At 43.9% G+C, this 72,089-nt stretch overlaps 2 protein-coding genes across 2 annotated transcripts; one reads left to right on the forward strand and one right to left on the reverse strand.

Annotated features, from left to right (window-relative positions):
• Positions 1-2,539: 2,539 nt before the first annotated feature.
• Positions 2,540-9,916, reverse strand: LOC124652040 (putative 1-phosphatidylinositol-3-phosphate 5-kinase FAB1C). Its single transcript, XM_047191063.1, has 11 exons — positions 9,651-9,916; positions 8,634-9,341; positions 8,396-8,549; positions 7,983-8,324; positions 7,095-7,787; positions 6,672-7,003; positions 6,465-6,591; positions 6,199-6,357; positions 4,603-6,099; positions 4,251-4,517; positions 2,540-3,130 (listed from the first exon to the last, which is right to left on the reverse strand). Exons 1-11 carry the CDS (start codon positions 9,914-9,916, stop codon positions 2,876-2,878), a joined length of 4,800 nt encoding a protein of 1,599 aa, XP_047047019.1. The 3' UTR covers positions 2,540-2,875.
• An 11,309-nt stretch (positions 9,917-21,225) lies between these two features.
• On the forward strand, positions 21,226-27,248 carry LOC124654678 (probable diaminopimelate decarboxylase, chloroplastic). Its single transcript, XM_047193672.1, has 8 exons — positions 21,226-21,754; positions 23,029-23,203; positions 23,574-23,723; positions 25,839-26,000; positions 26,099-26,284; positions 26,451-26,573; positions 26,662-26,751; positions 26,837-27,248. Exons 1-8 carry the CDS (start codon positions 21,258-21,260, stop codon positions 26,921-26,923), a joined length of 1,470 nt encoding a protein of 489 aa, XP_047049628.1. The 5' UTR covers positions 21,226-21,257; the 3' UTR covers positions 26,924-27,248.
• The last annotated feature ends 44,841 nt before the right edge of the window (positions 27,249-72,089 follow it).

Below are 72,089 nucleotides of genomic sequence, written 5' to 3' on the forward strand. Positions count from 1 at the left end.
GCACACTGGCTGTCCTAGCTTGATCCCTCCATACGCGTCATACGGTCTCTCTTATTCTCCGCTGAGAACGACAATCCTTTTAATAGACTGATTGCGTCGACAGACAAAGGCATGATTTGACAGAACATAACACAAAGTAAGACCACTCACATAGATAATTACATGATACGAGAACTAAGTTTTAGCTCAGTGGCAGGAGTTCTAGGTGCTGAACCCGCCCATCCTGAGCGCAAAGCGCGGACTCATTAGGGATGCTATTTGTGCTTTAAAAAAAAAGCATGGAGGTCTTTTTTTTATGGTCACATGGGGAGCTCTAATATCCAATCTAACAACGTATAATCAAGGAAGGGATCATTCCCCCGTTCGTAACGTATTTTTGTATAATTACATGCTACAAAGCTTAAACAGTCAACCTCAACTAGAGCAAGTGGGAAACACTCATCCTTCAGAATTCCTATGGAGCAAATGTCTTCCTTGTAAACTCTCATATCTTCCACACAACTTTATCGTCATAAGCTGAAATGTAACATCACATATCTGCAGAAAATTCAGGGTATTCATACTAGAAGACTCCATCCAAGAAGCAAATAAAGAAAGTTTTGGAGTATAAAGCTAAGGTTTTAAGGTAGACAACCTGCTTATCATCTGCTTAATTGGTAGTTGAATCTGTGATAATTCAATTGGTAGTTGAACCGTAGGAATAACTGACTTAAGATTCGTTCAAGTGTGGATGAATATTATCAGGTCTGACAAGCTCTCTGGTACGTGTAACAATGGTAGAAAAAGTTGCAAAATGCGCTGAACCTTGAATTGCTTGCAAGCCTACATACCCGGATTCATCTTACTATCTGCCTGCCATTTCGTGATAACGATGTGCTGGTCTCAAAATAGAGAATAATGTACTATTGTGTACTTGTTATTGCTACTTATAAGCATTGTGGTTCATGAGTGTTCTAGATTAAACAGTACGTGCCTCCGAACATTTATAGATTTTCAGTTTGTGATCTTCCTAACTTTCAGCTTTCTTTTTTTGAAATGGGGCAGCCCCAGCTTCTGCATCAATCGATGCACATACGGCTCTTTAATAAAACAAGTCGCGGTAGAGTATTACAAAGCAAATCATTATAACTACGCCATGACAGAGTTCTCTTGTATATAAGATGCTTTCGAAGTGTTGGACAAATAGTATCAGGTATGAGCTAATTTTGTAATCTAGTATTTGACTAAGTAATGTTTGGATGCCTTAGATAGCCTGATCACTTTTATTTTTATATATGTTTGTAGATTAACATTCTTCATTTGCTTTTAATGTTCTCATTTTCTCATTTTGTCAAGCCACATAGGCACACGGCATGCTGCTTCTTCAAGTCAGTTCGGCTTAACAATACTAGTAGTTAGAAGATAGCCACACATTTTGCTTTGTCTGAAAGACAACACTTATTCTTTCAATGCCATTTTGCTAGGTGGTCAGTCATTCAAATATGGTCTATCTTATATCCGGCACGTAGTGTTGCGAATATTTTCGGCAATTGGCTGAATAGGATGGACAATAGGTTTAAACTACTTATTAGGGTGGGAGCAATTGCCATTATTTAGTTGCTATGCCTATGTAAAAAATGATAAGGATTTTCACGATAAAAAATATTCTCTCTTGCAGGTTATCTATCGGTGCACCGCTTTGCTCCATTCTTGATCACATCTTCAGCGTGCGGAGAACCGGGACCTACTTATGGAGGTTGCTACAAGATTGGAGGATATGACAAGGGATATTTTTTTCCCAACATTGATGGCAGTGTAATCTACGGATTGGCCTTCCATCTTAGTAGGCGTTCATACATAATATGATCAATTTGTATTACACCTTCTATTTTATTTTTTGTAGAGGTTGTGTGCATCCTACTTATGCTGCACTTGGCCTTCCATCTTAGTAGGCGTTCATACATAATATGATCAATTTGTATTACACCTTCTATTTTATCTTTTGTAGAGGTTGTGTGCATCCTACTTATGCATAGTGCAGCGCTTAAACCTCTTAAGTAAAAAAAATGCCTTCATCTAAAAAGAAGATAGCCACACATAGGTGCTAAGATTAGGTTTCTGGAAAATATTTTACAGACTTGTATTGAAAAGCCAAGTTATTCTAGTTTGTATTATCAGCATAACTCATACTCCCTCCGGTCGGATTTAATCAACGCCGGAGGGGTACATGCCAGGTGAAAGTTGAAAGCAACGGTGCGTCAATTAAATCAGTCCCGAGGTAGTACATGTATGATAGCCTAGTAGTTCACATTTATCATGAAACTTTGTTATTTACTTAATGTAAATTAGGATTCAGTAAATCAGGTGGTTATATGATATATATGCATTTAGATTAGTCGGTTCCCTTTAACAATTTCAACCTGAACACTTTGAGCTATCACTTTCACCCCTGAACCCTAAAAAATCAGTCAGGATTTTTTTTCTGGATTTCTTTTGTAAATTTCAAATTGAGTTTTTGAATTTTCAAAATTTCAAAGCTTCACTGTCGCCCGAGCTAACATTAAAAAAAATCCTAACTGCTAAAATGAGCTTTTACATGTTAAATATGTCAATTTTCTCTTACAACTGTTGGTATAGAAGCCGGGGTTACATCAAAAGAAGGTGCATCTACGCGTTAAATACTCCGCGTCGATCACCGCGATTTACATGGACCAACCAATAAGAATCCCCTAAAGCTAAGTAAGCTGCAACAGTATTGCCATCTAGTAAACAAAAAAAGAATCAAACCAAAGAATGGCTATCCGCTTCGATTCCCCCCCGTCTAGGTGAAAAAAATTGCCAGGGAGGATGAACGATGCTGTTTTTGCTGACACGGTGACTGATTAAGGAACACTCTTTAAGAGGACCACTGGTCGGGGACGGCAACGAAGTACCTCGACATCGCTTTTCTGAACCTCTTCTTGTACTGGACAGGCGAAATAACAGTTGGCATCTCGTTCTTGGGACCGCCAAGGATGCCCGATGCCTTCACCCAGGTCTCCAGCTGCTTGTCCCAGGTGTACTGTCGCAGGAAGTCGATGATGCCGACCACAAGCTCATTTTTCTCCTCGTCAATGCCAACCAGAAGCGAGTAGTCCATGACATCCAAGGACTGCAAAAAATAAATCATATTGATTAACCACTGCATGTTCTCTAAAATGAGCAGGCAAGATGATGCAAGGTGATCTCAAAACTTATGTTTTAGGTTCGCAATAAGGTCTTACTCTAGTGCTACAATCACTCTGGTGTCAGAAACAACAAATGGGACCCATTTCATGGAGAAAACAAGTGCATTCTGAGAAAGACCAGGAATAACCAGCTGAAATGGTCAGTTCTATTTTTTCCGCTAGCTTGATCGCTCAGGTTTGTGCTCCGGTAAGGTTGAGTTCGAACCGTTGAACACCCTTACCAGGAAACAACACCTTTCCTATAGCTAATGGGAGACAGTGGCAAGAAATAGAATAAGGCTAAACCTACGTAAGTGCTTAATTCTGTTATAATGGATTTCTGTAGCAAAACCATTGTGCTATTATTGTATTTCTGGAATTGGCTGATGCTTTATCACCTCCTGGAGGTTGTACTATCTCTATTTCCAATATCTCCTGAGCTTGTTTTGTTCTACGCTTGACAACAGAGTATGGATGGTCATAGTTATGCACTCAAATTCTTAATCTATCTTTCAATCAATATAAAACAAATCAACTAGGGCTTGTTTGGCAGAGGTGGGAGGAAAGGAGAAATCCAATTTTGCTTGAAATCTCAGCATTATCTGTTACTCTCAGTTGCTGGTTTAAATTACAATTTTTCTGTTCCAATATATAAGGGCATAGATTTAGTCAGAAGTCAAACCTTACTAAGTTTGACCAAATATATATACAAGAAAATATCATGTTTACAACATTGAATAAATACACTTTGAAGATACATTTTATGATTGATCCATTGATATCGGTTTGGTATGGTAGAGTTTCATATTTTTATCTATGTACTTGATCAAACTTATGAAACGTTGACTTTTGACTAAATTTATATTGCTTGTATTTTGGAACGGAGGGAGTTATGAATTCAAAAGGTGCTTCCTCTTGCTTCACTTTTGTGATACACATGATGGTTCTCATATCATGGAAACAAACTTGTGATCAGCTGCTAATAAAATATGGCATTTCAAGAGCTCATACGGATTTCTAAAATTTGGCAGTAAAAGAACAAGATGAATTAGGAGAGTTGCATACCGCAAGAACTGATGTATCATTCCAAACAGCTCTCTCCAACCTTTGCTTAGCCTTACTCCCAACAAATATGGGTTTTGTATGTTGTTCCTCTATGAGATTAGAATCCAATAGTACTTTGTTGTGGCTAGATTTATCTGAATTATACCGTGAACGCACTGAACCTTTCAGATCATAGACCCTCGATATTGTTCTCTGGAAGAAAATGTTCTCCATAACCATTAGGTCCATTTTTACCTCCCGCCCTCCTTTTGTGCCCTTGATGCTAACCTGGATGAAAGCAACACAACAAGTTACAAAAAGCTTGATTCAGAAACAGTGTTGTGGATGAATGTAAAAATTGCAAATGGCGAACCTGATAAAGTCCTAATATTTTGGCCAGGCAAGTTGGGCTTCCAGAAGCCAATGATTGTGTCAAGTGCCGGAAGTAGTGAGGAGCAAACTCAACAAACGAGTCTAGCTCTGTCTTGGTGACTTGTTTAATTATGAATCTATCGTCCATTGTCTTTGCAAAGTAAACATTGCTTTTTCCACCATCAGCACTCCATCTCTTACCGCGACTTAGTGAACGTATGTAATCAATATCACTTGGACAGCATTTCTTTCTAAGTAAGGCAAAGTGCCTTGCAAAATAACAGGTTACTGAAAACTTTGTATTATCAGCAGAAAATGCCTCATCGTCAAACGAAAACTTGAAGTGGGTTCCTTTGAAATCTGAAGGGGCTTCTCGTGACGGCAAAGATTTCTCAAGCCCATTATTGCTGAATGCAGCATAATTTGACATATGTTGAAAGCTACATTTTGTATCCAGTTTATCCATAACTTGCTCAACATATTCTTGTGATGTCATGGCATATGCTACAATACTTGTTGGCTCATCATCGTAGACAGCAACAACAAGGGCACCTTCAGAGCCAATATGAGGCAGCAGCAATCTTGCCCCATCACTCACCATATGGGAAGCAGACTTGAGATATGTAGGTGCACGAGTAAGAATAACATTTAAGTTTCCTCTTGATCTGGGAGATAATTGAGAAAAAGCCCTACGCATGTTTGTCATCGGATCCTTTACAAGGCTTGTGAAATCTCTAAAGGATTGGACTGATTTCATTTTCAAGGACAGATGTAATGAAGCAGGCAATAATCCAGTTTGTTCCTGCTCATGCAATCTGAATATAGAATCAAATGAATGGACTCGAGCTGGTGAGATTGCCTTCTTGTAACTTGGATTGTTCACCAAACTATGAGATCCATTTCCACCAGTGGTCAAATCTTGTGCGATGCTGCAGTGTAATTCACTAGATCCGCTCCATGCCATATCTATTTTGTCAGACAAAATAGATGCAAGTGAGGGTAACCTCTCAACCGGTACCTTGATAGAATCCATGGATAGACACTGTCCATTCTCACATACATCGAATTTGCTAAAGACCACGTCAAGATCTCCTGCACCACTCACCAAACCATCCTCCAGCCCAATCGGTAAATCCGTGTCAACCAAGATAGTCCCATCATCTATCGAGTGGCCCTCTCTAGATAGTAGAGATTTTCTTCGTCCTACTGAGGACCACCATGGACCTGTGGCAGGTTCGTCATGTGTTTCTCCATGCTGTGAAACAGTCTGCAGCAATTCAGATTTATCTTCTACATGGGTAGCTTGGGGATTTTCTGGATTGGAAGTTTCAGTTCTGGAAATATTGACATTTGATTTAAGCGAATCTATGTTGCACAACCTGCAGTCCCAAATGTATGCATCTAGGAGGAGACCACGTCTCACACGGTTGAGCTCCAGAGTATCAAAAGTTGATTTCGTGGAATGACCACTCCCCTCCATAACTGGTAGAAGCAAACCCTGCGAAGCAAAATAACAATGATTAGAAAATAGTACATAAAAAACACTGAAGCCTGAGAGGCTGAGACAAATGAAACAAAACAAAATTAGAGGGCACACCTCATATTCGTTTCTTTCCCTGTTAAGCAAATCCCTCATCTCTATAATCTGACTCTGTATACCTGCTTTTCCTGGTTCATCCAAGGAGACAGAACTCTTTTCAATATTATTAAGGAAACCATATATCTCCGTGTGTAAGGATTCCATTTCATCAAATGCCTACACAGAAATTGTTGCATCATTACATTATCCCTGTTATAAGAATGAGAATGTAGAGTATGGAAATGAATCATTGATCTCTTTAATACGAATATTTAACAGCATACCATGACTGCCTCTCCTTTCACCCAGTCTTGCATACCGTGGCAATCAAAATTCAGCACTGAGGGTGGGAGGTTAACAGATACAGTAGCCATGAGACTATAATGGAAGGCTGCTACCATATTTCCATACCTGCAATGTTTTGTAAAAAGATTAAAACTCCATGATGGGATTGGTTATGAGAGACGAAAACATATAAATGAGCTACATACCCATAGAAACGAAGGCAGTCCCTTTGTAAAGAATGCCCACAGCTCGCAATTCGGTTGGCAGTTGCATGATTCGAAAAGCTGAGCTCTAGAAACTTCCCAAATGATAGACCCCAGGCAGCATCAGACATGGTCACTCTATGTGTTGAAGGTGGCATTCCATCTTTAAACTTGCATTTCATACATCTGTGCCACATCCATATCCTCCCATCATGTTCACCTGGCAACTTTTGGGACAAGAGACGCCTAACACTTATTGTTAGGCTTCCATTCTGGTGCATGTAGCATCTTGCATGTGATTCTGAAGGCTCCTTACACGATGGGCAGCAATATGCCTGAAAAGAAATGCAACAACAGGTTGCAATTTTGGCAAATGGCAAAGGGAAATCTGGTAAAATAGATTGCATAGGTCCATATCAGATATACCTGGTCAAATAAGTTCTCGCGAAGGTATCTCCCAAGTGGCTTATCAAAACTGCCATAAAACTTGATGCGTAAGAGGCGAGAACGCTCACATGCTAAGTGTTTGGGGATGCAGATGTTTGAGAGGGAAACTAAGATGCTCTGATGATTGTCAGTAGCAGGTAAGTAGCTACATGAAAGCTTGTTCTGTTCATCCAGGTCTCCTGCTCGAATGTTATCAAGTGATAGATTGTTCCCAGTGTTTTCCAAATAACATAACTCCATGGATATCTTGTCCAAGACAGCTTTTTGGCAGACATCACCTGCGACTGAAGAATTGACACGATTAACAGGAGATTCCGGTTCCATATATTCAGGTACACTTCCCAGGCTATTCCCATCCAACTGTGATAAAGGTGGTGATATAGAAATTCCATCAAATATCTGGGTGATGGTTGCATTGTGTGAATAGTTTTCTACTGCAGCTCTAAGATTATCAGCAGTATCATGATCATCAGATATAGCAGAAATGTGATCTGTACTGGTTAATGCTTCTCGTGCACCTATAGCAGACATTGAAAGAACTCGTGGAACGGTTGCCCCTTCATCAGCAAGGAATGATGTCTCAAGGGACAGATGATAAGCAGCAAATACTGCCAGTTGCATTGCACGTTTAATCTTCTTCAATTCTTCCAGAGAAGTTCCCCTCAGCAGAATCTACATAGAAAGTGTTGCACGTTTAGCTGGCACAGTAAGAGAAATTTGCAAAATGGTTTCAGTAAGAAATTCACGTATGGATTCAGTACGGCAAGTAATAAGATCGACAGTGAAGCACACCACGTGATTGCAAACATGAAACTAAATGCCAAAAGGAGACAATTTTAACATTGTATCTTCATAAAGTGATATTACCGTGCATCCCAGGCGCTTCAAACAGCCTTCAAAGAACATCAGTGTCTTTGTTGATGGTCTCTTCTCTGGATGTTCTGACCGTGGTGATTCCAGAACCTTTTCCACCTTGAACATGTCACACTGCCCTAGCCTTGCTGAAGCGATATTGTCAATCGAGGAGGCAATCTGACCACCTGTGCATCTTGATATTCTCTCCAAAAGTGGCCTCTTCACATTCAGGACTAACGAGACATCTTTCGCTAAGAGCTCCTGGGCGTAAGATGAGACGCTTTTCTCAACTATCAGCACATTAGGTCTCCTAGACTCAACCTTTTCAACAATACTTCGTAAAAATTCCTTTTCCTACAGAAAGAACATTTGTCAGCAAGATCACCAACAAGATATTTAGATTTCCAGAATGAACAGACACAAACCTGTTCAAGTATAGTTCCAATTGATTCTAATTTATCAGAAGCTTTCTGGTACTCAAGCGCACCTCCTAAAATGAGCAACTTAGCATTCCTGTGCTCGGAGACCATGCGCTTGTGTTTTACATTCTTGGAGCAAACAATTCCTCTTACAAAATTGCTGCACACAAATGCTACATATCAGTACCATACTGGGATCAGTACAAGCATGCAATGTGCAGGAACAAGACAAGTAAGCGCATACCTATCTGTTGGATTCCCTGATGCTATGCACTTGATCTTCACATAATCACTAGGATCCATGCTGCCGCCTGTCTTGGTGTCAGGTTTCACAAAGTAAGCAGCTTGCCATGCCAACGAGGCCACAATCTCAAGCCAACTATCTGAATCCTTGTCACTAGCCAACGAAACACCTTCCCCCTCCAGTAACTGTGAAACTAGAGCTTGAAAATGCCTGAATAAATCATTCTGGACACTCTCCTGATAGGATCCCTCGATGACACCATCAACACCCGCCACTTTATTGCAACTGAAGCAACTAGGTGCAAAAGTATTGCTCTTGTCACCAACGTCGTCCTCCTCGTCATCAAATCCAAATAACCTTGATTCGACATCATCAATCTCATCTTCAGGTGGTGGCGGGCACCAAATATCATCACCAAAATCAAAGATACAAGATGGTCCATGGCTCTCTTGGCTGTTCTCGGCGATGCTAGCATCGACTAGATCCCGAGCATCATCCGAGTCAGCCGTTGCTATAGCACCATGATCGGAAGCATCATTCTGCCTCAGCGCACAAGTAGGACTCTCGGTGGGGCTTGGGGTCACCGATCTGTACATTGAGTTGCTAACACTAACACTAGAGTCTGTATCTGAAAAGTCATGTAAGATTGAAGTCCCTGGGGCTAAAAACTGGGCCCTGGATTCATGAGCGTCCTCGTCATCCGCTTGCCTGCATCCACAACCACAAACAAATTCAACAGTTACTCAGAACTCATCATCATTAGCCAGAGCTAGACGAGCCTACATCTACTCAAGCCATCGGCCTCCCTGGACCATCCAATTGACTACACTTCTGAAGAAACGGGGTCGAGATTTAAAGGTAATTGACCCGACGAGATTTGAAGCCACTCATAGGTAAGAAGAGTAATTAATAACTGCCTGTCTACTACTCGCCAATTCAGTTGCGTACAGTTTATCCCTAGTTTATCGTTAGGAACCAATTAACCACGCATTAGACAAAGAGATTTGCGTTAGTTACCTAATATCGCAGCGTGGAGGAGGAGGAGAGCGCGGAGCGGCGTCGTCTTTGCTCCTGGATCTCGCCTCGGGCGGCCGCAGCGGCGTCGTGGGCGGCTCGACGGGCGACGCCGGGCTGCTCGGCCGCCCCGGCGCGCCCCCGCCTCGCCCCACCTCCTGCTGCCGCCGCCGCCGCGTCTCTATGCGCGCGAGGGCGTCGCCGCCCTTCTGCATGTGGCGCTGCGGGTGGTCGGCGACGAGGGATCTGGCCTTCTCCACCGCGCCCATCGCCGCGAAATCTAGCACGCCCATCCCTATCACGCCACGCTAAAAACTACTAGTGCTACCAGCCGAGTGGAGTAGAGAAAACTGCCAAGAAAAAAAGGGATGCAGCGGGGAGAACGCGGCGCACCGAACGTAAGCGAAGCGAGGCCGCCGCCCGCGCGGAAGCTTCCTTGCTCCCGAAGCCACCGACCACCCCACGCCAGCGCGCGCGGCGCGGAACTAACTGGCGTGTCCGGCCCAGCCCCGCCAGGGGAGGGGGGCGGTCGGCGGCGGAGCGGCGCTCCGGCGAGCAAGGGAGGCGGCGGAGCGGGGTTCAGCCAATGCGGCGGCGGTGGCCGGCGGCCGGAGGACCGGAGCCGGATCGGTACGACTTGGTTGCAGATTTGGGAGATTGGGAGGATGAGGGCTCGGCTTGCGTTGGTCGGAGCTGGGAGCTGGGAGCTGGGAGCTTGGGGATGAGGCGGCGGCGGCGGAGCGGTGGTGCGTCTTATACGGATGTGGCGATTTGGGAGGGAGATTTGAGACTTGAGAGTGAATACTGGGAGGTTAACGGCGAGGCCAGACTGTTCGGTGAAAATACCGTTTTCTCCTTTCCGTTACGCATCTAAAAGTACTCGCTTTTCTTTCTTTCTTCATTGGCGGTTAATTGATTGCCAACTTTGTGATTCTTAACTGTAATAAAAAAATTACCAAATAAAGATATAAACATGGTCTTATCTATAACACTTAATAACGGCCATTTGTTCTCTCTTTTCCATAATTGGTTATTATTAGTTGTTCTACTGGAAGAAAAATGGGATGAAGATGAACAAAATCTATCTAAATCTTCCTTTATTGACTCATATAGTGCCAACTTTTAAGGCGTACATTTTCCTTTGCCAAAAAATAGTAGTACATTAATAATGTCTCTATATCTATTATCAATCCACCGTGCACCGCTATATATCAACAAATTCTAGGAACAATTTAATACATGATAACATTGTGCACTCGCTTGTACCATAACAATATAGACAGTGTTTTAGATATGGACACAACCTTTTAAGATAGAACTTAAATTTATAATGCTATGATAGAACATCATGAAAATTAATGCATTTTGAAATCTTTATACAACAAAATTAATGGTACAATTTCTACCTGTTGAGGTAGTTATCAAAAGCACGCTTTCATCGATTGCACTCTTTCAATGAAATCATGTGTTTTGGAAACCAAGGTAATGCGATAAAGATGAATAGATATTATATATATCTTCAATTATTGATGGTATATAGTGCTAGGTCTTGAAGTATTATTTGCCAAATGTAACGTAGTACTTCAATGTATCTATATCTATTATCGAACCACCCTGCGGCAATATATGTCAAGGCGTACAAAATTATAGGAACGATTTAACATTACACAATAATAAATACTCCATCTGTTATAAAATATAAGACATTCACGCTCCTCTTAAGATGCAACTGAAATGTAAAATGCTAGTAAAACATCTTAAGAACTAATGTATTCTGAAATCTTTTCAGACAAAATTAATGGTGTAATCTCTATTTGTCGAAAAATGCTTGGTAGTTTTCAAGCATGGTTCAATTTCACTCTTACTATCAAATAATGTAGTTTGAAACTGAGGCACCTAGATACTTCAACCAAGCAACATTTTGTCAGCAATTAAACAAAGCTATAAAACGGAAACGATATCTATATTTTTATTTTCTTGTGACAAATATAGACGACATTGTAGATATGGACACGGTCTTTTAAGATGGAAATAAGATTTAAAATGCTATAATGGAACATCATGAAAATTAAAAGTAGTACTACTTTAATGTCTCTATATATCTATTATTATCAATCCAGTGTGCACAGCTATATATCAGCGAATGAAAAAATTAGGAATCATATAATACATGATAACATTGGGTACTCACGTGTAACAATATATACAATTTTTAGATATGGACACGGCCTTTTAAGATGGAACTTAAATTTAATAAAACATCATGAAAATTAATGCATTATGTAATCTTTGTACGGCAAAATTAATGGTATTATTTCTATCTATTGAAATAAAAAATACTTGGTAGTTATCAAAAGCATGGTACAACGATTGCACGCTTTTGATGATCATGTGTTTTGGAACAAAGGTAATGCGACAAAGATGAATAAATATTATCAAAATCTTCCATTATGAATGGTATACAGTGCTAGGTTTTGAAATATTATTCGCCGACTGTAACATAGTACTCCAATGTATCTATATCTATTATTGAGATCCACCGTGCGGCGGTATATATCAAGGCATACAAAATCCAGGAATGATTTGACATTACATAATAATAATAAAGACCCACTCTATTAAGAAATATACGACATTCACGCTCCCTTTAAGACGCAACTAGAATATAAAATGCTAGTAAAACATCTTAAGAATTAATGTATTCTAAAATCATTTTGGAAAAAAATTAATGGCACGGTTTTTATTTGTCAAAATAAATAAATAATGCTTAGTAGTTTTCAAAGCATGGTTCAGTTTTCACTCCTATTATCAAATAATTAATGTAGTTTGGAACCGAGGCACCTACATACTTCAACCAAACAACATTTTTGTGAGCAATCAAACAAAGCTATAAAATAAAAACATCCAAATAACTATATATTTTTATTTTCTTGTGATAATATAGTAAAACAAACTTTTCAGAACTAGAGATAAATATAATAAAAGAGACGAAACTAACGGAGTAGTAGCATATGACGTAGCTAGCCAATTGGGCGATGGTGGAGTATAAGACGAAATGCCAGTCTTATTGTAGCATACGATTAGCTCTCTTATTTTTCTAGAAGGCGTCTTTTATTGGTCACTAGATGACGGAAATATATGCAGGACGTGTCACACGGGCGAAAGTTTTGGGCAATGCAATTCCCGTTGCTACACATATCGGAGTGTTCTTTTAGTCCTCTTCTTCCACGAGGCTAACTGGCTAAGGTGTGTTAACGTGTGTTAGCCTTCTTGTCTTAGTAGCAACGTGTAAGCATGAGAAGAAGGAACGGACAGCAGGGCTACAATGCCGACTAGGAGTCTAGGTCAGTAGATCCTCCACTAAACAGATTTTGCATGATTGTTCCGGACATGTGGCAAACAAACCTTGCTCCCCATATTCTCCGTGGTTAAGCCATCGAGTGAACAGGAACGTTGACTTTGCTCATTTTTGACCGTCAGATCATAAACTAACGATTAAGATCAGATGCTACGGAGGGACGTGAACAGTGTTCTGCGACATTGCTTCTGGGAACCGTGTTTCCAACAATACTTGAGTTGATCATGTACCCTCAGAAAAAAAATGAGTTGATCATGTCCTTTGATTCACAATCTAACAGCTATGAGTGGCTAAGTCAGCCAAGCCAAGCCGAGCAGCCGTGTTAGTATGTATTTTTTGTGTGACAGTATGTGGTTTTTTTAGTTGCATACGTAATTTCCCCCCTGTAAACTAGGATGAGCACTGCCTTTCAATTAGAGGCAAAGTTGCTAATTTTATTAGCTAAAACCAATCAAAAACGGGATATGGAGTACGTAGACCCCTAACCGTCGACAAAGGGACATAGACAAGAGAAAAATGCACCACCCACTAGTGGAAAATGAGGCTTTTGCACCGGTTGGTAGGGCCATACCGGATGCCCAACCGGTGCAACGCATCCAGTGCAAAAGCCCCCCCCTTTTGCACCGGTTTATTTGAATTATTTTCCAATCCCTTTTTTCTTTTTTTTTAGAATTTTTAATATTTTAGTTATTTCACAGTTTAGTCTCTAACTACCCTTATCTCTAGTCCAATTACTTACTCGTGTTCAAACTTCCCGCTCGGTCACCCATCCTCCCACTACTCTAGCACTAGCACGCTTAACTTCCAAGTTTTTTTTCATCCCGCATCCAAGTGCTTCGTGTGCATGTATGTGATACTAGTATTATATCAGTCATATTAACATGTCGGTCGATGTCATATTGCTTTATTGGTTGAATTTCAAATAATTCTTTTAATAAACAAAAGTAATGATATAATAATAATTTTGAATAAATAAATAAACATTAACTTTATAATTTGTATAATTTTTAATTATTTTCAATTTTTTAATTTTATTTGCCAAACCTAAAACCTGAAAATTTGCTAAAAGTAATAGTAATCTTTATGCATGATGCAATTATTAATTTTAATTTTTTAAAAAATAAAAAATAAAGTAAAATCCTAAATTTCTAGCAAAAACTAAAATCTTCATGCTTTCATATTTTAATTTGGAATTTTGAGAATCTAAAAATTGTCTAACCGAGTAAACCCACCGGTTCGTAAACGAACCGGTGCTAAAGGGTTCGCAGCTGACACCAACCCTTTAGCACCGATTCGTGCCAAATCCGGTGCTAATGCTCTTTGGAGCAAAAAACCAAAGTCCTCTTTTCTACTAGTGACCAAAACGAGTGGGTATTTTTGGCTCCTACAATTTACTGATCTTGTTGTTTAAAAAAAGTTGATTTTGTTTTTCAAATATAGCCAATGTTGTATCCCACAAATATGTAAAATATCAGCTTGAAATACTTTGTATTTTTTAGCTGCACAAAAATGATAAAAGTGTGGATTTGAGTATGCATATTTTAAAATCTTCAAATTTTATCAGATTTTATCATTTTTGTGTAGCCTACAATATAAAGAATTCCGCATTGTGTTTTTGCGTGCTTCCAGGTTACACCCTTGACTATATCTAGAATTTTTTTTGTAACTTTTTAAAACTCATAAATATGATTTTTTTATGAAGGGAGCACGGTGTCAGGAGCCAAAGACTCTTTCTGCACCCAAACCCACTAAGAACCAGAATAGATGCCATCAAGGAAACTGCTACGCGTACGCCATGCACCCACCACCGCTCAAGCGAACTAGCTAGATCCGACGTGGCCCACCGAAAGAGGGGCAGGAAGACTGTGACCGAGGAAGTACCAAAGATTACTCCCGAAGCATACGAAAGGGAGAGAAAACCAAACCATCTATGAGAGGATGGAGGATAAAATGCGCCTCTAGAACCCCATGGCACCCAAAGCTCCACTAGTAGGAAATAGTCTACTCGTGGCATGGCAAAAAAATTATTGGTGGCGTGTATATGGCACACATGGTGTTTGTTGCTAGTGGTGTTCCTCACGGCTTAAGCTTTGAAAATTAATTCCTCTTACCACCTTGTGCTTTGTAGACACTGGGTACGAACTTTATGAGTGGCGACAAAAAAAACGTGCATATACAACGATAAAATGTATCCTTAACACTTGTTGTTACATACTGCAAGGACGACCCTACTTTTCTGAACTATAATATGCATTTTGGTAAAAGCGTCATGTAAAACTTTGTTCGGGTAAACAAACTTCGGGTTCCTTTTCTTGCTACTGTGTATGGTTGCCGCAGAAAAGGAAGACAGCGTCCTCAAGGGGAAAGCGTGCGTTCCACGGAGATGGAGGGCAAGTTAGACGGAAAACCGGGGCTCGTCGTGCCGTGCCGAAGGCGAAAACTATCTCTCTGGAACTCCGTTCCAAGTGGTGGCGAAGTCCCACGGACCCCTCGAAGGAAAGGAAGCGCGACGAAATTTCCGAGGTCTCGCAGGCGACTCGGGCCCCGAAGTCGCCGCCTCCCGTGAACTCGATCGGATCAGCTGACTCTGGAGTCTGGATCACATGGCGCGCTCGCTCGGGGTCACCGCTCACGCCTCCGTCAGATCCGTGCATCGTGTTCCTCCCGGCCTTGTCAACTGTAGTATTCCTGGTTTCCTACGGAGCTCACCATCGTGCGCGTCAAATCGAGTCTATCGACGTAGGGATAACAAATACGGAGCTTGCTGGTCGATCGCGCTCGTGATCGCGGTGGAAAATACGGGAGGAAGCATGAGCGACGCGGTGGTCGGTGGGTGGGTGGGTATGTACATAGCTTTCCAATAACAAGAGGATGACGAAGATTAATGGCAGCGTGGCCGTTAAGCGTGACGACCGCCGGCGCCGGGGAGGAGGAATGTTCCGTCTTCCGCGCGCGTATCTTTTCTCAGGTCAATGGCGTGCCGGTTTTCCTGCACTCCGGCTCCGTCCCGTGAGTCCTGCCTGCCTGCCTTTGCGTCGTCACGAGTGAATGCATCCGGCCGTATACGTGTACCTACCCACGGTCTAGATCGATCGATGCGGCGGCGGCGGTGACCGGTGCGCGCATTGATGTCCGGCTCACGCTGCCGGCGGCGAGCTTAGTTACGCCGGCATTTACTACGCGGCAACGTAATTCATGGACATGGAGTAGTGCTGTACCGTGTAGGGGTGCTCTCTACTTTTTATAACCCGCTAGTACAGCCGTGACCACTCGAGGAAGACGCGCGCACTGTGCGCCGCGAGGAATTTTCTTTTGGGACCTGGAAAAGTTATTGTTCCCGTCTTGATCCTTCAGTCGTCCTTTACATCGTGGGGGCGTATGTGGTGCTGGACTGCTGGTGCAGGTGCGGATGAACAGCTAGTGCGGCTCTGAAAATTTGCGATCGGATGGCCGGCAGTGGCCACACAAACACGTACGCTTTTGCAACAGACAGCATTAGGCGTAGAAAAACTCCACAATTCCGCCCTATCCCTGGCCACGAATACAGTCCCATGAATCATGTCATGTGGGTCAACGTAGACAGCGAGAGTAGTAATTTCGAAAAAACTCATTTTTTCCGCTCCCAAAAGGAGCTCCAAGGTTTGATTTAGACCGGTATTAGCAAATTCAGGGTTATGCGACATTTAGGTTTCGTTTCGCCGAACATCTACCAGTTCAAGTTTAAAAATAGACATGTTAATTCCATTTGTAATCTAATATCCGCATCCAGGGATTCGCGCGGCCATGGCCGACTCCACGGGCGGCGCGCCGCCGCCTTGATCTCCCTGCTCACACCTCCTCTGCCTCCACTCCGACCAGATCCGGGGTCCTCATCGTCTCCTCTCTCCATCCATCCCAGGTTCGTCGCCAGCGTCGTGGTAGGACATCGCCGCCGCGCCATCCCCGTCCGAGGCTCCGCCACCGCTGCGGCACATGTCTCGCCAGGACGCCGCCGCCGCGCCATCGCCGGCCCAGGCTTCGCTGTCCGTGATGCTGCCACCGCCTCCCCTGGGCAAGCCGGCAGCGCCCGCGTGCTCTGCGGCTGCTTCTGCTCAGGCGCCGTCGGCCGCCTCCGCCGCGGCGGCTGTGCTTGCCTCTCGCATGGCCGACCCGGCCATTGGTGGGCGTCTGGCTCGCGGTCGTCGCCCTGTTAGGCCCGTGGTGGCTGCTGCTGCAACCCCTCGCCCGTCCGCCGTGCCTCGCTGCTCCGACTCCCTCGCCGTCCGTTGTGGCTGCTGCTTCGACCCCCTGCCCGCCCGCTGTGGCTGCTGCCATGGCCGGTGGCGCCTTGGTCCCTGGGGCTGCTGGTCTACCTCCGCTCGTGGCCACCAAGACCGTCGACGCTTCGTCTGACCCTGCCGTGTTGATAGAGGGCCTCGGGTTCTTGTCGCTACCGCCTGCTGCCTCGGGAGGCCCGATCTCTGCGGGGGTGTGCTCTGTCGAGGACCACGATGGTGAGGAGTTTGCTTCACCGTTGGCCTCTTCCAAAGGCACCGTTTCCGACTACGAGCGGATGATTGCGGAGCCATGCCGTGACCTCTCTGCTGGCTGCCGCCGCTTTTGATGATGAGGAAGGATGGACCCGGGTGGGTCGGGGCTGCCGTTCCAGCCGGGCGCCATTGTCTTCGCTGCGTGAAGGTCTCGACCGTAGCCTCGCCTTCAAGCGCTGGGCTCGAGGGAGGTGTTTTCGGTGCCTTGAGCGTGGACACCAGGTCAGCTCATGTCGTGGGTCATTCAGATGCATCCGATGTCGTCGTCCTGGTCACCGGGAGCGTTTCTGCCGTGCGCGCTCTCCTACTGCTCGTTCTCGCTCTCCGGAGGCTCGGGCTCGTTGTCCGGTCGCTCGTGCTCCTTGCCAGCGGAGTCGCTCTCCGTCTGCTCAGCCTCGTCGCCCCTCGTCGCCTCTGAGTTGGGCTGGGGTTTTGGGCCACTCGTCGTTGCATCCTGTGGTGCAGCCGTGTTGCAAGGATTCTGTCTCTTCTCTGGAGTCCCAGTTTGCCCTGCTACGCATGGAGGTCCTTCAGAAGTTTGAGTTGCTTCGCTCTGAGGTTCAGGATGTTCTTGCCAAGCTTCAGGTTGCGTCGGTTGTGCCTCTACCACCTGAGATACAGACTGGTTCTGTTGATGAGGGGTTCGAATGCTGCTTTGGAGAATTTTCTCCTCGTGCTCTACATACGTCGTCGTCTGTCCTTACGACGGTTGTCGCCACCGAGGTTGTGGCTCCAGTTGTGGGGATCTTGCCTGAGTTGCAGGATCATTGTGGGAAATCATCTGTGGTGCTTCCAGTTGAGCTAGGCCATTTGGAGCCTTTGGCGGTGGACATCGCGCCATCCCCATCTCTCGTCCGAGTCCTGCGAGTTGCCCTCCTCTGTGGATAGTGGAGGTCCGTCCATCCGGTTGCCCCTCTTCGACCGTGAAGCTATGTTGGAAAGTATTGATCAGGCGGTCTTCGTGAAAAAGCTTAGTGGCTTGCTCGCTTGCTGGCAGCTTGCCCTGGATCTAGCGAGGCGATTGCTTGCCTCATAGCTGAGGAGGCTTCTACCGGCAAAATCAGAAAGGTGAAAAAGGCTCTTAGGAGCATAGGCAAGAAGGGTGGCGCCATTGGTAAGGCACCCGCGACTGCTTAACGCAGATGCGTGGTCCTAGGGTAGTCGTCGGTCTGCGGTTGCTTAGCTAGAGTGGGGTTGTCGCTTAGTGAGTTGCTTTGGTCTTAGGTGTTGCCCTTTGTGGTTGTGTTGCCTCATGTTGTTGGTGTTTGTTGTATGGTTTTCGCCCGGTTTCTTCCATTAATAAACCGGGCACTTCCTTCTTAATAAATGGTTGGGGCAAAGCTTTTGCCCCACAGTTCAAAAAAAAAAAAATAGACATGTTTCCTAACAAAGTGCATTTTCCTCGACTAATCGCACGATGACTGAATGGCGCGGCCACGGGAGAGGACTGCTACCAGATTGCTACCGAAAGCAAGGCAGGGCAGCAAAGCTGAGCAATAATGCGCGAGACGAGTAGATAAAGTGTGTTATCCAATCAGCACGATGAGACCGACACGGCTTGCTCGCGTGAAAAGTGCCGGCCATTCCCATGTTACGACTTTTGCCATTAGAGGCAGGGCGGCACGGGACCTTTTGCCGGATTAGCTGAAATTCTGAGCTCCTCACGCTACCTGAAAATTGTCGGGAGTCAGGACACGGTGATACAGCTTGGGATTTTGCTGCATCGGAGTTGTATTTGGTTTTAACTTTGTTTTTTGTTTGGATCAAGTTGTATTTGGTCTTGTTGGACTGGCTGGGGGCCGCGACTTGTGAACTTGAAGTCGGCATGGGCTGTGTTTCTGGTTCGTTCTGTCCTGGGCTTTTCGAGGTAAGCAGCATGCAGCAGACCTTTTTTTTTGTAGGAGTAGGTTTTTCTTTTCTGATACAATGGATTACATCCCTTCCGAAATGTAAGCTTTATTAGCTTTCTAAATATAAGACTACATTTCGGAACATAATTAGCTTTCTAAAAAGGCTTACTTTTCGAAATGGAATTAGCTTTCTAAAAAAGACTTACATTTTGGAACGGAGTAGTAATACATTAACATAATAACATGAAGAAGATATATCAAGTACTCGAACAAATAAAACTGGTAGGGTGAAGGAAGGATAGTCTAGACCACTCCCGGGCAAAAGGAAGTTAAATGTTGATACATCAGTGAATTCGGAGACCAGGAAAGTGTCGATTGGCCACATTATTGGACTCAAGCGGCCATGCTTTTTTTGTTTGCATCTTGTCGAGTGGAGATAGAGGGCGTCATAGATGCCGGTACCGTAGAAGCGGTAGGTGAGCTTGGCGGAGAGAAATAGACGCAAAAACAATTCCGTGAAGGCGGTGATGACGTTCCAAGATCCTATGAATACCATGATAGTGGGAATGACTTACTTGGGTGAGTGACGACCGTTTGTGGCAGGATTCGCGTCGACACTATTATCACACCATCCTCATGATGCAAAAGACATATGATATGTTAGCTAAATCAATAGATGATCAAGATGTTAGTGTGTGTTTTGATGATCCTCCTGTTTCTATATCTGTAACTAGTGGATTAGGTAACCTTGATTGCTTGAAGTAATAAAGGTTGCATGTTTGCTAAAAAAGAAGTTATCAAGTACATCCGACCTCGTTGGCGTCTATAACAACTCAATGTTACGAGAAATTCGAGACATCAAGGATGTGGACAAACCAAATTATTGAAAATAAAATAATAGGAAAACAAGATCCAATGCATGCAAGAACCAAACAACATTAGCAACTTCCATGACAATATTCGAACCGCGAGAAGGTTTTCCAAAAGAAACACCTTTGAGAAATAACTAGAGAGGAGGGGGAGACACCACCCTGTCAAAAGATTAAGTTGGGGAGAGTCTTCTAACGCTAGCATCTAGTTAGACGCTGTGTGCCTCCACTCGAGAGTTCTCAACACCTTATCAGAAGTAAACAATACATAAGTGTTGTGGACGCCAGATCCAGTCAAAGATCAAATCATAGGTTTTCACCCTGGAGAGCTAGACTGAGCAAATTTCATGTCTTTACCAAGGTAACGATACTGAAGCACCATCATTTTTATCAAGCATAACCGATGAAGGCCAAACCAAGCAGCCACCCGTAGGAGCAATGAAAGAGACTTTGCAAGGCATTTTATCGCGAGATAGTTGAACTTGGAACTAGCACGTTGCAACATACATTTTTTGGAACATACTCCGGATTAGCCTTTAACAAAAATTTCCCTTGTTCACCGAATATGTTAATCTAACAACGAGGCACCACCCAATCCGACAACATGGGGCCTGAAACGACTGAACACGCAAAAGAAGCTGACAAAGTCTAACAACACACAATTTTCTCATCCTTTAGAGACTCGGGAGAATCTGTGATCACATACCTTACATGTTTTCATCAGTGAACTGCAAAAGTACAATTTGTAGTTCTACAATAGCGAAAAGTATATGGACTCACATGTATCTGTATCTGTTAATTTTCTGTATACCCTAAAACATGAAACTTGACAGCCAGGCTCATTTTGCAATAGTCAGTGTGTTTCCTTGATTCAGTCCTGCTCTGTACTCTGCACTCTGCAGTATACTTTGTCTGTACCCTGGAGAGGATCCCCGAACGGCTAAAACCCACTCGCCAGTCGCCCCGACCCCAGCCTCCCCACCAACCTCGCGCAAACCCTAGCAATGGCGGCGGCCAACCTGCTCTCCCGCTCGCTCCTCTCCTCGCCCACCCCGACCCACGTCTCCCAACCAACCCGCAGCAGCCCCGCATCCGTCTCCCTGCGCCGCCGCCATGCACGCGCGACCCCCCTCCGCGCCTCCCTCTCCACCGCCTCCCCGTCCCTGCAGCCGCCGCCGGCGGCCGCCGCGGGGGAGGCGCCCAAGCACTGCTTCCGGCGCGGCGCCGACGGGCACCTCTACTGCGAGGGGGTCCGGGTGGAGGACGCGATGGCGGCGGCAGAGCGGAGCCCCTTCTACCTCTACAGCAGGCCGCAGGTCGTCCGCAACTTCACCGCCTACAACCAGGCCCTCGAGGGCCTCCGCTCCGTCGTCGGGTACGCCGTCAAGGCCAACAACAACCTCAGCGTGCTGCGTCTCCTGCGGGACCTCGGGTGCGGCGCCGTCCTTGTCAGCGGCAACGAGCTCCGCCTCGCACTGCGGGCAGGATTTGACCCCACCAGGTGCGGCCTTCTTCCTTCGGTTTGGACTCAGGACGGGTTAGACGAAGTCTCGTGCGATTTGCTATTGCTGTTTATTTCTAATTTTGGATGGAGTAGAGCACATTGTGTTACCGTGGATACTATTTTTTTTCAGTTTCATTCCTTGTGTACCACAAAGTGCTGATTGATAAAGGCTCAGATTCATGTCAGTTAAGTTCTCAAGTCAAGTTTACCAGCTTTTTTCTATGCCATAGCGATACTTGCTGAATTTGGCATGGCAACGGATATTTTAGCGCAACCAACCATGCATGTCAGTGTGCATCAGTAGTTGTGGGAGTTAGTTTGAGTGTCTGATCTGATGCGCACGACACACGGCACAGGTAGACAGCAGGCCGGTTGGACTTTTGTCATTGGAAAAGTTGGACTCGTCGAATAGTATTCAACCTTATCTGAAGCCTTCTCTGTTTGTTTTGGGGACAACAGGTTTTAGCTAATCCCTAATCTAAGAAAATTGCTTTCTACATGAAATAAGTGCAGCATCATTATGTGGCAAAGTCGGCATGGAACTTAAGCTTATGAATGTCAAGATGCTCCATTTGAAATGGGTATGATTAGAATAGTTAGTTTAGTGGGTCAATTTAACATGTCCTGCGTTCACAACTTTATTTCTGGTTGAATTATCAAAACAGAAATCAGCTTGTCTTTACACTCATACCATCAGTCCGCTATCGAAACTTTGTTTTTCCAGCTCAGATCTAAGACAAGAAAAATGAAGCACGGATTGACTAATTGTGGAGCTAATCTTGTGGCAGCAATCTGTGTATTTTCCTTTGTAGAAAAGTTAGCATCATAGGCGGAGCTACTTGAGGACTTGGGTGTAGAGATGTACACCCAATATTTTTGACAAAACGACTTATTAGCTAAGTTTAGAGAAATATATTAATCAGAAAATCCATGTAAAAATTGAAATCTGGGAGACTGTGTACACCCATTATCTGACCGCTGGCTCCGCCAATGGTTGGCATGCTAGTTTATGGTGTTCATGACAAGAGTTTCGACAAGATTCTGTTCACACCAGCACAGTAGTTATATAATTACCCTGTGTTTTGGGTTTAGCAAAGTCAATTTTTGATTTGACCAATCATATAGGCATATAGGAAAAGAAATCAACATATATAATTCCAAATGCATGATAAAATCCTACAATAGAGATGCTCTTCAATTGTGCTTCAGTTGATAGAAATTTTCCTACCTGGAAGGTAACTAAATATGTTGAGTTTGCATTTTAAAATCAGGTGCATATTTAATGGAAATGGAAAAACATTGGAAGATCTTGTTTTAGCTGCTGAGAGTGGAGTATTTGTAAATATAGACAGTGAATTTGATTTGGAGAATATTGTTACTGCTGCAAGAGTTGCAGGAAAGAAAGTGCCTGTTTTGCTCAGAATTAATCCGGATGTCGATCCACAGGTAGAATCATCCCTCCCAAAGCATATTATTTATTTGATTATGGACATCCATTTCCCCCCTTTTATTTACTTGGCTACCATTTGTTGATCTTATGTGTTTGTGCATGTGTTATAGTTGGAAGAGGTATTTACAGGTTCACGTGAATTACCTACATGGCATGCAAACCACCATTTTACTATCTGTGCCATCATCTTGAGCATCTTTTTTTTACGAGACCAAATTTACCTTCTTTAAAATTGCATCAAAGCATCTTTCAATCTATTGCAACAAATCATGTGGAAAGTTGTAAGATTTGTTGAGTTTTCACATGATACATGTCATTTCTTGTCATGGGGCAATATTCTGATTGTATTTATTTTCTTGTCATCAGGTTCATCCCTATGTTGCCACTGGAAACAAAACATCCAAATTTGGGATCCGTAATGAAAAATTGCAATGGTTCTTAGACTCTATCAAGTCATACTCAAATGATATTAAACTGGTGGGTGTTCACTGCCATCTTGGATCCACTATTACAAAGGTAATGTCTTACATTTGATCATAACTGTTTCTGTAGTTACTTATAATTTCGAGCATTCGTGGTACTAAGGTTGCTCAAGGTGGTAAATGTATTACATTTGATCATAACCGTTTCTTGAGCATTTGTGATGGATGTACTCAATGCGACTCCAGTAGCTGTAACCAGATTGTTAGTTCCCTATGACCGCATCAAATGTGCCATTCACAATCCATGATCATGGCCACATTCTCTTCTACAGTGTAATTGTTAGACCTTGCTCTTTTCTTTCCTGACGATGGAGTGAAAACGTCAATGGCATCTTCTCATTGTCCTTCAAATTGTTCAAATGGCATTGATACAATGATACATTGATGCAACCTATTACCACGGATTCATCCATCATGCTAATGAAGGATTCCACACCAATGGGTAGATGATTAGCAATGTACAAGAGCACCAACCAAAATTCTACACCGATTGCAATGAATTCTATCAAATCTACATGCTCAACATTGCTGCAACTACCATAGAACTAAAGAGACTGGAAGAAAAAACTTACCTTGGCTGCATTTTGCCAAACACCTCGTAATCGTCAGTCATGGCGCCGCATCGGTGTTGAAGATTTTAGGTGGCCACCACCAGAGCTTGGAGGGGTCAGGAAGCGGTGCGGGAGGTGCAAGAGCTGGCCGACGGCTTGGCATTTTCCCTGCGACAGGGTGGCCTTGCTCCACACCACCTTCGACTGACTGGCGCCACATGTGGGAGGGATAGGCCGGAGCCGCTGGTGGAGCTTCTTGTGACAAATCAGGTCGGACGGGGGTTCTGCTCCATGGCAGAAGGGGAATGGAGTGTGGCGGCGTGCTATGGCATCGGAAGAAGTCGCACACGGTCATGGGGGAGTTTTTTTCCCCTTTGCTCTAACACGCGAACTGTATAGAGAGGTTAGAGATAGTGTTGATATTCCTCAAATACGACTGGGGTGGTTTTAGAGGGATTTATAGAAGTTAAGGATAGGAATGTATAAGGAACATGCTAGAATTGGTATTTTCTGTATAATGGCAGTTTTTAAGGAATGGGAGTGTTTTAACGTATCAGTTAGAGTTGCTCTTATGCTGACCAGGAATCTTCTAGAGTAAGCTTTTTCATCTATAAATGCATGCGGGTTGGCCTATATTTTTTAAAAGAAGAAGATGGCAGGAGGGCTACCTTTTTGTTAGGACAAAAGTTCTGTACTACCTCTGTCCCGAAGTCAAAGCTTACTAAGTTAAACCAAATATATAGATCTTTTCCAATGAATAAGGCATATAAATTTAGTCAAAAGTCAAAGCTTACTATGTTTGACTGAATATATAGATGAAAATACCAATATCTGCAATATTAAATAAATATACTGAAAATACATAAATAGACATGGGTCTAAAGCGTGTTCGACGCCTTGAGGTCAGAGGGTGCTCTGCTTGCCCTGAAAACATTTGCCTGCTGCATCCTTTCCAAACATGCCAGCAGATGTATACTTCCCTTGCATCCCCTCTTCCATAATGCCGATGCCTCTACTTCTACTTCTGCATATTCCTTATTTTCTCACTTTCCTGCTTCTTCCATGCCGAAGTGTTCCTTTGTTGAGGATAAGCATGAGGTTTGATTGGTCCTTTCTTTTAGAGTATTGTGGTTGCTTCCACATGTATGATAGATGACCAGACAGACCCCATAGTAGCTACTGCGACGGATATGCGCTGCTTACCCAGTAGGAAATGGTTAAACTGGATATGGGCACTTAACATTTGGGTATGGGCATGGCACCTAAACCTTACCCAATGGGAAGGCTAGTCGAAGTGCGCTTGGATTTCATTAGTTTGTGCTGAATTCAATCTCTAAATAGCATGCCCCCATTTGCTGAACTCGCTCTTTTATGCGGAATACTGAATTCATATTTCTTTTCTTTCATACTTCCCAGTATGTGCTTGTTTCTGTTCATCCTATAATGTGTTCCTGTTGATGTACAGGTGCTCCTGTTTATATATACAGGTCTTGGGGCTTATGTTATACTTAGTTGTTACCATTAAATAATTTGGACTTTTTGAATCAAGTAGCTTGTCAATGTGTCTCTGAAGCAAGTTGTGACTTCCTTTTGTTTAGGTTGATATATTTAGGGACGCTGCAGTTATTATGGTGAACTTCGTTGATCAAATTCGAGAACAAGGTTTTGAGTTGGAATACCTGAATATCGGAGGGGGCTTGGGAATAGACTACCATCACACAGATGCAGTCTTGCCTACGCCTATGGACCTTATCAACACAGTGAGTTCAGTATCCATATGCTTATGGTTCTTCTCTTTGTAGGCACAAATGCTTTCTGGTTTCTTCATGCAAGGCTCATTCTGCTTATGGTGTGATAGGTGCGAGAATTGGTTCTCTCACGGGATCTTACTCTCATCATCGAACCTGGAAGATCCCTTATTGCTAATACTTGCTGCTTCGTCAACAAGGTCACTGGTGTGAAATCTAATGGTACAAAGAATTTCATTGTCGTTGATGGCAGCATGGCAGAGCTCATTAGGCCAAGTTTATATGGCGCATATCAGGTTTGTCTAGAATTGCCACTGCTTAACTCGTAATGACCAGTGTCTGGTGTTATTTCCATAGATGTTTTGTAATCCTTGCGCATAAATAAGCACAAAATTGGCAGCCATGTTATTCGACCTCTTGTATTGTGATGCATATCAGTTGATCATAAATCCTTTGTTGCAGCATATCGAACTAGTTTCTCCTCCCTCCCCAGACGCTGAAGTAGCGACCTTTGATATTGTTGGGCCAGTTTGTGAATCTGCGGATTTCCTTGGCAAAGATAGGGAGCTTCCAACACCTGAAAAGGTTTGACAGTATTATCTGTGTTTTTTTCCCTTTCTGACAAGGTTTGGGATTAGCCCATGTGTGCACCCTTCTGACATTGCCCTTGTAGGGAGCTGGTTTGGTTGTCCACGACGCAGGGGCCTACTGCATGAGTATGGCTTCGACATACAACCTGAAAATGAGACCAGCCGAGTATTGGGTATGAACTATTGCCTATTGGTCCTGTCGATACAACTTCTCCTTTATACTTGCTGAAACCAGTAAGTTATGTTTTCGCTCTGCAGGTAGATGATGACGGATCCATTGCTAAAATTAGGCACGGGGAAACATTTGACGACTACATGAAGTTCTTCGATGGTCTCTCTGCGTAGCCCCTTCGCGTGATTACCATTTTGAGAAGATCACTCTAATCATGTGGCTTTAGCGGAACGTGAATGCATAAGGTGATACAAATTGCTGTAGTATGATCTGGGTTTGCCTTATTACTTGTGCGATGGCGTGCTCTATTCAGTTTGATAGATCTTTGGAGGGCGCATGATTTTCTTTCGGTCTTGTTAGGATTTAATGAATTTACATTGATTAAGGGGTTAATCCCCGCCTGTAATGTGGAGGCAGTTGCGACTGTCGCATCCCTCCCCGTCTGTGTTGACAGAATAAATGGCTTTGCCATAATCAATGAAATCGGTAGTTTGGTCATTTCTCCCTTCACATCTCGATTACACTCAACATGCTGTCAGCATGCTCTACTCGGAGAGCAAGTCCAATCAGAGAGAAATTTGAAGAATAGGTGATCATTCTTTCCTTGGATCATCTCTCTTTCTTTTCGTTTTCCTTCACAGGAGGAATAAACGCCCTGCCTTGATGCCGTTGCTGCAGTTTGGGGTTGGCTTTCGTCGCCACTGTGCCAGTGTACCCCTGTGTAATGATTTTCTTGATGAAAAACTGTGGGTTGCTCATTTGCTGGAAAATCTGTCAGATTTACTTTGAAATGCAGTAAACAAATGGATCGATTAACCACATAAATCCTGTTCGTTTCCCCCTCGCGCCCCAGTGCGCCGCAGCCCCGCTGCTGCACTTGTTTTTCTCAGGCGCGGGGCTAACGAAGCTAGTACTTCCTAACTTAGTACTCCCTCCGTCACACCAAAATTGTCTCAATTTTGTTAAAATTTGGATGTATCTACTTATTAGATAACGTCTAGATACATCTAAATTTTGATAAAGATAAAACAACTTTGATGGGACAGAGGGAGTACTAAAATTTTGACAATTACTGTATTATGGATCAAAGGGAGTACAAGGTAAGTCTCCTTTCATCTGGAACTTTAGAGCTCACTGCCAAAGGTACGCTGATGTAGTACTCCGTCCGTCTAAACATAAGTGTTCCACTTTTATCTAGATACAGATATATCTAGATAAAATTGAGACACCTAATTTTAAACGGAGGGTATAATTGCTTTAAAAAAAGATTGTGATCGATCAAAAGCAGGCACGAGCAGTCGGCCTCATGGTTGCAGTGATGGGCGGCAGACCCTCGTGAACATCGCTGTTAAGCTCGTGGGTAATTAAATGGTCGAAATGGATTTAGATACGTAGCCACACGATTAGACGCATGACTGACTAAGGGGGATTTTTTTTAAACTCTGATTAAGGGAGGGCATGTGCTCCAGTACAACCCCCCTCGAAACTCAGTTTGGGCTCAAAAGCCCGGCAAACCCATATCCAAGCTCGTACGTGAACCCATATACGCCCGTACCTATACCGTATGCATAGGCTGTTGGGACCTTCCTCCTCCACGATCGATCTCCTCTCGACCACGTTCACGAGCAAACTCGATGAGCCGCCGCCGCTGCACTCCGTCGCACGATCTCCATGCACGATCTCCTCTTCACCGCCGCACTCCGTCGCCACAGAGCTCCTCCGTCGCTTCTCCACGATCTCCTCTTCACCGACATCTCCAGGGAGCTCGACGAGCCGCCGCCTCCGCACTCCGTCACCATAGACCTCCTCCACCAGCAGCATATCTTCCCGACGATCTTGGCACTATACCATCTCCACGATCTTCAGGGCCTGCTCGACGAGCCGCCTCTGCTGCACTCCGTTGCCTCGAGCTCCATCTCTCCGGTGTAGGCGATCATCCGCTGGACACGATGTGGAGGTTCGTTTCAATCTCTCTAGCCGGACATGTCCGGCGGCTCATCTTGCTTGTCCGGCGCACGGAAGACTGGCCGGCACACGAGCGGCAGACAGGCCGGCCAGTGGCAGACAGGCCGGCTCCTCGCTGCCAGACTATCCGTTGTCTGTGTGCGTTTAATTAAGTGTACTAAATATGAAATAGTGATTTCCATTGCGTATTGTTTAGAATTTTGCATTAGTTCTTTATTACGTGCAAGTTTTGTGTAGTTTTTGGAGAAATGGGAGACTATAGCTCAACTTGGAGTGACGGGGATGACGGATATACGGGCGATGGTGATTCTAATTCAGAGAATAGTTCCAAATCCAAGATCTATGAAAATGTACCTCCTCTTGGGGAGAACGTTCCATCATCAACGTCCTCAGAAAACATGAGTGAAGTATGTTGATTATTTTTTAATGGCGACCAATGAATGGAAGCAATGAAATGACATGTTACATTCTTTGTTTTTCGCTGTGTACGTGCTACACAGTGGTCACGAGGAGGATGAGTATTCAGACATGGAGGTTGGATTTGATGAATATAGCGTGGAGGTAGGACTGCATCACGAGGAATCAAGCTCTGAAAATAGGAGCGAAGTAAGTATATAGTTTTACTATGGCAAACCGTCAATGTTACCATTGAAACGACAACTTTTATGGCTTATTTTCCCTACATGTGTAGGTGACATCTGGTGCAGACAATGGGCGTGAACATCACGGTCAAACAGATCCAGACATTGTGAGTAATAATGAATATAAGATGCACTCAGTGGAAGAGCACTGTAAAATACTGGACATGACATTTTATTCCGAACCGGCGGCTTTTGTCTGGTACAACAGCTATGCGAGAGAGCATGGCTTCAGCATCCCAAAGGACATTTCGAAGAGGGCAAAGCGAGGGAAACATGGTAAGGGAGAAATACGGTTAAGGCGGCATGTCTGTTCCAGGGCAGGGAAACGTCAGAAAAAGCTCTTAACGCAGGAAGGCCGCAGTCGTAGGCTGAGACCCGAGACTCGTTGCAACTGCAATGCCAATCTCACCGTGAAGCGTGACCTATCGAGAGGAGCATGAGTTGTCAAAAGTTTTTACGGCAATCACAACCATAAACCAGCTAGACCGGACGAAGTACCATTTCTTCGATCGCACATAAAGATTAAGGCGTACCCGAGAGCTGAGATACTATCTTTGGGAGCAAGTGGGATGAGAAAGTACATGATTATGGAACACTTTCTCAGAAAACATGGCTACGGTGGTGTAGGCTTCGTAAGGCGAGATCTGTACAACCTATGTTGCAGGGAGAAGAGGAAGCTTATTGCGAAGGGTGATGCTGCCACAACACTTGGTATCATGGCCGCGAGGAAGAAGAGTGATCCTGAATTCTTTTTTGATTACGAAGTAGATGATGAATGATGGCGTGTATTTCACACGTTCGTTGGGCAACCCCAAGAGGAAGGTATGATGAGCACAGCAGCAAGTTTTCCCTCAGAAAGAAACCAAGGTTTATCGAACCAGGAGGAGCCAAGAAGCACGTTGAAGGTTGATGGCGGCGAGATGTAGTGCGGCGCAACACCGGAGATTCCGGCGCCAACGTGGAACCCGCACAACACAACCAAGCTACTTTGCCCCAACGAAACAAAGTGAGGTTGTCAATCTCACCGGCTTGCTCGTAACAAAGGATTAACCGTATTGTGTGGAATATGATTGTTTGCAGAGAAAACAGTAGAACAAGTATTGGAGTAGATTGTATTTCAGTAAAGAGAATTGGACCGGGGTCCACAGTTCACTAGAGGTGTCTCTCCCATAAGACGAACAGCATGTTGGGTGAACAAATTACAGTTGGGCAATTGACAAATAAAGAGAGCATGACCATGCACATACATATCATGATGAGTATAGTGAGATTTAATTGGGCATTACGACAAAGTACATAGACCGCCATCCAACCGCATCTATGCCTAAAAAGTCCACCTTCAGAGTTATCATCCGAACCCCTCCAGTATTAAGTTGCAAAGCAACAGACAATTGCATTAAGTATGGTGCGTAATGTAATCAACAACTACATCCTTAGACATAGCATCAATGTTTTATCCCTAGTGGCAACAGCACAACACAACCTTAGAACTTTCGTCACATCGTCCCGTGTGTCAATGCAGGCATGAACCCACTATCGAGCATAAGTACTCCCTCTTGGAGTTAAAAGCATCTACTTGGCCGTAGCATCTACTAATAACGGAGAGCATGCAAGATCATAAACAACACATAAGCATAACTTTGATAATCAACATAACAAGTATTCTCTATTCATCGGATCCCAACAAACGCAACATATAGAATTACATATAGATGATCTTGATCATGATAGGCAGCTCACAAGATCCGACAATGATAGCACAATGGGGAGAAGACAACCATCTAGCTACTGCTATGGACCCATAGTCCAGGGGTAGACTACTCACTCATCACTCCGGAGGCGACCATGGCGGTGTAGAGTCCTCCGGGAGATGATTCCCCTCTCCGGCAGGGTGCCGGAGGCGATCTCCGAGGATCTCCCGAGATGGGATCGGCGGCGACGGCGTCTCGCAATGTTTTCCGTATCGTGGCTCTCGGTACCGGGGGTTTCGTCACGGAGGCTATTTGTAGGCGGAAGGGCAGGTCAAGAGGCGGCACGGGGGCCCACACCACAGGCCGGCGCGGCCAAGGGGGGGCCGCGCCGCCCTAGGGTTTGGCGCCCCCGTGGCCCCTCTTCGTCTCTCCTTCGGACTTCCGGAAGCTTCGTGAGAAAATAGGCCTCTCGGGCTTTTATTTCGTCCAATTCCGAGAATATTTCTTTACTAGGATTTCTGAAACCAAAAACAGCAGAAAACGAAGAATCGGCACTTCGGCATCTTGTTAATAGGTTAGTTCCAGAAAATGCACGAATATGGCATAAAGTGTGCATAAAACATGTAGATAACATCAATAATGTGGCATGGAACACAAGAAATTATCGATACGTTGGAGACGTATCAGCATCCCCAAGCTTAGTTCTCGCTCGTCCCGAGCGAGTAAAACGATAACAAAGATAATTTCGGAGTGACATGCCATCATAAACTTGATCATACTATTTGTAAAGCATATGTAGTGAATGCAGCGATCAAAACAATGGTGATGACATGAGTAAACAAGTGAATCATAAAGCAAAGACTTTTCATGAATAGCATTTCAAGACAAGCATCAATAAGTCTTGCATAAGAGTTAACTCATAAAGCAATAATTCAAAGTAAAGGTATTGAAGCAACACAAAAGAAGATTAAGTTTCAGCGGTTGCTTTCAACTTGTAACATGTATATCTCATGGATATTGTCAACATAGAGTAATATAATAAGTGCAATAAGCAAGTATGTAAGAATCAATGCACAGTTCACACAAGTGTTTGCTTCTTGAGGTGGAGAGAAATAGGTGAACTGACTCAACATTGAAAGTAAAAGAATGGTCCTCATAGAGGAAAAGCATCGATTGCTATATTTGTGCTAGAGCTTTGATTTTGAAAACATGAAACAATTTTGTCAACGGTAGTAATAAAGCATATGCATCATGTAAATTATATCTTATAAGTTGCAAGCCTCATGCATAGTGTACTAATAGTGCTCGCACCTTGTCCTAATTAGCTTGGACTACCTGGATTATCACCGCAATACATATGCTTTAACCAAGTATCACAAAGGGGTACCTCTATGCCGCTCTGTACAAAGGTCTAAGGAGAAAGCTCGCATTTGGATTTCTCGCTTTTGATTATTCTCAACTTAGACATCCATACCGGGACAACATAGACAACGGATAATGGACTCCTCTTTTAATGCTTTAAGCATTCAACAACAATTAATTCTTTTCTCATTAGAGATTTGAGGATGTTTGTCCAAAACTGAAACTTCCACCATGGAACATGGCTTTAGTTAGCGGCCCAATGTTCTTCTCTCACAATATGCATGCTCAAACCATTCAACTCAGTGTAGATCGCCCTTACTTCGAGACAAGACGAACATGCATAGCAACTCACATGAAATTCAACAACAAGTTGATGGCGTTCCCCGATAAACATGGTTATCGCACAACAAGCAACTTAATAAGAGATAAAGTGCATAATTACATATTCAATACCACAATAGTTTTTAAGCTATTTGTCCCATGAGCTATATATTGCAAAGGTGAATGATGGAATTTTAAAGGTAGCACTCAAGCAATTTACTTTGGAATGGCTGGAAAATACCATGTAGTATAGGTAGGTATGGTGGACACAAATGGCATAGTGGTTGGCTCAAGTATTTTGGATGCATGAGAAGTATTCCCTCTCGATACAAGGTTTAGGCTAGCAAGGTTGTTTGAGGCAAACACAAGGATGAACTAGTACAGCAAAACTCACATAAAAGACATATTGAAAGCATTATAATACTCTATACCGCCTTCCTTGTTGTTCAAACTCAAAACTAGAAATTATCTAGACCTTAGAGAAACCAAATATGCAAACCAAATTTTAGCATGCTCTATGTATTTCTTCATTAATGGGTGCAAAGCATATGATGCAAGAGCTTAAACATGAGCACAACAATTGCCAAGTATCACATTACCCAAAACATTTATAGCAATTACTACATGTATCATTTTCCAATTCCAACCATATAACAATTTAACGAAGGAGAAACTTCGCCATGAATACTATGAGTAGAAACCAAGGACATATTTGTCCATATGCTACAGCGGAGTGTGTATCTCTCCCATGAAGTGAATGCTAGGATCCATTTTATTCAAACAAAACAAAAACAAAAACAAAACGACGCTCCAAGAAAAAGCACATAAGATGTGGCCGAATAAAAATGTAGTTTCGGGGGAGGAACCTGATAATTTGTTGATGAAGAAGGGGATGCCTTGGGCATCCCCAAGCTTAGACGCTTGAGTCTTCTTGATATATGCAGGGGTGAACCACCGGGTGCATCCCCAAGCTTAGAGCTTTTCACTCTCCTTGATCATGTTGCATCATACTCCTCTCTTGATCCTTGAAAACTTCCTCCACACCAAACTCGAAACAACTCATTAGAGGGTTAGTGCACAATATAAATTGACATATTCAGAGGTGACACAATCATTCTTAACACTTCTGGACATTGCATAATGCTACTGGACATTAGTGGATCAAAGAAATTCATCCAACATAGCGAAAGAGGCAATGCGAAATAAAAGGCAGAATCTGTCAAAACAGAACAGTTCGTATTGACGAATTTTAAAATGGCACCAGACTTGCTCAAATGAAAATGCTCAAATTGAATGAAAGTTGCGTACATATCTGAGGGTCATGCACGTAAATTGGCATAATTTTCTGAGCTTCCTGCAGGGCAGTGGGCTCAGATTCGTGACAGCAAAGAAATCTGGAACTGCGCAGTAATCCAAATCTAGTACTTACTTTTCTATCAACGGCTTAACTTGGCACAACAAAACTCAAAACTAAGATAAGGAGAGGTTGCTACAGTAGTAAACAACTTCCAAGACACAAAATAGAAACAAAGTACTGTAGGTAAAAACATGGGTTGTCTCCCATAAGCGCTTTTCTTAACGCCTTTCAGCTAGGCGCAGAAAGTGTGTATCAAGTATTATTGAAGGGTGGTGCATTCTCAGCGAGGTGTGGAGTTTTATCAACTAGGCATATTATATTAGATACATAAGTTTTAGCATCTCCCTTTTCATTAGTCTTAGGTGTGCTACTCTCATCAAACAAATTTTCAGGAACAAGCCAAGCATAGTTATTTTCTAGTGCATCATTCATAGCTAGGAGCTTACATGGTATTGGTGCTTTGATCTCCCCTCCATCATCAATATTATTAGTGTATCTTATTCTATCCATATCCATCTTTTCAAGGAGACTAACAAAATTAGTAGGAGAACCAAGCATATTAAATTTAGCAAACACCTTTCTAGCTTCTCTTGCTAGACCACCAAATTCTCTAAGAAGGGTTTCTAATACAAAATCTTTCTTTTCCCCTTCTTCCATATCACCAAGCGTGAAAAACATGTGTTGGATTATAGGATTAAGATTAACAAATTTAGTTTCCAACAAGCGAACTAAATGTGCGGCAGCAATTTCATAAGTAGGCGCAAGATCTACCAAGTGTCTATCTTCAAAATTTTCAATGGTACTAACATGGTTGAAGAATTCTTCTATATTATTTCTCCCAACTATAGACCCACGTCCTACCGGTATGTTCTTTGTGGTAAAATCAAAAGGAAACATGATGAAATAAGTAAAGTAAATGCAAGTAAACTAATTTTTTTGTGTTTTCGATATAGCAAACAAGATAGCAAATAAAGTAAAACTAGCAACTAATTTTTTTGTATTTTGATATAGTGCAGCAAACAAAGTAGTAGATAAAATAAAGCAAGACAAAAACAAAGTAAAGAGATTGAGAAGTGGAGACTCCCCTTGCAGCGTGTCTTGATCTCCCCGGCAACGGCGCCAGAAAATATGCTTGATGGCGTGTATTTCACACGTTCGTTGGGCAACCCCAAGAGGAAGGTATGATGAGCACAGCAGCAAGTTTTCCCTCGAGAAAGAAACCAAGGTTTATCGAACCAGGAGGAGCCAAGAAGCACGTTGAAGGTTGATGGCGGCGAGATGTAGTGCGGCGCAACACCGGAGATTCCGGCGCCAACGTGGAACCTGCACAACACAACCAAGCTACTTTGCCCCAACGAAACAGATGAGGTTGTCAATCTCACCGGCTTGCTCGTAACAAAGGATTAACCGTATTGTGTGGAATATGATTGTTTGCAGAGAAAACAGTAGAACAAGTATTGCAAGTAGATTGTATTTCGAGTAAAGAGAATTGGACCGGGGTCCACAGTTCACTAGAGGTGTCTCTCCCATAAGACGAACAGCATGTTGGGTGAACAAATTACAGTTGGGCAATTGACAAATAAAGAGAGCATGACCATGCACATACATATCATGATGAGTATAGTGAGATTTAATTGGGCATTACGACAAAGTACATAGACCGCCATCCAACCGCATCTATGCCTAAAAAGTCCACCTTCGAGGTTATCATCCGAACCCCCTCCAAGTATTAAGTTGCAAAGCAACGGACAATTGCATTAAGTATGGTGCGTAATGTAATCAACAACTACATCCTTAGACATAGCATCAATGTTTTATCCCTAGTGGCAACAGCACAACACAACCTTAGAACTTTCTCGTCACTGTCCCAGTGTCAATGCGGGCATGAACCCACTATCGAGCATAAGTACTCCCTCTTGGAGTTAAAAGCATCTACTTGGCCAGAGCATCTACTAATAACGGAGAGCATGCAAGATCATAAACAACACATAAGCATAACTTTGATAATCAACATAACAAGTATTCTCTATTCATCGGATCCCAACAAACGCAACATATAGAATTACATATAGATGATCTTGATCATGATAGGCAGCTCACAAGATCCGACAATGATAGCACAATGGGGAGAAGACAACCATCTAGCTACTGCTATGGACCCATAGTCCAGGGGTAGACTACTCACTCATCACTCCGGAGGCGACCATGGCGGTGTAGAGTCCTCCGGGAGATGATTCCCCTCTCCGGCAGGGGGCCGGAGGCGATCTCCAGGATCCCCCGAGATGGGATCGGCGGCGACGGCGTCTCAGTAATGTTTTCCGTATCGTGGCTCTCGGTACCGGGGGTTTCGTCACGGAGGCTATTTGTAGGCGGAAGGGCAGGTCAAGAGGCGGCACAGGGGGCCCACACCACAGGCCGGCGCGGCCAAGGGGGCCGCGCCGCCCTAGGGTTTGGCGCCCCGTGGCCCCTCTTCGTCTCTCCTTCGGACTTCGGAAGCTTCGTGAGAAAATAGGCCTCCGGGCTTTTATTTCGTCCAATTCCGAGAATATTTCTTTACTAGGATTTCTGAAACCAAAAACAGCAGAAAACAGGAACTGGCACTTCGGCATCTTGTTAATAGGTTAGTTCCAGAAAATGCACGAATATGGCATAAAGTGTGCATAAAACATGTAGATAACATCAATAATGTGGCATGGAACACAAGAAATTATCGATACGTTGGAGACGTATCAATGAAGGACGGCTGAAAAGCATGTTCTGGTGTGATTCTCAGTCACGGCAGGACTATTAGAATTTTGGTAACGTGGCGGTGTTTGATAGCACGTACAAGATTAACCGCTATGTTATGCCATTTATTCCTTTTGTAGGCCTGAACAATCATCGTAAGACTACGGTGTTTGCATGCGCTCTCGTCTCAGACGAGACGGAAGATACATATGCTTGGCTGCTTCGGACATTCTTGACTGCAATGTGTCAGAAGAAGCCCAAAGGTGTTATCACTGATGGAGACGCCGCGATGATATTAGCTATTCAGAATGTTCTTCCAGACGTGGGGAGATTACTCTTGTCCGTAAGCAGATTGCAACTATAGCAGATTCATGCACAGATGTAAAAACGCGGCGAACTTAATTATGCACGAATCATTCATTTTGGACGTGCCATGACACATTTATTGTTTTCCATTGCAGAGAGTTATTGCAAAGTTAAATAAGGAGGGGATCATTTATAGACGTGAGAACGCACGTCCGAAGGGGACAAGGAAAGTGAGAGCAACAAGAAGGGAGTTTATCCATCAAAGTACTTCACATCAGTTCACAAGGACGAGGATGTTGACGAGGATGATGTTAAGGAGGACGAGCTAGACAATACAAATGGCAGCACCCTTGCACCATCTGTTGCACGCAAATTAATGAATGATGATTCTCAACCATCTGTACTGTTTAATTGCAGTAAGGGTGACCAAAAAGGTCCTATCCAAATTACAAATGATTTTCCCTCTCGATCGTCATCCTCATTATCGTCGTCAACCTTTGTATCTGCAAGGCCAAACGAACCTCAGAAGCGGAAACACATGCCATCTGCAAAGGTCCAGTCCCCTTACTGAAAGGACACGAATGTCGCCTAGAGGGGGGGGGGGGTGAATAGGCGATTTAAAACTTTTACGAGATGCGCTTAACAAATGCGGAATAAAACTAGCGTTTACTATGTCAAGCCCAAAGCCTATATACTATGATTCACCTATGTGCACCAACAACTTATGCTAAGCAATATAGGCAACTAAGTGATAGCAAGATATATAACTTCAAGCACGATGGCTATCACAAAGTAAAGTGCATAAGTAAAGAGCTCGGGTATAGGAATAACCAAAGTGACGCGGAGACAATGATGTATCCCGAAGTTCACACTCTTGCGAGTGCTACTCTCCGTTGGAGCGGTGTGGAGGACAAGTCATTCCAAATGCACGAGGACCACCGTATTCTCCTCGAGAATTTCCACCAAAAGGGATGTCCTCGATCCATTATGGAACCTTAGGGAGGTCACCGAACCCGCACAAAACTTCGGGCTATCTCTACAACTTAATTGAAGGCTCCCAATAAATTGCCACAAAAGCCTTGCTCTTGAAGAATCTCCACAACTTAATTGGAGTCCCCAAGACACCACAAAGACGCCACAAAGGCCTTGCCCTTGAAGAATCTCCACAACTGAATTGGAGTCCTCAAGAACACCACAAAGACGCCACAAAGGCCTTGCCCTTGAAGAATCTCCACAACTTAATTGGAGTCCCCAAGAACACCACAAAGACCAATAAGCCGTCTAGGGTCCAAAGACCCAACATGAACAAGCTCCCGAAGTGAATATCTCACGAACTTTCACCTCCACGTATCACCGCGGAGAAGTCAAACCGATGCACCAAATGCAATGGAAAGAACACCACAAAGATGCTCAAGTCCTTCTCTCTCAAATTCCAACAAAGTTACAAAAGCTATTGAAGGAATAAAAGAGGAAGAACAAATAAGAGAAGGAACACCAAATTTCTCCAAGATCTAGATCTAGTGAATTCCCCTCACAAAGAGAGGGATTTGATTGGTGAAGATGTAGATCTAGATCTCCTCTATCTTTCTCTCAAATAGATGCAAGATTCATGGGAGGGAGAGGGAGATAGCAAGCTCAAAGAAGGTCAACAATGGAGGTAAAACGAGCTCTAACCGTTTGGAAACTTTGGGGAAGAAGATCCCCTTAAATAGGGGCAGAGAAATCTACCCGTTGGGGCAAAAAACGTGACAGGCCGGCAGTGCCAGGGTGCTCCCGGCGGCAGTTCTGGCCCCCTTTTTTTACCCGAACACCCGATACGAAAATCTTAAGAACTTTTGCATCCGGACTCCGATTTCGATGATCTTGGGCTCGTTGAAATCACAACAACAAGATCTACAACAATATTCATAGAAACATCATAGTCCAGCAAGGGAGGATAGAAACAAAAGAATAAAGATTTTACCTATCTACAAAAGACAAACTGGTAAAACCTCCAATATGGAAAATGCAACAATTTGAGTTAGGAAACTTGGATTTAGGTGAAATCAATTTTGTTGTAAAGAGAATTACAAGAGCTAACCCAAAAAGAGATAAAAAAAACTTAAAAACAAGTTGGGTAGATCTTTCTATGTATTTTGGAGTGAAAACTCTCAATACAAGAATCCGAGAAAAACTCCAATATTGAAAACGCAACAAGTGATTCATGCGGAATCCGTTTTCGATGAACTAGAGCTTGCTATGGGAATAACCACAAGCTCTAAATTACCACATGAATAAGATCCAAATAACAACCAAGAAAAATGATGCAAGGATGCAAAGGTTTGAGCTCTCCGAAGGATACGATCGAGTTACTCACTCGAGAGCCCTCTTGATAGTACGACAACGACTAAACTATAAATCCGTCTCCAACTACACTATGAGACCGGTAAGAAAGAAACCCTATCAAGAGCAAACCTTAACCTTGCACGTTCCTCTTGAGCTTGATGATGACGATCTTGATCACAACAAGATGGAATGCCTTTCTTGATTGTTCTTGCTTGCCGAAGTCTTGCGGATTGCTTCTCCATAATCCACCATGGGAGAACTTTTTCTTAGGCGCATCTTCACATATCCATGAACACCATATGGATGGCAAGCTTCAAGCAAATGATCTCTTCGAGTTGGTTCATCTTGAACTTGCACTTTATTTCTTCATTCTTCATCATGTTGGTTCGTCTTGAAGTTAAACTTGAGGGCTCACTTCATCTTCATCTTCAAGACATACTTGACACTTAATATTCTTCATCAATTTCTTCTTATTGCAACCTTGAAGCCAACATATGGTTCAAGCATTGCCTATGAATAACTCCTACAAATATAACTCAATGCAAACATTAGTCCATAGAGATTGTCATTAATTACCAAAACCACACATGGGGGCTCCATGCACTTTCACTTATTTGTCTAAAAAAATTGCAAACAAGCGTCGAATCCGAGATGAGAAAAATGCTGAGGGTAAGTTTGTTCGTATCACATGCAAATTTCTTAACGACCTTTGCATTTCACTAACTGCAGTTTACACGTTACGTGTTCGTTGCAGGTAACTTCCATTCAGTAGATGCTCTACTTCAGGTAAATTATTTGACTGAAGATCACGTCGAAGCGTCGAAGCTGCCGTGTCACTTGTAAAAGAACTATCAAAGTGCTCCCGATGCCGCAACAAAAAAGTTTACAGTTCTGAAGGACTCGTGTTGACTGCCCACCATGTTGCACCTATGCTAACCCATGACTGATTGATGGGCGATGTACAAACAATTTTTTTTATCCCTGTTGTATTACAGAACAACTATCTTGATTGAAGGGCTAATTAGTTGTGTGTACCACTAATTTTTGCAGGTCATCAATGCTTATGTGCGATACTCTTCTCGTCGTGTTCCAGATGATCGTGTCCTGTCCACCACATGGAGGTCGACGCATCTTATAGAAGGGAGGACAAGGGGTAGAGATTATTTTCCAGCCGACCAACCCCAGGTGGAAATAGAGAAGAATCGAGCAATTCACATATGCATGGACGAGTATTTCCATAGACCGAAGGTACGTGTGAGCACATGCAATGCAATGGTGTACATAATTCATTCAATGTATATTGAAACATACTTACACATTTTTATTGCAGTACTGTCTTGCTGTAAACATTAATGGCAATCATTGGGTCACCGTCGTGATGCATGTACCCAAGAAGGAATTTCAAGTCTTAGATTTCCTCTATGTTCTTCGCAGTTACATAGATATCATTGAAGCATTGGTATGTTTTCATACTACTTTACTGTGTCATAAGTATTTTGTTAAAATATTAATCATTACTTACTTGATCTTAACTACTCGTTTTACTTCAGAGAACTGAAATTGCTTATGACATAACAAAAGCAGATCATGGTTGTTCCGATCCTTCGAACTAGCCTATAAAACAATACAAAATGCCAAGACAAAAGGATGGGTGAGTACGTGGGGCAACTTATTCTCATCTATATTAATATACAATGCAATGTTACTTAGTGTCTTTTGCTTGTCTTGTATTATGATAGAAACTCATGTGGACTTTGGGTCCTAAAATGTATGGAAGAATGGGATGGAGATGAATTTAGAACCACTATTACACATGTAGGTAAAACAAAATTCTTCTTACATGATGAACTAGCAGCACATATCATAACATGTTCTCTTAAATTATTTTTGCAGACACTCGTTGACTCTACCAGAGAAGTTATGGTCGGTGAAATAATTTTTTCACCTAGTAACGAGATGGATAGCGTGAAAGATAAACTACTCAACCCCAATGGCGAGGAAGATGATGCTTAGGTCCAAGGTCTAGTGGATATGGTCGGGTTTTCGTCCCGTAGAAGGTTTCCCGCGGTGTTCAAGACTTAGTTCATTTTATTTTCTATTTTCAGTTAGCTGTGTAATGACTTGGAAACTATACTTGACAACCGCTCTTTGCGTCATATGGAATACCATACTTCGTGGAATATGTATGCAATCATCAAGTGCTAGATAGTCTCGCTATTGTCCGTGGACATCACTATAATCTTTATTGCGCAGAATTTGTTTTCAAACTTTTGCAAACAATCCGTTAACACCCATGCGAATGATAATAACTTGGTATGAAAAGCTTTATCTCGAAATACGTCAGGTGCAGGAATTTACCCAAGGCAAAACCAATTGTGTATTGACTTTCTGAAAAATAATGCCCAAAGATTAGGACTTAATTATGGCTTAGGTCAACAAATTACTGAACTGGTAGAAGAAAGATAACACTAACCTCATAAAGTGAGTTCAGAAAAAGCGTTTCAACATTTGGCGCAATGGATAAAAGTTTGGTACTTTCATCCGCATTTTTCTTCACTTGCAATGAACCTTCAAGAGGCGAAGGAATTGGACATTAGACCAGAAAAACCCAAGCTTGAAAGTGAACCAGGAAACCAAAGCTTGAGAACTTACATCTGTGCTGTGAGAAATGGTGGCGTTAATTCATTGCCAGCCAGATCGGCGCCAGATACCAGTCAGGCCGACAGAAGCTGCTGCATGAAAGTCTTCTCCCCGGACAGGCTGGTGGCCGTCGCCAAACTGATCAGAATGCAGTGCCAAATGCCTCTGAATATTCGTTAATTATTTGCCGGTCTGGCTGGTTCTCGACGCCGATCAGACCGACAAAAGATGCGTTTAGAAACTTCTAGGCCGGACAGGCCGTCTCGCCTGGCTAGACAGGCCGGTGGAATTGGCAAATGCCTCTGGAAATTTTGTGTTCCTCCGGAACAACATGACCGGTCAGTCTGCCGTATATTCCGGACAGTCTTGTCTGTCGATCACGTAAACCGCGTCCCGGCCAGTCCGTTCGGCTATGCACCTGGATGTCCCCCGCGACCCAGACTGCCCGGCCAAGTATCTCCCGAACTGTCCGGTGGCGCCGATCTGCCATGGCGGCCGGCGCCCACCACAATGGTGCACAGGCCACGATGATCCGCCAAACTCACCGGAGGCCCACAACTGTGACGTACTTGTATCTCATATAATTGAATTAGACTATACGGGCTTTGTACAGTGCGACGTATCTTAATTTTATACTAGTAACGAAGGGGTATCGAGCATCTTAGCCGTCCTTCTTAAGCCAAAACTGAGTTTAAGGGGAGATGCTAGTAAGAGACTGCACATGCACGTATCGAGTTAAGCAGCAGAATTTACATGAACTTAATAACTACGTTACTTTTTAAGCAGCAGAATATTGCCACCACTCTGAAATTATGCCCCGGCTGATAAAATAAAAATGACCCCATGTTGGTTCGGTTTGGGGCTAGGCACTAACCGGATGACGGCGGTTGCTCAGCTCTTTTGAATGACTAAATTAAATTAAATCACCATGATGTTGTGAGGCGAAGGGTAACACATCTTCTTCACAACCGTGAGCGTTTAAATACACCAGAATTCTCTTGTCTTCCCAATCCCTCCAGCCAAATGCTTCCACCATGCCAGTAGTTGAGATATTGGAGATAAACAAAGTGTAGTCCAGCCGACAAGAGTAACTCCGGACTAAGTGATGTGTTAGTGGTCCCGTGCGAATCCAACTTAGCATGGATTGAGAGATGTTCTTGTGAATGTGAAGTTCAGCATGAGTGATCTGGAGACTTGCACTTGATTTACACACGATTCGTCCCGCAGATTGCTGAACCGGGCCAAAGGGTGTACATAGTTAAGCAGAAAACTGATCCATGATTCTCCTTAAATAGTTTTCTATCTGGTGGGGCTGTTCCCAGTTCTGATGCAAAACGGCGTAGTACATAGCCGTAAGACCAGACGACACCCCAAGTCTTAGACCATCTTGATGAAGATCTTCTATTTGTGTGTCTGTAGCGGAACGAGAATGACAATGCATAATGTGATACAAATTGCTGTAGTATGATCCGGGTTTGCCTTGTTACTTGTGCTCTGCTCAGTTTGATAGATCGGTGGAGGGCGCATGATTCCTTTCGGTCTTGTTAGGATTTAACGAATTTACATTGATTAGGGGGTTAATCCCCGCTTGTAATGCAGAGGCGGTTGCGATTTGGGTGACCGGACATCTCTCCCTTCTCTGTCGACAGAATAGATGACTGTCCCATAATCAGTGAAATCGTTAGTACTATGATCATTTGTCCTTTCACAGCTCTATTACACTCAACGTGCTGTCAGCACGCTCTACTCCGGGAGCAAGTCCAATCAGAGAGAAAATTGAAGAATAGGTGACCATTCTTTCCTGCGATCATCTCTGTTTCTCTTCGTTTTTTTTTCACAGGGAAATATATGAAGTTCTTCGAAATGTAGTAAACAAATGGATCGTTTGACCACATAAATCCTGTTCGTTTTCCCTCGCACGGGCGCGCGCCGCAGCGCCGCTGCTGCACTTGTTTTTCTCAGGCGCGCGGCTGACAAAGCCACAAGGTAAAGTCTCCTTTTATCTGAAACTGTCGAGCTAACTACCGAAGGTACGCCAATGAAGCAGAGGCGACGGGGGAGACGGCGGCGCAGCCGGCCTCATGGCTGCAGTGACGTAGCCTCATAAACGTCGAAAGGTCGTGGGTAATTCAATGGTCGAAATGGATCCAGATACGTAGCCACACAATTAGACACAAGACTGATTAAGGGCGATGCTAGTAAGAGCGATCACAGGCACGCACTGATTATGCAGCAGACTGTTGACACGGACTTAAAAAGTACAGTTTAAACTCAACGAGTCCAACTTTGAATTAACAAAGCCTGGCAAGGAATACAACACAACCCCAACACACATCGACCCGCTGGGGTTACCAGCTTACGGTACAAGCATATAACCAAGCGAAAACGACACCCAAAAACAACAGCAGTACGACTACCACCAACAAAGATAAACTTGAAGTCTTGAGGTCTTCGTCTCGAGCAAATGAAGAGAGGAGGGTGTCGCCGGTAGACCATCACCGGAATCCCCACCATACACACGAGCATCCGCCAGGCGCAAGTGACCATGGAATGAGAAGCAAGAGAACGCTGAGGTCTCATAAGCAACGCCTCCAAGAAGGGGAGCGACACCAAGGTGACGCCGTTGCTCGACCCTACAAGGGCCAAAGTTTTTACCTAGAGACATCCGACCATGAAGGGGCAGCGCCGATGCTCAACAAAGACGCCTCCAAGGAGGAGAATGGCGCCCAAGAGCGTCACTGTCATCGGCTCCAGACAAACCGGCCATGGCTTTCGCCCGAGCCGTCGACAACTACCCAACATCAAACACTCCACGAGTAGGGACAACATCGACATTCGGGAGGATCCGCCGTGATACAACCATGACACCGAAGGAGCCCTGAGAGATCAGCAAGCCGGGACCTTTTCTTCGCTGGACCGGAGGCGGTCGAGCGGGGACATGAAGAGGTTGGAACAACGATGCCGCTCGGGTGGCGCCGTTGAGATTAGCCAGGAAGAAGTACAGTTACTTTTTAATCAGAAGATAATCGCCACCACTCTGAAATTTTACTTCTACCGATAATAAAAAAGATGACCCTGTTGTTGATTCGGTTTCGGGTTTAGATACTAATGGGATGATAACGGTTGCTCAGCTCTTTCGAATGACTAAATTACCTCGACTCGCCTGGTGTGGATAGTTGTTCTAAATCCCTTTTGTCTTTTTCAACACCACATATTTCTGCTAAGTTAAATAATGTTGGTGTCTCTTTGGGTAGTTCTTTTAAGGCTATTTTTTCGACTAAATCTCTAAAACATATTGTGTTTGATAGATTAAATGCACACGTATGGTTTTGAGTAAATCAGGTATCTATCTTATAGATGATGACGATGAGGTGTACGCCATTTCAGATGGCTAGCTTCTCTCACATCTTGTACTAGAGGTAGCGGAGGTGGGATTGTATGAGGCGATGTTAGGTTCATGCTATGAACACAAAGCGTCTGACCAGAAATCCAGGTCCTCCTCTCTAAAGAGGAAGATTTGGCCTAATGAAATGGCTAAGGTAACAAAATCGACGATTGTTTTCAAATGAATGACATGTTTAAGAATAGCAGAGATCTTTGCGACTTGGCTAAACACTTATACATTGCAAAATGTATTAGGAAACATGGTTTAGATTTCGTTGTTTTTTCTGAAACAGGCAAGCGAAACTACTCGGAAGTCTTCTAAATCGCCTTTCAGGAGGGGAGAACTTTGGTTGGTTATCCCGGCCGCCTCGAGGGCGCTCTAGTGGTCTATTAGTTGGTGTTAGAACCTCGACCATGAAAATTTTAGATAATTTGAGAGGTTATTTTCATATAAAACTTCACATCTAGAATAAATATGATAATTTTAAATGGAGTCTAGTTGCCATCTATGGTGCTGCTCAGGAGGCTTTCAAACCTGCCTTCCTTCACGAGGTGGTTAATCTAGCGAAAGATAATCTGTAACCTATCATTATAGGAGGGGATTTTACTTTCCTTAGATACCATCATGAGACATGTTCGACAACCATTGACCTTTTTTTATTCAATGTTCTGATTGATAGTTTTGATTTAAAGGATGTTTCAATGGTCGAGAGACAGTTTACTTGGGAAAACAGTCTTCTAAAGCCTATTTACGAGAAATTAGATCGCATACTTATAGACTCAGACTGGGAATAAAAATTCCCTATGGTCTCCGTGCGGGTTCTTCCTCGGACTGAGGCTTTGTCAGATCATGCTCTCATATTATTGACCATTGGAACCCCAACGCCTCAGTGTAGACGAGGTTTGTTCAAATTTGAATTGGGATGTCTACTTCCTAAAGGTTTTCCAGACATGGTCAGAATGGCATGGAAGAAGCCTATCGCTGGTCTAAACCCTATCCAGAGGTGGAATAATAAATTACGCTCTATACGGAGAAACTTCGCTGGATGGGTGCAAAACACGACTGGAGTGCTCAAAAAGAGAAACTCGGCCTATTATCGAATATTGAGGACTTAGATACAATCGCTGAAGTGAGACCGCTAACGGTGCAAAAACATTAAACTTAAGAGTCAATACAATACAAAGTTAGCTGGTCTCCAGCGAGAGGACGAACTCAAATGGTATCAATGATCGAATGCCCAGATCTGCTGAAAGGTGATACGAATACGAGATACTTTCATAGTACCGCCAATGATAGTACATAAATCAACTCATTCACTTTTTGTTTCAGTACGAGGGTACGATCGAAGGCCATGAGCACCTCAAGTTGTATATCACGCCGTACTACAAATGCTTATTTGAGACTTCAGAAGAATCAACAGTGTCCTTGGATGAATCCAGGATCTATGATATCTCCGAAGTGTCTCATGAGGAACATGCCATTTTTATCGCCCCTTATTCAGAAAAGGAAGCAAGGAAGGCTGTTTTTCTGATGGAATACAATAAGGCGCCCGGTTTGGATGGTTTTTCGGCTGAGTTTTTCCAAACCTTTTGGGACATTATTAAAGGTGATATAATGGAGTTGTTCGAGGAGCTGCATGCCGCATAACTTGAGCGTTTCCGCATCAACTTTGGGGAAATTATTTTGTTACCAAAATTAATGATGCGGAACGGATTCAGCGGTACAGACCAAATCGTGTTCTTAATGTTTGCAAGCAGATCGAGTAGCTGTGTCGGCCCAGCTTAGAGGCATCGTCTTTCTCTATACGTTGAGATGGGCTCATGAGCCAACAACACCCTAGAAGGCAGGAAATATCTAGTACAGGTCGAGGAAGGAGATCAGGCCTGAAGGAGATGCCAATGCTATGTACATTCAGGGAGGAGCTCCGTGCAGTTTGCTCTTTACATTCACGGAAGGAGACGCCATGCTTATTTAACATTATGGCGGATATGCCTATTATTTAGCATACTAAAGTTGATGGTTAGATTGAAGAAGTGGTCGCTCATTTGGTTGATGGTTAGATTGAAGAAGTGGTCGCTCATTTGGTTGATGGTTAGATTGAAGAAGTGGTCCCTAATCTGGTTGATGGTCGGTTGTCTATCCTTCAATATGCCGATGACAGAATTCTAAGGAATAAGAGTTAATACTATCAATGTTCGAGCAATTGTAACTGTACTTTTTAATACTATCAACGTTACATGGAATTGCCGAGAAACCCGAAATTAATACTATCATCGTTCGAGAAATTGTCAGGTCTTAAGATTAATTTTCATAAAAGTGAATTGTTCTCTTTTGGCGAGGTCTAAGATGATGCTAACCTATATGCTGACTGTGGATTTCGATCCATCATCGGAGACTCACACTTGCTGAATGGAAAATCATCGAGGAAAGACTGTAGAAGTGTCTTAGTAGTTGGAAAGAAAAAATATTATCTCTAGGTGGAAGATTTGTCCTCATAAATTTAGTGCTCACAAACATGATACTGTAGATAATTTCTTTCTTCTAGTTGACTAAAGAAGTTTTTCATAGATTGAATTATTTCCGATCTAGATTCTTTTGGCAAGGATATAGTGAAAAGAAGAAATACCGGTTGACTAAGTGCATCGTTATTTGTCAGTCCGAAAGAGCAAGGTGAATTTGGTGTTCATGATCTAGCGGTTGAAAACATGGCCTTGCTTGGTAAATGGTTGGCTAAATTGTTAACCGAGGATGACGTATGGCAAAAACTGTTGCAGAGAAAGTATGTTGGTTCGAAAACGATTTCTCGGGTTATATGAAAACCTGGAGACTCTCATTTTTTTGTGTTGGTATTATGGCTACTAAGAAGCACATTTTCTCTTATGGTTATTTCTCCATTAGGAATGGGTTAGAGATAAGGTTCTGGGAGGATCAATGGTTGGGTGCAACCACCCTTTGAGAACAATATCCAACTTTGTATAATATTACGTCATAAAGGTTAGCAAAGGAGATGCCAATCGTTTGTACATTCAGGGAGGGAGCTCCATGCAGTCTGCTCTTTACATTCGAGGAAGGAGACACCAGGTTCAAAATAGATTACGATCAATTAATTAAAAGCACTTGCAGGGACAACAGCGGTAAACGCCAGGCGCTTCCGACCTTCACTCCTTCAGGTTGCGAACCCTCGCTCATGAACTGTGAGCAATAACTGGTGAAAATGGTAGTAGGCAGACAAGAACACACAATTTATTATAAGCGCGAAATCTTCACACAAATTGGTGAAGTACAGTTTCCTTTTCCCATTCTGCTAGTACTACTACAACACCAGAAGGTGTCTTTGACACATGGGCACCAATGGTCCCTTCATTTTTAAATTTTTTAAAATTTTAAAACCTCGCATTTTTTTGTCTCTAAAAATTATGGTGTTAAATATATAGATAGATATATATATACAGGAAGGGCACATGTAAAAAAGTCCCATTAAATATACGTTGTATTTTGGAAATTTTAAAAACACAAATTTTGATAGTAAATAGTAGTAAAATAGTATATCTTTTTGATAGATATTTGTTTTTATATATATTCCAAAAAATTAAAGTATTTTTTACCGAGACTTTTTTGCGCACACTCATCCTGTACATATCTATCTATATTTGTAACGATATAATTTTGGAAGACACAGAAGTGTGAGGTATTGAAATTTTCAAAAATCTAAAAGTGAATGAAGCACTGTTGCTCATGTGCACTAAATCCCTTTTCCTATAACACCTGATATATATCCTGTAGGATAACGTTGCATAGAAAACAAAAATTTTCCTACCGCGAACACGCAATCCAAGCCAAGATGCAATCTAGAAGACGGTAGCAACGAGGGGATATCGAGTCTCACCCTTGAAGAGATTCCAAAGCCTACAAGATGAGGCTCTTGTTGCTGCGGTAGACGTTCACTTGCCGCTTGCAAAAGCGCGTAGAAGATCTTGATCACGATCGCTTCCGGCGCCACGAACGGGCAGCACCTCCGTACTCGGTCACACGTTCGGTTGTTGATGAAGACGACGTCCACCTCCCCGTTCCAGCGGGCAGCGGAAGTAGTAGCTCCTCTTGAATCCGACAGCACGACGGCGTGGTGTCGGTGGTGGTGGAGAAATCCGGCGGAGCTTCGCTTAAGCGTGCGGGATGTGGTGGAGGAGAGATACCGCTAGGGTTTGGGGAGAGAAGGGGAGGCTAGGGCGCCGGCCAAGGGCAGCCCTAGGTGGTGCGGCCAAGAGTGGGCAGCCCCCTCCCTCTCCTCCTCATTATATAGGCGGAAATCCCCAAGTGTTGGTATCCAAGTCTTCGAATAAGACCCCAACAATGAAACCTCCCATATGTAGGGAAACCTACCCAAGGTGGGAATCCCACTTGGGGTGGGATTCCCCCTTCCATGAGGGGGTTGGCCGGCCACCCTAGGGGAGTCCACCTTGGACTCCTCCCTTTAGGGTTGGCTGGCCATGCAAGGTGGAGTCCCTCCGGGACTCTACTTTCCATGGTGATTTCTTCCGGACTTTTCTAGAACCTTCTAGAACCTACCATAAATGCACCGGATCATTTCCAAACTTGGAATATGACTTCCTATATATGAATCTTATTCTCCGGACCATTCCGGAACTCCTCGTGATGTCCGGGATCTCATCCGGGACTCCGAACAAATATTCGAACTCCATTCCATATTCAAGTTCTACCATTTCAACATCCAACTTTAAGTGTGTCACCCTACGGTTCGTGAACTATGCGGACATGGTTGAGTACTCACTCCGACCAATAACCAATAGCGGGATCCGGAGATCCATAATGGCTCCCACATATTCAACGATGACTTCAGTGATCGAATGAACCATTCACATACGATACCAATTCCCTTTGTCACGCGATATTTTTACTTGTCCGAGGTTTGATCATCGGTATCACTCTATACCTCGTTCAACCTCGTCTCCTGACAAGTACTCTTTACTCGTACCGTGGTATGTGGTCTCTTATGAAATTATTCATATGCTTGCAAGACATTAGACGACATTCCACCGAGAGGGCCCGAGAGTATATCTATCCGTCATCGGGATGGACAAATCCCACTGTTGATCCATATGCCTCAACTCATACTTTCCGGATACTTAATCCCACCTTTATAACCACCCATTTACGCGAGTGGCGTTTGATGTAATCAAAGTACCTTTCCGGTATAAGTGATTTACATGATCTCATGGTCATAAGGACTAGGTAACTATGTATCGAAAGCTTATAGCAAATAACTTAATGACGAGATCTTATGCTACGCTTAATTGGGTGTGTCCATTACATCATTCATATAATGATATAACCTTGTTATTAATAACATTCAATGTTCATGATTATGAAACTAATCATCCATTAATCAACAAGCTAGTTTAAGAGGCATACTAGGGACTTCTTTGTTGTCTATATATCACACATGTACTAATGTTTCGGTTAATACAATTATAGCATGATTTATAAACATTTATCATAAACATAAAGATATAAATAATAACCACTTTATTATTGCCTCTAGGGCATATCTCCTTCGAGTCTCCCACTTGCACTAGAGTCAATAATCTAGTTTACATTTGTAAAGATATAACACCTTGGCCTTCCGGTGCTTTATCATGTATTGCTCACGGGAGAGGTTTTTAGTCATCGGATCCGACACGCTCGAAACGTATGTATTTTGTAATTCATTTGCGTCTCAACGCATCACTCATTTCCAAATGAGTTGGCATTAAATATGTTTGATCTTCGGTGGAACCTTAATTCCGCTGTTCGAAATATGTCACTAATATTGTCACACACAATATAGCTTCAAAGTTCCGACTCGTCGGAACTACACCAAGTTCTCAAAGAACCTCTTGACTTAACATCCTTTGTCATTGTCAAAATAATGACATACTCTGCCTTCTTTTGTAGAATCCGTCACAATATTTAGAACTCTTCTAAATCTAGCATAGACAACTTCTAGCTCATTGTGCTACCTTTTAAACAACACTTAGTCTAATTTGAGATTGAAATTATATTTTATATGTGACAAAACCAATATCGGTGTAACACCTTACAACGATTTATTTGTCATTTCTTCATACAAATATATATATATATATATATATCCTTAGTTCTTCTAAAGTACTCAAGGATATTCTTACTGTCGTCCAATGATCATTATATGAATCATTCTGGTATATGCTCATAACACTTTATAGCACATGATATCTGATTGTGTACATATTATTCGTGATCTATAATCACTCATGTGTTTTTACTCATTGAGTGTCAGATACACTCAAGTCTTGTTAAACCTTCACATGACAAGAACATTTTCTTAATATTTCTATATTGAACTACTTCAATATCCATTATATGTACTTTGACTTAAACTTATTTATGTGTTTCAATCTATCTTCATAGATCTTGACACTAAATTTGTTTCAATCCATATCCTTTCATTGAAGTTAATTCTCAATGAAACCTTTTTAATCAAGTATATAATTACATCATTTATAACCAACTATATGTCACCTACATAAAGTATTATAAATGTGTCTTAGCGCTCCCACTTAATTTCTTGCAAATGCAAGCCTCTTCATCGTCTCCGATGAAATCAAAAACTCTTTGACTATTTCATCTCGGTGAAGATTCCAACTCCGTGATACTTACTTCATCCAATTGAAGCTTGTATACCTATCTAGTATTCCACGGACCAGCAAAACTCTTGGTTGTATCTTGTATACATACTTCGTTAAGTAGTGTATTTTGCCATCCTACTAGCATATCTCATAAAAGAAATATGTAGTGATTACTAGAATAATCCACATAGACTATAAGCATTGCTACGGAAGATCTAATCTTATCGTATTCAACTCTTTGAACTTTGTCGTAAACAATTTTTCGATAAGTCAAGCTTTCTTCAAGGATATTTCATCCAAGTCTATCAATTTCATAGATTCATTTACTTTCATAAAGTATTCATCTATCTTGGATTTCATGGCGCATGGCCATTTTAACGGAGTCAGGGCCCATCATAACTTCTTTGTTTTGTAGTTGGTTTATCATTGTTCAAAATCAATCCTTTGTCCACAAATCATTTATTTGATCACAAAGTAAACCATACCTACAAGGTTCAATATGTACTTCGATCTCTATGGCTAAAACACTTTGTAGTCATGAGAGCCATGATCGTCGTGGCCGCTTCCGAAACCAATTCCGATGCTTGCGCTACTCGATCATTATGCTCGGGTTCATAAACCTTATCAAATTATATTGTCCTCCCACTCAAATACTTCACTCGAAACAATTTCTCGGAAATAAGAAACATTGACAAACACTTTTGTCTTTGTCTCGTGGGAAGAATTCCCAATTAAATCTCCGGGATAACCAACAAAGACATTCATCCGATTTTGGTTGACTATTAGGGTTTATACCCATGCCATAACTTGTATGGTGTCATTTCAACGGATCATGATGATGCTCTATTCGGTGTAAAAGCGGTAGTCACTAAAGCATAATCCACAAAAATATAATGGCATCAATATTTTATCTCATCATTGATCCAACAAAGTTTGGATATATCTCTTGGATACTTCATCATCACTATGATACTCCAAGAAACGTAAGTTGTAGAACAATTTCATAACTCTCTTAGATGTTCGCTAAAACTTGTAATTCAAATATTTCCACCATGATCCAATCATAGATATTTGATTTCTATTACGATGATTTCCACTTCATACTGAAATTTATTTGAATCCATTCAAATGTTTCAAACTTCTTCCTTATTGAATATATCCATATATATATACTCAATTCATTGTTGGAAGTTTTTATGAAGTAGAAGAATCTCCCACACACAACTATGCCCAGTGAACCACATACATCAGCATGTATGTTTCCACTAAGTTAGTTGCCCGTTCAACTCTTGGCCTATGAACGGTATTTTAGTCATTCTTTTTAGAAAAGATTTGCAAGCGCCAAATGATTCAAAAATCAAATGACTCCAAAAATCCATTTGCATGGAGTTCCTTCATGCATTCCTTTCTAACATGACCTAAATGGCGGTTCCACAAATAAGTGGAATTCAAATCATTTGCCTTATGGCATTTTAGCGTCAGTGTTATGTATGTGTGTTTCACCATTAAGATTTATAATAACTTATCCATCGTACATGGAGTAATGTCATAATTTGAACAACTCATTGTTTTCATTTGACCAGAGCAAAATAACAATTATTAAGTTCTTTATTATAAATTCTAAGGGCTAGATAGAATGCCAACGACGAACATAATAACACTTTATTTTGTTCCGGACGTGCATTCCTATCATATTCCTTGTCAGTCACTTAGGCCATTGTATTCTTGTATTGCATTGTTTTGTATGACACTTCATACCAACCAATATAGTACTAATACCCAAGAATTTCATAGTGTGACTTAACTAGGAATACAACCATAACATGTATATCATTTATATACACCTGAGCTAGACTTTCTAGTCTTTTCTTTTCTTTTTGCCAAAATATCTTTTGCAGTTTCTCTTTTAGCTTTCCTCATTATTCAGAAAACACTTCAACATCATTAGCTTCTAGGTTTGTTGGTCAAATACCAATAACCTTGAGGTTCTTACTTTGAAGTTGATCATCATATGATAAGTGTTCCGGATTTCACTATTAGTAACCTTGTAATATGATGAACAATTTCACTCATAATTTTATCCATTGTATCATGATGACTTTCTGAGACCATGTCTGTACATGCTAGGCTCATAAAGTTTTAACCTTGGTATTCGCATGTGCAAATCTGGCTTGCACCCATTATATGCACACGTAGAATCTATCACACCCGATCATCACGTGATGCTTCGATACGACGAGTCTTAGCAACGGTGCATACTAAGGATGATAACTTCATGGATATGCGAATATCGTTAGTGCCCCAATAGTTGGAGGATTGTGACGCTTGGCGTCTTCAACCTTCATACATTCCCATAAAACTTATGAGTTTATGTAGTCTCACCATATAATATTCTATCATCTTGCAATAAGGTCTTAGATATCTCATATATCTCATACCTTGATTATTTCTGAAAACTAAATTTTCAGCTCCTTACTTTTCAAACAAATTTGAATTTCAAGTTTGACGGAGACAAGATAACTTTAGGTACTAATTGAAACCATAGCTCTTTGAATCAAAAATGTGAGGTTTACTAAAAGTTTGCAATAGGACTTAATCATTTCTTGATTCATTAACAATACGGTACCAATCCGTAAAGTTTCTTATCAGATTTTAACAGTATTTGTATCTCAATAACAAGACTAGCGCATAGTAGAAAACGGATGCCAATACTACAAAAAATAATTCAAAATGCTACTCAGACTATGTTTATGATAATTAGTTCATGTTCTAATCTTATTACTAATGAACTCCCACTTAATACAACATCCCTCATAGTTGTTAAGTGGTACACGATCCAAATCCACTACACCAAAACCGATCATCACGTGAGATGATGTAGCTTCAATGGTGAACATCAACATGTTGATCATATCATCCATATGACTCGTGTTCAACCTTTCGGTTTCCGTTGTCCCGAGGCCATGTCCGTACATGCTAGGCTCGTCAAGCAAACCCAAGTATTCCGCGTGTGCAACATGGCTTACACCCGTTGTATATGAACGTTGAATCTATCACATCCGATCATCACGAGATGCTTCGAAACGACGAACTTTGGCAACGGTGCATACGAGGGGAGAACACTTTATTATCTTGATATTAATGTGAGGGATCATCTTATAATGCTACCGTCGCGATCTAAGCAAAATAAGATGCATAAAGGATTAACATCACATGCAATTCATATGTGATATGATATGGCCCTTTAGTCTTTGCGCCTTCGATCTTCATCTCCAAAGCACGGACATGATCTCCATCATCAACGGGCATGATCTCCATCATCGTCGGCGTAGCGTCAAGGTTCATGGCGCCGTCTTCATGGTTGTTCACCTCATGTAGCAACTATTACAACTACTTTGAAATACTACTCAACATGAAATTTAAAGACAACCATAAGGCTCCTGCCGGTTGCCACAATACAATAATGATCATCTCATACATATTCATCATCACATCATGGCCATATCACATCACCAAACCCTGCAAAAACAAGTTAGACGTCTCTAATTTGGTTTGCATATTTTACGTGGTTTAGGGTTTTCGAGTAAGATCTAATCTACCTACGAACATGAACCACAACGGTGATACTAGTGTTGTCAATAGAAGAGTAAATTGAATCTTCACTATAGTAGGAGAGACGAGACACCCGCAAAGCCTCTTATGCAATACAAGTTGCATGTCGAACGAGGAGCAAGTCTCATGAACGCGGTCATGTAAAGTTAGCCCGAGCCGCTTCATCCCACTATGCCACAAAGATGCAAAGTACTCAAACTAAAGACAACAAGAGCATCAACGCCCACAAAACCATTGTGTTCTACTCGTGCAACCATCTATGCATAGACACGGCTCGATACCACTCGTAGGATAACGTTGCATAGAAAACAAAAAATTTCCTACCGCGAACACGCAATCCAAGCCAAGATGCAATCTAGAAGACGGTAGCAACGAGGGGATATCGAGTCTCACCCTTGAAGAGATTCCAAAGCCTACAAGATGAGGCTCTTGTTGCTGCGGTAGACGTTCACTTGCCGCTTGCAAAAGCGCGTAGAAGATCTTGATCATGATCGCTTTCGGCGCCACGAACGGGCAGCACCTCCGTACTCGGTCACACGTTCGGTTGTTGATGAAGACGACGTCCACCTCCCCGTTCCAGCGGGCAGCAGAAGTAGTAGCTCCTCTTGAATCCGACAGCACGACGGCGTGGTGTCGGTGGTGGTGGAGAAATCCGGCGGAGCTTCGCTTAAGCATGCGGGATGTGGTGGAGGAGAGATACCGCTAGGGTTTGGGGAGAGAAGGGGAGGCTAGGGCGCTGGCCAAGGGCAGCCCTAGGTGGTGCGGCCAAGAGTGGGCAGCCCCCTCCCTCTCCTCCTCATTATATAGGTGGAAATCCCCAAGTGTTGGTATCCAAGTCTTCGAATAAGACCCCAACAATGAAACCTCCCATATGTAGGGAAACCTACCCAAGGTGGGAATCCCACTTGGGGTGGGATTCCCCCTTCCATGAGGGGGTTGGCCGGCCACCCTAGGGGAGTCCACCTTGGACTCCTCCCCTTCAGGGTTGGCTGGCCATGCAAGGTGGAGTCCCTCCGGGACTCTACTTTCCATGGTGATTTCTTCCGGACTTTTCTAGAACCTTATAGAACCTGCCATAAATGCACCGGATCATTTCCAAACTTGGAATATGACTTCCTATATATGAATCTTATTCTCCGGACCATTCCGGAACTCCTCGTGATGTCCGGGATCTCATCCGGGACTCCGAACAAATATTCGAACTCCATTCCATATTCAGTTCTACCATTTCAACATCCAACTTTAAGTGTGTCACCCTACGGTTCGTGAACTATGCGGACATGGTTGAGTACTCACTCCGACCAATAACCAATAGCGGGATCCGGAGATCCATAATGGCTCCCACATATTCAACGATGACTTCGGTGATCGAATGAACCATTCACATACGATACCAATTCCCTTTGTCACGCGATATTTTTACTTGTCCGAGGTTTGATCATCGGTATCACTCTATACCTCGTTCAACCTCGTCTCCCGACAAGTACTCTTTACTCGTACCGTGGTATGTGGTCTCTTATGAACTTATTCATATGCTTGCAAGACATTAGACGACATTCCACCGAGAGGGCCCGAGTATATCTATCCGTCATCGGGATGAACAAATCCCACTCGTTGATCCATATGCCTCAACTCATACTTTCCGGATACTTAATCCCACCTTTATAACCACCCATTTACGCAGTGGCGTTTGATGTAATCAAAGTACCTTTCCGGTATAAGTGATTTACATGATCTCATAGTCATAAGGACTAGGTAACTATGTATCGAAAGCTTATAGCAAATAACTTAATGACGAGATCTTATGCTACGCTTAATTGGGTGTGTCCATTACATCATTCATATAATGATATAACCTTGTTATTAATTGTAGGATAACGTTGCATAGAAAACAAAAATTTTCCTACCGCGAACACGCAATCCAAGCCAAGATGCAATCTAGAAGACGGTAGCAACGAGGGGGTATCGAGTCTCACCCTTGAAGAGATTCCAAAGCCTACAAGATGAGGCTCTTGTTGCTGCGGTAGACGTTCACTTGCCGCTTGCAAAAGCGCGTAGAAGATCTTGGTCACGATCGGTTCCGGCGCCACGAACGGGCAGCACCTCCGTACTCGGTCACACGTTCGGTTGTTGATGAAGACGACGTCCACCTCCCCGTTACAGCGGGCAGCGGAAGTAGTAGCTCCTCTTGAATCCGACAGCACGACGGCGTGGTGTCGGTGGTGGTGGAGAAATCCGGCGGAGCTTCGCTTAAGCGTGCGGGATGTGGTGGAGGAGAGAAACCGCTAGGGTTTGGGGAGAGGGGCGCCGGCTAGGGCACCCTTGAGGGGTGCGGCCATGGTGGTGGCTTGAGTGGCCGGCCAGCCCCTCTCTCCCCCTCTTTATATAGGTGGAGGCCCCAAGGTTTAGGTCAAAAGAGTCCGAATAAGACCCCAACAAAACCTTCCAAGTGTCCAAACCTAGGGGAGTGGGACTCCCCTTTCCTTGGTGGGGTGGCCGGCCACCATGGTGGGGAGTCCACTTGGGACTCCTCCTCCCTTAGGTTGGCCGGCCAAGGTGGGTGGAGTCCCTCTGGGACTCCACCTTCCATCCTTATTTCTTCCGGACTTTTCTAGAACCTTCCGTAGAACCTTCCGGATCATTTTAATTCACATAAAATGACATCCTATATATGAATCTCATTCTCCGGACCATTCCGGAACTCCTCGTGATGTCCGGGATCTTATCCGGGACTCCGAACAAATATTCGAACTCCATTCCATATTCAAGTTCTACCATTTCAACATCCAACTTTAAGTGTGTCACCCTACGGTTCGTGAACTATGCGGACATGGTTGAGTACTCACTCCGACCAATAACCAATAGCGGGATCTGGAGATCCATAATGGCTCCCACATATTCAACGATGACTTTAGTGATCGAATGAACCATTCACATACGATACCAATTCCCTTTGTCACGCGATATTTTACTTGTCCGAGGTTTGATCTTCGGTATCACTCTATACCTTGTTCATCCTCGTCTCCCGACAAGTACTCTTTACTCGTACCGTGGTATGTGGTCTCTTATGAACTTATTCATATGCTTGCAAGACATTAGACGACATTCCACCGAGAGGGCCCAGAGTATATCTATCCGTCATCGGGATGGACAAATCCCACTGTTGATCCATATGCCTCAACTCATACTTTCCGGATACTTAATCCCACCTTTATAACCACCCATTTACGCAGTGGCGTTTGATGTAATCAAAGTACCTTTCCGGTATAAGTGATTTACATGATCTCATGATCATAAGGACTAGGTAACTATGTATCGAAAGCTTATAGCAAATAACTTAATGATGAGATCTTATGCTACGCTTAATTGGGTGTGTCCATTACATCATTCATATAATGATATAACCTTGTTATTAATAACATCCAATGTTCATGATTATGAAACTAATCATCCATTAATCAACAAGCTAGTTTAAGAGGCATACTAGGGACTTCTTTGTTGTCTATATATCACACATGTACTAATGTTTCGGTTAATACAATTATAGCATGATATATAAACATTTATCATAAACATAAAGATATAAATAATAACCACTTTATTATTGCCTCTAGGGCATATCTCCTTCATTAATAACATCCAATATTCATGATTATGAAACTAATCATCCATTAATCAACAAGCTAGTTTAAGAGGCATACTAGGAACTTCTTTGTTGTCTACATATCACACATGTACTAATGTTTCGGTTAATACAATTATAGCATGATTTATAAACATTTATCATAAACATAAAGATATAAATAATAACCACTTTATTATTGCCTCTAGGGCATATCTCCTTCATATCCTAGTTCAGAAATTGCCGGGAGCTAGGTAGGAAGCCATGCGTATATCTAGGTAGCTTCTCATTTTTCGATAAAGAGAATCTATTAATATCAAGGATACTAATTACATGTAGCGTCTGCAATAACGCAATACCTTATTAGTAGTACGGATGCATACATCTAAAAAAATAAAAGAAAACTAAAGGAAGAAAAAAGTCCCGCTACGGTATTTCAGCCCTAGCAGCAACTATACATCCACCACCAAGACAACACCTAAACTCCAGGCTCTCCAAAAGTGAAGCCTTCAGGAAGGGAACAGTGCACAAGCATCGTCGTCGCCCGATCGAAAGATCATAGGTTTTCACTCTGAAGATAGTCTCCACTCTTTAAACAATGACTTCAACAAGACCATTGCCACACACAACCAATTAAGGTCAGACCTTGGATTTTCATCCTGAGAGGTAAGACTCTGAACTTTACCTGTGTTGCCGCCCCCACTTGCATACTGATGTTGCGAACCCAGAATACCAAGCAAGTTCCTCAACAACATAGAGACTCGAACCTCCATCGTTAGTCGTCGAATCCGACCTTCATGATATTCTTCACCTCTGATTTCGCCATGGACCAGAAAGTCATCTGATGGCAGCATAGAACAGAGCTTCGCGCCGCTCCCTCTGGAACCAAACGGTTGGAACAAAAACATAGGTGCGCACGACCGAATACCACCCGATCAAGCAAACACCAGGCATAGGTGCACTCTTAAATTTGCCGGCGGGGCTTCCGAAACTCAACACCTCAGCCAAAACCAAAGGACCTGCATAAAGTAGATCTTCGTCTTGGCGCGAGAGGAACACTAGGACCGCCACTTTTATTCAACCCGTGCGAGCATCCCCCACGCCACCCACCGGCACCCTGTTCAAACTTCCTGAACGAACCCAACCGGCGGCCATGGGCCATCATCAGGAAAGGCGGCGGCAGCGTAGGGACAACCCTCCACCGGATCCGGCCCTACCACGCAATGAAGAAGATCTGGGAAGGCGGCATGGGAGATCCACCCATATCAGATCTAGGTTTCGTCCAAACACCATCCGCCCCAGCCCTGCATCCGTCGCCGGCCATGGCGCCGCCGAAGAAGGTCTCCACCACCACCCCGACGTAGGGTCGCCGCTCTTATCGCATATCAGCGACTCACCGACTCTCACCGCCCCAGCAGCTCCAGCGACGGACACTGTCTTCCACCGCCCCAAGTCACCTTCGGCGACGAGGGGAGCTACCACCGCCGCGGAGAGGGGATCCGGCGGCAGGGGAATCCGGGGGCGGGGGTGTTGTAGGCGGCGGCGGGAGTACCCCTGGTGCCTCCCTGGGGAGAGACGCGAGGGATACCTATCTCGCTGTTAATTCATATACTGCAGACCTCTTCATATTCTAAACCCAGCAATTCCGCCAAAAACAGAACAACAAAAGAACGCGCACAATGGAACGCCGTCCTGCTTCGTCATCCAATCGTCTACTATCCAGATACGTAGCCACAAAATGAGACATACGACTGATTAAGGGCAATGCTAGTAAGAGACGATCACAGGCACGCACGGATTATGCAGCAAAATATTGACACGAACTGGTCGAAGTACTTACAATATTTCTCCAAGCAGCAGATTATTACCACCACTCTGTGGTTATACCTCCGCCGACGGCCAAAAATGGTCCATTGTAGGTTCGGTTTGGGGCTGGGTGCTGACTGGACAATGACGGATGATCAGCTCTTTTGAATGACAAAACTAAATTACTGAAGCACACTAATCCAATGAGGAGAACGGTCACACATCTTCTTCACAACAGGGAGCACTTAAATACCCCTACATCCTCCCATCTTTCCAATCTCCCCAGCCAGATGCTTCTTCCATACCGATTCACATGTCGCTGAGATATTGAAGATAGACAAAGCGTAGTCCAGCCCAGTGAGGCCACTCGCATCCCCGTGTTATCTTAAACTCCGAGTTATGACTGCGAATCCAAGGTGGTATGGATAGTGAGATGTTTTTGTGAATATAGATTTCGGTATTAGCTCCCACGGTATTGCCCGAGTTTCAACTGAGATCTGCGTGTGGTATACCTAAGGTTCTGTCATTAGATAGCAGAGCCGGGCCAAAGGGCGTGCATTGTTACGCACACAACTGAGATGAGATTTTCTACGGCAGGACGCCAGGATTGTTCCTAATTCTGGTGCTAATTGGTGGAGAAGCCGTGAGATCAGACAACACCCTGTTTTGGTGATTAGGGGGTGATGTATTGAACAAATCATCTCCACTAGTGGAGGTGTAAATTCAGACTGGTGGCCACGCCCCACCGCCTGCAGTTTGAGTAGCTAGGAAATCACTTGTGATCAGAGTTGGGTTGACCGCTGCAGCGACGGTGCTTTCTTATTGTTCAACACAGCAAAGACGACATGCTGGCTTAACCTCTCGCTAGGATCAAATACATGAAACTATGATTCCAGATATTGTTGCTTCATGTTTCGGGTTTTCACTCTCCGTTTAAAAGTCAAGCCGTGCATTTTTTCAAGCATACCTCATAGATAGACGTATCTGATTCATAGAAGAAAAGCTAGAAGGCCAAAGTACAACACGTTTCTGGCACAGACGCCAGACAAAGCAACCTCACGCTCCGCCCGAGAAGGCAGCACACACACTACGCAACTACTCACGGAACCTCCACTTATCCACTGGCGTGAGGACGTCTCTAAACAACCATGCAGCTCGCCAAAGCTCAGCCTCATTGGAGATTTCCAAAATCACCGCGACTTTGGAAGGTGTCGCACCCTCGAAGACCACATCATTCTGATGGCGCCATAGGCACTAGCATATGAGTGTCACACATGTCCAAAAGTCGCGATCTGCACCCAGTCCCCCATGCTTCTCTTGCATCCAGCGAACAAACTCGGTGTCTGGTTACGGCATCCAGTGAAGCTTTCCCCACCAACGCAGACAACTCGTCGAAACCCGACGTGTCAAAACGCATCCCATTAGAAGATGGTCTAAGGACTCACCCACCTGGTCACATAATGGGCATGCCGCCAGGTGCGGGAGGCCACACCTGCTAAGCCTGTCGGATGTCCAACATCTACTTCTTGCTGCTAGCCAAAGGGAAAACCTGTAGTTTGGCGGAGCTCGCAAACACCAAACCTGCAGTGCAACCGCCATCTCAACCTTGGCACCAAACATCGCACGATAGCACGAATGAACAGAGTAGGTGTATTCTCCCAGCCCCATCGGAAGGCGTCTTCCACACCCTCAACAAGGGTAATGCCTACCAGACGATCGGCCACCTCAAGCAACACTCTGGTTGCTCCTAAATCCGGAGGAAGGCCATCCAACTACCCGCCAGCTAGGCCCTCAAGGACCGTGCGTTGCCTAACAATATGCTTCGGGACCACCACAAGCAGGTTCGGCGCAATGTCGCACAATCGCCCCTCTAGGAGCCATCGGCCTGTCCAAAAGAAGGTGGATGTTCCGTCTTCCAGCACGGAGTAGGTCCCCTCTTCGAATAGATGTCTCACCAATTGTGGAACTTGAATGTTAAGCTCCTTCCACGGCTTGGAAACATGTCAAATCGCTGAAGCCACAACCATCTCGTCTTTAGTGCTATGTTCATTTGTGTATTGCTTTGTTGCAACTACTTCTGTCCAATCCCCTCTATACTGGTGTGAGCTGCAGACCAGGAGTGCTGGTGCTATGGTTTCTTACGGCTAACAAAGCGACAAGCCAATAGCCTCCTGTTATCTGAAACTTTGAAACAGATTACCGGTTACCTTTGAAATAGATTACGATCGCTTGAAAGCATTTGAGCAACATGGACGGCGCCGGGTAAACGACAGGCGCAATCGGCCTGGTGGTTCCCGTTCACATGGCTGCGGTGATAGCAGGCGGGCGCTATGTGAACCTCTATTAGAGCATTTTCAGTCGCGTCCCCCAAAGCGTCCCCCAAACCGCGTCGGATTGAACGTTTGGGGGACGTGTTTCGTTCGTGCCGCGTTTGGGGATGTCGTTCCCCGGTTTCGGAAATTTTAAACTTAACGAGATTCGACTAAGATTCGTCCAAACTTACATAGATTCGAACGAAATTTGACTAAATTTAAACTAAACCTAATCTAGAACCACTTGCGGCGGCCGGAGGCGTCGTAGTACTGCTGGAAGTTGTACATCTCATCGGTGACGACCTCCTGCTTGACGCGCTCGTCGACGGGCTCGTCGACGGGCTCGTCCTTCACCAAACCGCTTGGTCCTGCCTCGCCGTTGTCGGTGAGGTCCACCAGCGGCTTGCCGGAGTCGCGGATGGACAAGGCGATCGCCGCGTCGAGGTCGCCCCTCCAGGCGTCCTTGTCGTTCATGGACGCCAAGAACGCCGCCCGCAGACCTGGGCAGTCCTCGGGGTCGTCGCTGCTGGCGATGAGCCGCTGCTGCCGCTCGTACTCCGCCAGCAGCGCCGCCTGCGACGCTTCCTCCGGCTCCTCCTTCACCTCCGGCTTCGGGATGAGGAGGGCGCCGCCGCGCCTCCCTTGCTGCCGCCGGCTGCCACTGCCGCTGCCGCCACGCCTCGTGTTGATGGGCGTCGCCGGCTCCTCCTTCACCTCCCGTTTGGGGACGGTGTAGGGCGCCGACCGGTACGACGAGGACGGCGTCGATCGCGCCGGTCCTGAGGAAGAAGAGTGCGAGGAGGACGAGTACGTCGTCCTCCTCGGCTGCCATTGAGGAGACGGCGGCGGTGACGACGGCATCTCCAACCTTGGAGCGCCGTTGCGGATGCCGCGGATGACGTTCTCGAGGGTGCGCCCCGGAACGCCCCAGAACCTGGCGCGGCCGTCCTTCTTCCAGCTGTTGGGGCCGCCGACGAGCCCTTCGGTGCTATACATCTCGACGTCGTACTTCGCCTTGAAGTACGTCGTCCACCAGGCGTCGTTGTTGTCGGCCGCCCACGTCGGATCCAACCGCTCCTCGGCGGTGAGTTGAGCCCGACGGGCCTTGATGGCGTCCCTCCATTGATCCGTGCGCGGCTTCGGCGGCGGCGGGACGCCAATGCCATTCACGGCCATCTTCCAGCCGCCGCTGCTTGGCAGCCGCATGTCCGGCGGGACTGGATACCGGGCGTGGTACAACGCCCACGCCTCCGGCACGGTGAGGCTGCCGCGGCCGAAGCCGTTCGCCGCGGCGATCTTGCGGGAGGACGAGCTCGACATTTTTGGAGCGGCAAGGAGAAGATCTGGGAGGGGGGAGGCGGCGGCGACGAGAAGGTTTGTGAGCGGTGAGAACTGCAGGGCGTCTTTAAACAGCGGCGGCAGCGGGTGGTTGCACGCAATAATAACGCCGGCGCGGACGGCCACGCGGCCATGCACGACGAGACGCGTCCCTGCGTCGCCTGGGAAAACAGGGACGCCATTAACGTCGCTTGACCAAAGGTAGGCGACGGGATTTTAGGCTTCCGAGCCGCTGACGCGTCGGGCTCGCCTTGGTTCGCCTCGCTTTTCGTTGTGTCCGGCGTGCCCGGTGCGTCCACTGTGGGACGGGGACGGACTCGGGGCGCCGGACACCGTATCGGGGCGCGCCGAACAAAAATGGGCTTTGGAGGACGCGGCTGGAATGCATTTTTTTGTCCGGCGCGTCCCAAATCCCTTTGGGGGACGCTTTGTGAGACGCGGCTGGAGATGCTCTTAAGCTCGTAGGAAATCCCTAGTGGAGGTGGGTGCAGATTCGTAGCCAGACAATTTAGACATGTTGGAGTAGAGTTTTTCTGATCATAAGAGTTGCTGGGCAGGTAGGAAGCCATGCACGTATATCTCAGCAGCTTCTCATATGTGCTCGCTAACGAGCAACACTGCACCATTGATTGTGTCTGGGACGGTGTTGACCTTTTTCTTTTTTTTTGCGAATGAGGTGTTGACCTTAAAATCACCTTCCGTAGAAATGTGTCTCCGGATCTGTATAATAGATGGTTGAATCTTGTTAACCTAGTTGCTTCCGTAACCTTTTCTGAGGATGAGGATGCACCTGTTTGGATGTTTCATCCATCTGGTATCTACTCGGTCAAGTCTTCTTATGCGATAGTTAACAATGGTGGGGTTGTGCAGTGGTTTGGAGGCTGGTCGTGCAACGGTCAAGAAAATTAATTTACAGCCTATGACACCATAGCAAATTATCAATGAGTCTCGTCAGAAAGTTGAAGTCAACTTGGAAGATGCTTCATTAGATAGGCGAGAGAATTGTAATGTTGTGAGTGATATAACGAAAAGTGAGAGAGTGAAATCCTTAGTCTCATTAGCCACCAAAGAAGACATGAGAGAATTTAGTGAGGATCCTACAGCCATGCCTCTTGTGCTCTTGTACATGGGTACGGTTTTGGTTTCTAACGACATGACCCCTCTTCCTCTTGGTGTTTCTAATGTTTTGCAGGAATTTGGCGATGTGTTTCCGGACGAGGTACCCGCAGGACTTTCACCATTGCGAGGTATTGAGCATCAAATCGAATTAATTCCCGGAGCTTCGCTACCCAATCGGGCACCATATAGAATGAACCCCGAAGAGACGAAGGAGATACAGAAGCAAGTACAAGCGCTACTCGACAAAGTTTATATCCGTATAAGCCTTAGTCCTTGTGCTGCTCCTGTTATTATTGTTCCTAAGAAAGATGGTACATGGCGTATGTGCGTAGATTGTAGAGCGATAAATAACATTACTATTCGATATCGTCATCCTATTCCCCGTTTAGAGGATATGCTAGATGAATTGAGTGGTGCTGCTGTTTTCACTAAAATTGATTTGCGTAGTGGTTATCATCAAATTAGGATGAAAGAAGGAGATGAGTGGAAAACCGCCTTTAAAACAAAATTTGGTTTATATGAGTGGTTAGTAATGCCTTTTGGTTTGACTAATGCACCTAGCACTTTCATGAGACTGATGAACCATGTTTTGCGTGATTTTATTGGCAAGTTTGTGGTTGTGTATTTTGATGACATATTAATCTACAACCGCAATGAATCTGATCATACTTTACATATTCGACATGTTTTGCAAGTGTTGCGTGATAGTAAACTCTATGGTAATCTTGAGAAGTGCACATTTTGCAAAGATAAGGTCATATTTCTGGGTTATGTTGTCTCTAAGCATGGAGTAGAAGTAGATGTATCTAAAATTGAAGCTATTCAAAATTGGCCTACTCCCATGAATGTGAGTCAAGTTAGAAGTTTTCATGGTCTAGCTGGGTTTTATCGCCGTTTTGTGCCCAATTTTTCTACTATTGCTGCACCTTTGACTGAATTGACTAAAAAGGGTGTTGCATTTGAGTGGGGCGTTGCCCAAGATCATGCTTTTGATGAACTAAAACGATTGTTAACTTCTGCACCATTGCTTGCACTTCCTGATTTCAACAAGCAATTTGAGATTGAATATGATGCTAGTGGTATTGGAATTGGTGGTGTGTTGATGCAAGAGGGTCGCCCAATTGCTTATTTTTCTGAGAAACTTTCTGGTGCTAAGTTGAACTATCCAATATATGATAAAAAAATTGTATGCTTTAATTAGAGTTCTTGAGGTTTGGCAGCATTATTTGTGGCCAAAAGAATTTATCATACATTCTGATCATGAAGCTTTGAAATATCTGAAAGCCCAATCTACTTTGCATAGGCGTCTTGCTAAGTGGGTTGAATTCATTGAGTCTTTTCCATACATTATTAAGCATAAGAAAGGAAAAGATAATATTGTTGCTGATGCTCTATCTAGGAAGAATATGCTATTAACTCAACTTGATGTTAAAATTCCTGGATTAGAAGTGCTATGTTATTTGTATGCTACGGATCATGATTTTGCTGAACCATATCGCTTATGTGCTCTTGATAAAGCATGGGATAAATATCACATACATGATGGGTTCTTGTTTCGAGCTAACAAACTATGTGTTCCAGAATCGTCTGTGCGTTTGCTCTTATTGCATGAATCACATGCTGGAGGTTTGATGGGTCACTTTGGGCGTGAGAAGACGCTGCTCATGCTCGCTGATCATTTTTATTGGCCAAAGATGAGGCGGGATGTGGACAGGTATGTGAAGAGGTGCATTACTTGCAACAAGTCCAAGTCCAAGCTGAAGTCTCACGGTTTGTATACTCCGTTACCGGCACCTACTACACCTTGCGAAGATATTAGTATGGATTTTGTGTTGGGTTTGCCGCGTACTAAAAGAGGCCATGATTCTATATTTGTGGTAGTGGACAGATTTTCTAAAATGTCACACTTTATTGCCTGCCACAAAAGCGACGATGCGTCGCATATTGCTAACCTGTTTTTCAGGGAGATTGTTCGACTACATGAAGTACCGAAGACTATTGTTTCTGATCGTGATGTGAAGTTCATGAGCTACTTCTGGAAGACACTTTGGGGAAAGCTGGGGACAAAGCTACTGTTCAGTACTACTTGTCATCCCCAAACTGATGGTCAAACTGAGGTGGTGAATCGAACCTTGTCACAACTGCTGAGATCCATGATCAAGAAGAACCTGAAGGAGTGGGAAGAGTGTTTGCCGCATGTAGAGTTTGCTTACAACAGGGCGGTACATTCTACCACGGAGCTATGTCCTTTTGAGGTGGTGTATGGTTTCAAACCCATTACTCCACTTGACTTGTTGCCTTTGCCCATACATGAGAGAGTTAATATGGAGGCATCCAAGAGGGCATATTTTGTGCGAAAAATCCATGTGAAGACTAAAGAGTTGATAGAGAAGAAAGGCAAGAGCAATGCTGCAAGGATAACTAAGAAGCGCAAAGAGATGTTGTTCAAGCCTGGTGATATGGTCTGGGTACATTTTCGCAAGGATATGTTTCCGAAGCTGCGGAAGTCTAAGTTGAAGCCTCGTGGTGCTGGTCCTTACAAAGTGCTTGCCAAGATCAATGATAATGCATACTCAATAGATCTTCGAGTTGATGAGTTTGGTGTCAGTAATTCTTTCAATGTTGCTGATTTGACACCATATGACGGAGAAGACCTTGGAGCGTCGAGGTTGACGCCTTTTGAAGGGGGGAGATGATGAGGACATCCCTACTACACCACTACCTCCGTCATTGATAAATGAAGATGAACCTGTTGTGAAGCTCAAGTCCAATGAAGTTCGAACTGGACCAATTACAAGGGCTCGTGCGAAGCTACTTAAACAACAGGTGAACTTGTTTCTAAACGGTACTTTGATTGATGAGAACTTTATACTGCCTAAGTCCTATTACTTATGTATCATCAGGTATCAAGAGGAGACGAGCATCGCACGAGGAGTAGAGGAGCAGCTGGACATGAAGACGGACGTCAAGATGGACATGAAGCTGGACATGGAGCTGGACATGAAGATATCTCATGGACGCGCGAGGGAGGAGCGGGAGGCATGCGCGAAAGGAGAAGTCGATGTCCAGGCCGGTCCAGCGCCCGGTTAGACCGGCCTCCAGACCGGCCAGTCCGGTCCCTGGCCCGGTTGACCGGTCGCCAACCGGATGCATCGTACCGGAACCCAACCGGACGAATTTTTGCGAACTTCTCGGTTGCCGACCGGTTGACCGGATGCCAGACTGGCCGACCCGGTCCCTGGCCCGGTTGACCGGATTCCAGACCGGATTCGTCCGAGTCTGTCTCGGCCAGATCTATTCTGGGTCAGTTATTCTTGTATCTTTTCGACCAGAAGTCATTCCGGACGCCTATATAAGTGCCCAGGACGCCCCCTAGCTGCTTTAGACCACGTTTAAGATAAACCCTAGTTCTTAATTGTTTGCTCTAGCAAAACTATTGAATCCCTACACCATATTGCTTGATATTGTGTAGATCCTGAAAAAGTCTTGTGTGATCTGCTGTTCCATTGGGAATTAGACGGTTTCAACTTACCGCTTCGTGGTCGGCGGCTACGTGCGCAAGTGTGTGGAGTTACGAATATCTTGCAGGGTTGAGAGCTGTTGCATTGGCGACAGGGACCAATCGAGAGATCTCGTTGCGTCATACAAGTTATCATTCACTTCATCGTCGTGTTTCTCCGCTGCCATCACCCCGTGATCATCATCACCGCCGTTGCTTACTGAGAAGATCGGGCCACCCCTTATCAAGAAGTTGGTAGGATTGGAGATGGCTTGCAACAAGGTAATTGCATGTCTTGGACGCCGGAAGGTGCTTTACTCGGATGCTCGACTGGAGCCTGGAGGTGCTTAATCAGAAGATCTTGGAGATGGAGCGCACCAGAGGAGAGCTGTTGAGGATTGCCTTTTTTTTCGAAATGGGAGCATAGCCCCAGCCTCTGCATCGAAACGATGCACACGGCTTTTCACTTATTAATAGCAACACGAGTATCAAATATCAAGGTTTACAGCTCATGGATCACAAAGGATTGATACAAAGATCAGCCAACGAAATAAGAAAAACATGGCTCGCTTATGCATCATGGATACGTTTAGTATGCAGCCAACCACCCTGGCTGAAGATAGCCCGTACAACCGCCATCAGACGATTGCATCCAGTATCCAAAGGTTCCCGCTGCTCCGTGGGAAGAAGGTAGGACCACATGTGAATTGATGAAGCAGTCCTGTGGATAACCTGTAAGAAGTTTGGTTTTGCAACACTGTTAAAAACAACATCATTACGGCAATTGCAGATCGCCCAAACTAAAGCACAAACCCCTACTCGAATGAGCGCCTTAGTTTTTTTACCAATCCCATTTAACCAATTGCCAAACAGGTTAGTAATATTAGCGGGGAGAGGAATATTAAAAGTGATTGAGGATTGAGGATTGCCTGGTAGCCGCCTTGATCGAATAGCTTCCTGCAGGATCCCTGATACTCCCCTTCAGGGTTTACTTGTTTAGCTGTGTGTTGGGTTTAGTCCTGGTTTGTGTCCTGTGTGGGTTTTAGTTGCTGAGGATGATGTTTTTGTGACATTGCGGTTGAGTTTTAATAAAAATGGCTCTTAAAAAAACAGAACAAGAGAGAGACGATAATGCCGTCCCACTTCGTCATCCGATGATCTCGTCCGGCACTGCCATGAACCTCGTCCGCTTCTGCAGGAAAGAGCAAGCCGGTATCGATTAACCTTACCGGGGCCTGAATCTTACTGCTTTCGCCAAAAATTAAACTGAACCCGTACAATCTACGCTATGAATTTATGAAATTGGGAATAATTCAGATGTTGCTTTTTCTCATCCACCAATTCTGCAACATATGTTCCTTGGAATACAAATGTTACTTTTTTCTTATCGATTGATTCTGTGCAACAGACAACTGCACTTTTTTTTTGGCAAGGTTTGACGATCTAGCGCTTTCCTTGAAGGGAAAGGCGTTGCGAAGCACCACGTATGGAGTGACTTTGTCTCGTACAGTACCAAAAACGGAAAAGCAGCGGCTAATTAACCAGCAAGTAGGCCCAACGAGGTACTAAGTTTAAGTCTGAATGGCTAATTAACCATCAAGTAGGCTCAAAGAATTCAACTTTCTGAATGCTTCCATGAATTTCGTTGGATGTAAGTTCACTATACAATACACTTATTCAACCCAATATACCAGTTGATAAGAATAAGTGACATAGGTATTCCAATGGACCTGCCGAAGAAGGTACCCGAGGTTTACTGAAGGCCCACGATCCGAAGATTACGAAGTCTGGGAACCCAATAAAGCGTCGATATGAAAGTTAGAGATATATTAGGAATAGAGACTTGTAATTATACGAGATGAACTCAAAGAGTCTCCCGCTGTTTGTAACTTGTACATCACGAAACACTCGGCTCCGTCTCCTATATAAGAGGGAGTCGAGGGAGAAACAAATGATCGATTCATTGTCAATACAACTCTAGTTTTTAGCAGTCGAGCACCTTTTCGGCTGAAACTTTCGAGATCTACTTGCCCTCTACTTTCCACGAAACCCAGTCTACAACTTGTAGGCATTGACAAGTCGATACCTTATCAATTGGTGCCATCTGTGGGAATTAGAGGCAACAAGGAGCTGATCTCGATGGCAACCAACGCGATGGATGGAGGTAAACAGATCAAAACTGGTCTCGTTGATTTTGTTCCTCACCCTCCCGCCCGTTTGGATGCATATGTCTATCTGGAGGAGCCAATGGAGATGACGTTTGGAAGTTTCCACTTCTGCGTCGGGAGAGAAGGATCACATCGCCTAGCGGCACGGATTCGTTCGGGACCGTTAGCGGTTGTTTTCGATTTCTCGGGATCATCGTCAACAGTCAAGTCAAGCGACGACGAAAATTCGTCGCCAAGCTACGTCAAGCCCGCCGTCGGTGGAGATCTTGCCAATCCGTTCCGCGGGATGTCTTTCGGATCGTTCACGGACTCCGATCTGGACAACGACTCGGAAAGCATCGACAGCTTCAACTCCATCGACAGATCTACTTCTATTCGGGAGGTCTTCGCCGATCGTTACGACGGTGTCACCGACCCCGAAGATGAACATACAATGCCAACATACCATCAAGTTTGTGTAATCGGTGAGCCAAGTCGA

The sequence above is a fragment of the Lolium rigidum genome, chromosome 5 (genome assembly GCF_022539505.1).
Source record: "Lolium rigidum isolate FL_2022 chromosome 5, APGP_CSIRO_Lrig_0.1, whole genome shotgun sequence".
Lineage (NCBI taxonomy): Eukaryota > Viridiplantae > Streptophyta > Magnoliopsida > Poales > Poaceae > Lolium > Lolium rigidum.

Excerpts from the sequence above, each read along its gene's own strand:
- LOC124652040 (XM_047191063.1), bottom strand. The coding sequence starts at position 9,916 with ATGGGCGCGGTGGAGAAGGCCAGATCCCTCGTCGCCGACCACCCGCAG. Across the intron at positions 9,342-9,650 it reads CCTCCACGCTGCGATATTAG|GCAAGCGGATGACGAGGACG; the intron begins GTAACTAACGCA and ends TTGTGGATGCAG. Across the intron at positions 7,788-7,982 it reads TGAAGCGCCTGGGATGCACG|ATTCTGCTGAGGGGAACTTC; the intron begins GTAATATCACTT and ends CTTTCTATGTAG.
- LOC124654678 (XM_047193672.1), top strand. The coding sequence starts at position 21,258 with ATGGCGGCGGCCAACCTGCTCTCCCGCTCGCTCCTCTCCTCGCCCACC. Across the intron at positions 23,724-25,838 it reads TTGGATCCACTATTACAAAG|GTTGATATATTTAGGGACGC; the intron begins GTAATGTCTTAC and ends CCTTTTGTTTAG. Across the intron at positions 26,574-26,661 it reads AGCTTCCAACACCTGAAAAG|GGAGCTGGTTTGGTTGTCCA; the intron begins GTTTGACAGTAT and ends TTGCCCTTGTAG.